This window comes from Lynx rufus, unplaced genomic scaffold (assembly GCF_022079265.1).
Source record: "Lynx rufus isolate CCGP_SWC_20201006 ecotype Redwood Valley unplaced genomic scaffold, mLynRuf1.p SCAF_15, whole genome shotgun sequence".
In the NCBI taxonomy this organism is placed as follows: Eukaryota; Metazoa; Chordata; class Mammalia; order Carnivora; family Felidae; genus Lynx; species Lynx rufus.
Genome location: NW_025814829.1, coordinates 20,251,284 through 20,312,231, shown reverse-complemented (window position 1 = coordinate 20,312,231; position 60,948 = coordinate 20,251,284). Strand labels below are relative to the sequence as shown.

Below are 60,948 nucleotides of genomic sequence, written 5' to 3'. Positions count from 1 at the left end.
TTACTAGAAGCAGCCTCAGACATAGTTTTGCCACAATTCATTTCTCATCAGTAAGATTAGAAGATTGCTGTTGCTTTTTCAAGTCTAAATGGCTTTTCACCCTTTTTGCACCCTGTTGCCTGACACTTCCAGTGGAATCTATTTTTGGTTAGTTTCCTTACTTGGCCAGAATAAAACCTCGCCACAAGTTTTTATTCTTGTGTCTCTCCGCTAATCTTGGATGAAGATGGATAGATGGAAATCCACATGAAATACCTTTTCTATGTCAACATTATCCTGATAGAGGTTTCCTAGAAGGTTTTCTGGGTTCTAGACATATTCCAACTGGCTTAGTAGGTGTTTATATGTGCCGAACACAATGCCTCATACAAAGAGGGTCCTCAGGGGGCGCCTGGGTGGCGCAGTCGGTTAAGCGTCCGACTTCAGCCAGGTCACGATCTCATGGTCCGTGAGTTCGAGCCCCGCATCAGGCTCTGGGCTGATGGCTCAGAGCCTGGAGCCTGTTTCCGATTCTGTGTCTCCCTCTCTCTCTGCCCCTCCCCCGTTCATGCTCTGTCTCTCTCTGTCCCAAAAATAAATAAACGTTGGAAAAAAAAAAAAACTTTAAAAAAAAAAACAAAGAGGGTCCTCAGTATATATTAGCCAAAAGAAAATATTTCTTTCATATCATCCTCCTGCTACCCCCTGGCTCATGAATCTAGCTCTGCAGGGAAAGTGGTTTAATGGAGGTGGGAAGTAGCATTCTGAAGCAAAGGTGGATGAAGGCATCCTGGTCACAAGAACCTTCTCCACCCCCAAATTGTGGAGACAGAGACCAGTATCTATCAAGTGTCACATAAACCTCTAAGCGCTTGGAAAACAGGTCCTGGAACCTAGTTGAGCCACCTTTCTGTATGTCAGTGTTTAAGGTTCCCATCATTTTCCTAGAGCTGATTCCAGAGGAATCAGGACCCTTATCCAAATAGGACTTAGGAATCCACTTAGGCAAGTTTCCTGATGAGACGTACACACACTTCCTACACAGGGCATATGCAGTTTTTTTTGTTTTTTTTTTAATTTTTTTTTCAACGTTTTTTATTTATTTTTGGGACAGAGAGAGACAGAGCATGAACGGGGGAGGGGCAGAGAGAGAGGGAGACACAGAATCGGAAACAGGCTCCAGGCTCCGAGCCATCAGCCCAGAGCCTGACACGGAGCTCGAACTCACGGACCGCGAGATCGTGACCTGGCTGAAGTCGGACGTTTAACCGACTGCACCACCCAGGCGCCCCAGATATGCAGTTTTTTAAGGGCATGGAGGAAGAGGGTCGCCTGGATGGCTCAGTCGGTTAAACGTCTGACTCTTGGTTTCAGTTCAGGTCATGATCTCACAGTTTGTGAGTTCAAGCCCCGAATCAGGCTCTGCACTGACAGCGTGGAGCCTGCTTGGGATTCTCTCTCTCCTTCTCTCTCTGCCCCTCTCCTGCTTGCTCGCTATCTCTCTCTCTCTCTCAAAATAAATCAATAAACTTTTAAAAAAAAAAAGGGTATGGAGAAAGAAAAGGGAAAAATTGTATTACATTTAAGACATCATAAAAATAAGTACATTTCAGGTGAAATTTTCAATAGTCCACGATCCTAGCATAAAACTTACAATTCTTTCTTAGCATCCCTTCCTATCTTTATCCGTGGTTTACCCAAATTTTATCCATATAGTTTATATCATCTTTAATTCTTATAATAACTCTGGAAGGATGGATTTTATTTATTTATTTGTTTACTTATTTATTTATTTATTTATTTATTTATTTATTTATTTTTAAAGTTTTTGTTTATTTATTTTGAGAGAGAGAGAGTGCGTGCGCACACAAGCATGGGAGGGGCAAAGAGAGAGGGAATCCCAGGCAGGCTCCATGCTATCAGCACAGAGCCCAACTCAGGGCTGGAAACCACAAACTGTGAGGTCATGACCTGAGCCAAAATCATGAGCCGGATGTTTAACCGGCTAAGCCACTCAGGTGCCCTGAAAGATGGATACTTTAATCTTTATCTTTATATCTTTATAATCTTTAAATGTGGAAACTGAGACTCAGGTTAAGCAGTGTGTCTAAGTCCATATAGCTAATAACACATGTTTGCCTGACTCCGGAGCTCTTATTCTAGCTCAAGACAATTTTTCATTCTAATGCTTTCATTTTAGGTTATTTCAAAAAGGCTTTTTGTGTTTCTATATACTTATCATACATATCTCTTTCAATAGCATCATAACATTCCATTACATTCTTACACCATTGTTATTCACCCACTTCCTAATCTTGGGCATGTAGGTCCTTTCAGGTTTTCCACTGCTATAAACAATGCTCCTTTATATATTTTCTGTTGTGTTGTTGCTTTGTTTTCTTCTTTTGAATTATTTTCCAGGAGGGTATTACTGGGTGAAAGGGTGCAGACATTTATATATTTTTAGCTATTTATATTACTGAATTGTACTAAGTCATTGCATCTTGAAAGAGAATATTATCTTCCTCCACCAGCACCCTGTGAGAGGCATAAGGCAAGCCCGGATGGATTCATCAATGAAAACAGCCCTTTGTCCCTCAGTCTGCTTGGGGATGCCCTGGGGCCATATGAAACTCCCTGAAAATGATCTATGACATAATCCAGAATAAGATCTCACATGGGGTAGTGTGATTCCCCCTCCCCAGGAAAGGCTTCCTTGATTAAGTTGTGTTTTTCTTTTTGCAGTCACAAGATCAGGTTTTTTCCAAGCAACTGACACTTCCCCCTTGATTCAGACTGTAGCTCTCCGTTCCTGTGCTGGGAAAAAGTGTGGGAGCTGTTAGAAAGAGAGCCTACACTTCAACTCTTGGTTTGCCATTCCAAACTAGCTGCAAAGGGTCAGGATATATTACACCAAGGAAAGGAAGTCCTGACAGAGCCAAAAACGATTTTACAAACAGTCAAGAGGAAGTGAACAGGGGAAAAAGTCATACCAGAATAAGAAAGCCCTGTTTCAACGGGTGGACAGTAATTTTGAGAGATATACTAATTTCTCTGCATCGTAGTCAACTTACTTGGCAAAGTACCATTTGAACTTACAGAAAGGTTTAAGCTGAAATTATATGGCACATGAAAGGCACTCAAATGATAGCTGTTGCTATTATTAATAAGTGTGGTGGCCATAGCATAGCCTAGACAACAGTGCAGTGGGCATTGTGGGAGAGGGATAGTCACTGAAGGCAAGCAGAACCGGTTGGGCTAGCTCTTCCTAGTCAGGTGACCTTGGCCAAGTTCTCATCCTCTTTGAGCCTCAGTTTCCCATCTGTGAAACGGAGGTTACGAACTCACCTACAAAGTTTGTTTTTAGCCTAAATGAGAGTTTTTGACAGGCAAATAGTAAGCGCTCAATAAACAGCAGATTTTATGAATTCACAAATCTATCAAAAAATGTGATCAACTGCGCTCGCTTTGGCAGCACAGAGACTACAATTGAAACGATACAGGGAAGATTCACACGGCCCCTGCACAAGGATGACGCACAGATTCGTGAAGCGTTCCAGATTTTCTGATTTAAAATAGATCTACATGTTTATTGAATTAAAAATTATAATACGTGTGATCCACCAAGTCTTGCCCTACATCAGTGGTTCTCAAACTTCAATGTGCGTAAGAATCACCCCAGAGCCTTGTTTCAAGTGCACGTTTCAAGCTCCACACCCCTGGAAATTTTGTCTCTGTCCATGTGGTGTAGGGCCTGGGGAGCTGCGTACATAACTACATTCCGAGGTGTTTTCTGTCGCTGGTAATCCATGGACCATACTTTTTTTTTTTTAAGATTTTTTTTTTAATGTTTATTTATTTTAGAGAGAGAGAGACAGAACACGAGCAGGGGAGGGGCAGAACAGAGAGGATCTGATTGGGCTCTGTGCTGACAGCTGAGACCAATGGGGGGCTGGAACCCATAAACCACGAGATCGCGAGATCGTGACCTGAGCCGAAGTCTAACGCTTACCCAACTGAGCCACCCAGGCGCCCCAATGCACCATGCTTCTTGAGAATCACTAGCCTATGGTCTCCGAGAATGAAAAGACAAAAATGTTTTTCCCATCACTACTATGCCATAAAAACTCTATAACATGCAGATGTAAAACTGAAGAGATCCAAATATTTAATGATTCTATTTACAAGATGAGTTATATAGTTTTTACCTACTTCAAGATTTCCGAATGAATCATCATAAAGTAACATTGTATGCTTTAAAAAATTTTTTTAATGTTTATTTTTGAGAGAGAGACAGAGTGCATGCAGGGGAGGGGCAGAGAGAGGAGACACAGAATCCAAAGCAGGCTCCAGGCTCTGAGCTGTCAGCACAGAGCCTGATGTGGGGCTTGAACCCACAAACTGTGAGATCATGACCTGAGCCGAAGTCGGACACTTAACCGACTGAGCCACTCAGGTGCCCCTGTATTCTTTTAACACCCATGATATGGATAAATGTGTGCAAATACCTCTTCCTCAGAGTTCTTTTCAATCCCTTGTAGAGACCTCTCTCTCCCCTTTGCTCAGGTTCTTAATTAATCATCTCCCCCCGGGAATGCTGACAGATAGTACCATTTCAATCTTTTGTTGTTTCACGTTTTGTTTGTGCCTTTTATTTTCCCAACTGGACTTTAAGTCCAAAGGCCGAGGCCAATGTCTTTTATCGTTCTCTATCTTCCATGAGCATCTTGTAAAGCCTTTGTACCTGAAATGTGTTTCATAAATTTCTTTGAGTGAATGCAGATATATTTAACAGTAGACTGGTACTCACTGGTAAATTCTTTACCACAGGAGTGGCTCAGAAAATTAGGGCTGTGAAGGGTGAGCTATGATGCTTTTTTACGGTTAGAGTCGGACAGAGCAGGGGGCAGATTTCAGGCCTATGAAAGTGAGAGAATCTCCCTGAGCCTGTTTCCTTATCTGTACAGTGGGAATAACATTTACCTTGCAGAGCGGTTGTGGGGATTAAGACAGCGTTCGCAAGGTTCCTAGCAAAACGCCCAAACACCTGAGTTCTCTTTCAATGGTAACTCCTCACTCTTACTATCATATCTTAAAGTACCACGTAGAATAATCGATGTAACTGCCATAGATATCTATCTGCAGGTGTAAAATAATAAACTGATTCTCTTTGACCAAAGCTGATATTTTCTCTTTTTCCCTTTTTTCTCTTCTGTCATTTTTATTTATTTATTTTTTTTAAGGGCTGGCCTCTTCAGCTTTAAGTAACAGCTCGTGCAGAGGTTTGTATGGATTCCCTACAGAGATGGAAAAGGACACAAGGCAGCCATTTTACCAGTCCCAGGCGTCCACACAGAGCAGTACAATCAGGGTTTAAGTTTACACTTCACAAACCTCCTCTGTTCATAGTCATGATTATTGCGACTTTCCTCTCATTACTAGGGAGCAACAAGCACCCAGAATGAAGAATATGCAATCCTACCTGAAAATGAGATGTAGGAACTTCCACCTTTTTGTAACACAGGTCAGGAGATTGACAAGTCCAGGGAATGAGCTGAACATTGGGATCTCCCACGCAGGTTGTGGTGATGCTGTGAGAGACAGGGTCGCAGAGTGGCAATGTGTTTGGTTCTACTCTTTTAAAACAGCCAGTTAGGTATCAGAGACTCTATGCTACGGAGGGAAGAACATACACAATTTTGAATGAAAATAGTAATTGCAGTTTTATCTCTAAAGGCAAAAAAAAAAAAAAAAATGGAAACAACAAAGTATCCCAGAATAAGATAGATAGCGGTTAAGTAAACTACGACATATTCACTTGATAGAATGGGAAGTAGTCACTTAAAATATTTGCTTAAGACATATTTCCATATGGAATAACACGGAGAATGTAACAATATGTAGATAATGATTCTGAGTACATTTTAAGAAAAAAAAACAATAAAATTTGGTATAGACTCAGAGCTTTCTCCAACTCACGAGAGATGCAGACAGAGCCTGCCCGGTCCCGTCTGCCTCTTAGAACAGCCAATAAAAAACCTGTATTTAGGTGGTGGGATTGTGACGTCTTTGGCGATCCAGCCAATCTCCCTGACGATTATTTGCATAGTTTACTTCTCCTAACCCAACGGAACCCAATTTTTTTTCAGGGGAGCATTGAGTGGCAGTGGAAATCTCTAAAAGGAAGAGAGGAAAATTACATTAACAAAGGAATATTTATAATGATGTTGGTATCAAAATACAGTGATCAAAATTATTATATCTGGTCTCAGTAGAGAGTACTTTTACTTCCTAAGCTAAGCGCTCTTCTTATGTGTTAAAGCTTAAAACAGCTGACAAGTATTACCCATTTGATGTTTAAAATGTTTTTTAAAGAATTCCTATGGAGTAGGAAACAGAATTTCCTTGGATAATCTGCATGCCCCTTGCTAATGGCAAAAAGAGTAGCCTTTTGGAAAAAGAAAAGAAAAACCTTATTCTATGCTTACCTGTTGATCTTGGCACCTTATCCTCTATAATTAAAGCTTCATCAGTTTATCAAGATAATTAGCTGGCTGTTGACATGGGAGCAGGGTTCCATAACCCTGATCTTTATCCTTCTTGTTTATATATTTACTGGTTTAGCCTATATGATACTACCAGGAGACCCCCCCCCCCCACTTTCATTAGCCTAACTGGGATTTCCTTTCACAAAAAGCATTAAGGTTAGTGAGATAATTCTTTTTTTTTCATGCGGCAGACTGGGGGCTTAGATAAATCTGTTAATTATTTTTGTTTTATTCGGGTTTACTGAGAACATCTATGTATTGAATGTTTTCATGTGCATTATCTATTTTTAATCCTTAGGATAACCAGGTGGGAATAGATCTTATTAGCGCCTGTTTATAGATGACAAAACCAAGGGTGAGAGAGGTTAAGTGATTTGGTTGCCCAAGAATACACAGGGAGTAACAGAACTGGAATTCTCACATGGACAGTCTAACTAACACCAAGACCCGCGTTCTTCCTGAGACACTATGTTATCTATTATTTGTAATTAAGCAGCGGTGTCAAAGAAAAATGGAAAATCTACTCTTGCATACCAAACATAATCTCCTACATTGCAAATCTGCACATTTTTGTCTTATCTTGAACATCAAGACATCCTATGTGCCTATATTTTTCCAAAGAAGCCTAGAACACAAGAATGATCCATCCTTTCAAAAGAATCTCAATCCAACTCCTTTCAAGTTCTGTTTATCTTAGGTACTCAAGAATTTACTCTGGCTACTGAAAATTTGCCATCGGCTTCAAACTGGCTGTTGTATGTAATACAGGTCTCTACACAGACCTCCCACCCATATTTCTTTGGCAGTAGTGTATTTGTTCTATGAGTATGAACACAGAGAAAGTTGGACTGGGTGAGAAGCATTTGAACTCCCAAGGTTAAACCATTGGAGTGGAATGTGTAACGCTTTGGAAACTGGATGACCTCTCTGATAATAGCCATGGCCCTCACTCTGCGCCAGGCAATGTCTAAATGCTTTACATTTACTACCCAACACCCTATAAGATAAGTACTGTCATTATCCTCACTTCCAAATCAGGAAACTGGGGCATAAAGGGGCTAGATAACTGGCCCCCAGTCACATGTGAGCGGAGAGCAGAGCCAGGATTTGCCTCCAACCAGTCTGGCCACAGAGTCTAAGCTCTTAGCCACCGTGCTACATTGCCTCTCCCAAATGGAACGTACAGCATTAGCTGATTTCATTAAACACAGGGCTGCTTTTTATTGACCTGCATTACACCTCGCTAAATATGGCCACAAATAGGAAATTTGACCATCATGCTATGTGTATCTGATAATTAAAAAAAAAAAAAAATCAAAGTTAAGGCCAACTTCGACCTAGGAGAGAAATGAGACACGATTCAATTGGTAGGGGTCTCCGCATTTCTCTAGGGCTAGCCAGGAGTCTGGTAGAGGGCAGTAGACTATTCTGCCTGACATTCAGCACCAGGGGAATCTGCTCCCACTGGTTCTGTCTGGTCCTGCCTCGTTCTTCACTGGCATTCTGTCTTTCCCTCACCATTGAAAATACTAACAGCAGAGTACCAGTAAAGCTTTGTTTTTCCGCGTTGTGCCTGATACCGTGTAGTGGATGTAGAGGGTGGTTCTGCATTCCCAGCCCATCCTAAATTCCTATCTTCTAAAAACAGAGCTGCCTAGTTTAGAAAGTAGCTGCCTGACTGAAGTAAATTCTTAACAACTTGGGCTCTTCCAGGATACACATGAAAATGAGTGGTTGGAATGGGAAAAAGGACAGAACAGAGTCAGGAAACTCATAGCTTGGTAGGACTGAAGTGAGGCTAGCATGGCGTGATAGGTGTAAAAGCGATTGGAAAACTGTAAAACACTTTAGGGATCATCACTGTGACTCACAGACTCAGTGGCCCCTTCGCAACAATCTAAACCAATGAATGGGTTTCAGATGTTCGCTTGCATTAGAATTACCTGGAGGGCTTATTAAAACCGACTTCTGGACTCACTATTTTTGATTCCGTAGGTCTTGCTGGTTTCCAAGAATTTGCATTTCTGTCAAGTTTCCAGGTGCTGCTGGTGCTGCTGGTCCCAGGACCATCCCTTAACAACCATTGGTCTAGGCTGCTGGATGGGCAAAAAGCATCATATCCATAGTAAGCACACAGCAGACACTCGGATGGAGTTGTTATCACTCGGCTCCGTATCTCGGTAGCCCCAATATTTACTCTCTTCTGCCTCCAGATTAGTAGCGCACTTTGGCTGAGATTTATGGGAAAAAGCGATTGCGTTCTTTTTCTTCTCTTCCATATGTATCAACCTCCTGCCATTAACACGCCTTCTTATTTAAAAGCCTTTCCACAGTTTGCAAGGGGCTCACACATATTATTGCGTTAAACAATGAAATACGTTCTAATTTCTGAGCATAAAGCTAAAACTCATATGAGGTAGTCACTTCAAGTGGGAGAAGGGATGATGGGGCAGAAGATCACCCCCCCCCTTCTGCATTTGCTGCTGGTAACATAGGCATAAGGTTTGTGTTTCTGACCATGTGAGCTAGAGGGGATCACTGTCTTCCTCACCTACGAGATGTGTACACGTAACGTGCAAAGCTACAGCAAAATGCACTGATGATAAACATCCCTATCTCGCCCGCTCCCTGGCAAATAAAACGAGTGGGTGGGGGGAATCCCGGCAGAGTCTTTTCGGGGAGGGTCCCTCGGGCTCCGCTACAACCGCGTCTGGGTGGCGCGCCGCCCCGCCTCTACCCCGCAGCCCGCTCTCTGCAATGCCAAAGCGCAGCAGCAGAGCCCTCCAGACCTCTCCTGGGGGACCGCGCGGTGCAACCAACCCTAAAAACGTGGCCGCGCGACGCCCCCTCGGCCCTCCGGGCTTCCCATTGGCCCGTTGCCGCTGTCACTCCCTCCTTGCCTCGCCTTCCCCCTCGCGGGCGGAGGCAGCGGGCGGGGTAGGTTGCGCGCTCGCCGCTGGCTCGGGCCGCGGCCGCGGCTTTGCAGCAAGCGGCGCGGCGGGCGGGGAGCGGGGCGCGCGGGCGGGGAGGGGGCCGGGCGCGCTGCGGGCTCCGCGGCGGGCCCGTGCCGGGCGGGGGCCGGCGGCAGGGCCGGGGGCCGCAGCCCGAGCCGAGGGCGGCAGCCAAAGACCTGCCCCGCCGGCTGCCCGGTGCCCTGCCTCGCCCAGCAGCCCGGCCCGCCGGGAGGGATGCGCCGTGCCGCCCGGCTCCCCTCCGCCCAGCCGGCGCCCGGGAGCAGAAAGTTTGGGGGGCCGGGGGCCGTCTTCCTCCTCCCGCCCCAATGACTGCCCAAGGACTCCTGCTGCCCAGCCTCGACTGTGACCTGCCTCCGCTCCCCAGGTCGTAATGAACTATTCCAGGCTGTAACCAAGGCTCCCTGTCCTCGCCCCTCCCTCATCCTGATTTAGCTTTCAATTCAAGAAATTGTGACCCGCCGACCCCTCCCTCGTTACTAATTCAGACCCCGGGCCTCGTTTTCTGAGTGCAAGAAGGGGTGCGGTCTCCCCCAAGACGGCGCGCTTGGAAGGACAGATTCCCCTTGCCGACCCACATACACCATGAAGAGGTGCAAATCGGACGAGCTGCAGCAACAGCAGGGCGAGGAGGATGGAGCTGGGCTGGAAGATGCCGCTTGCCACCTGCCGGGCGCGGACCTCCGGCCTGGGGAGGCCACGGGTGCTAACTCTGCAGGCGGGCCAACTTCGGATGCGGGCGCTGCCGCGGCGCCGAACCCGGGGCCCCGAAGCAAGCCTCCTGATTTAAAGGTGAGCGCAGACCTTCCCCTGGCAAGCCCAGCCGGCGACTTAGCTCTCCCCGCCCCACGCTGAAGTGCTTTCACAGGAGGAAAGTGATGGGGAAGCCAGGCAAAGGTCAGAGAGGATGTTCAGCCAGAACCCCGGGCTGGACGTCAGGTACCATTTGTGCCTCCGTCTTTCAGCCCCATTTCAGGCCTCTGTGTTTGTTCCTCATTATTCAGCAGACGTTCTAGTGACTCACCCACCCGAGATTGTTTGAATAATGTGTGTGAAGTGCTGTTCGCAGACAAAGGGCTGGAGAATTCCAAGATGCTAACTAAAAAGTTGACATCACTTTCCCTCCTGTAAGATGGCAGGGGAAGAAAATTGCAGCGTGGGAGGCCAAGTAGAGGACCATTCGTTTCCTTTGCTGAATTAGTTTCCTCCTTTTGGGACCTTCCTGGATGAAGCTCAGTTTGCCCATCTGTGAAAGGGGAGTGTGGATTTCTTGCCGTTAGGTGGAGCCAGAGGTTAAGCTAGTGCTTGGAGATCCCTGCCTGCCTGCTGAACCAACCCCCAGGGTGGAGAACTGACAGGTGGCCAAGCGGTGCTTGGGCTGGCTCGGGGCACACATGCTGAGCCGGCAGTTAGAACCAGAATCCGAAACAGCCGATCACATGCAGCTGGGAGCCCTTTATTTTCCGGCCTGCGGTTGCCGACACAATTATCGAGCTATGTTGAATATGTCTCTATATTAATTAAAACAAGCGGGGATAAATAATGCGCCTTTGCTGGAGCTGCCACAGGGACTGCAGGCTCAGGATTTGCAAGCCGGCTCACCACGGGGCTGAGCGAGATGTCAGCCCAAGGAAGGAACTTAGATGCCTTGGAGATTGATGCCTCCGGAGAGATAGTCTCCAGAGGGGGTGCAAGGTCTGGGCTAGGGGAGCAAAAGGACTCCATTATGTTAAATAAAGCCCGTATCCTATGGCAGCAGCCACTAAGGAGCTTACCAGAATAAGCCAATGACATTCCTCGTTTGGCCTGAGCAGCTCAGAGTCAGGAAGTCAGAGCGCAGGTGAGTGTGCTCTTACCTGGGTGTGTTACCTGTCTGTGTGCCTCGGGGAGGGGTAGAAAGGGAGACAGCTAACTCCTTGTGTGTAGTTAAAAAAAAAATTGTGGCAGTTATGGGAATGTGACCTCTTGTTCTGCAGGTGCCCTGTTCCGAGGTTTGGGGCAAGCCTTCTATCTAAAGATGAGCTCCATTGGGTAGGCTGTGCACAGGAGGTTTGTTCTCTCGTCAGGCCCGAGGAGGCATCCTTGGCGCCTGTCCCAGCTGTCACCTCTGAGCCCACCCTGTGTGGTCAGGAGGTGTGGTTCCTATTTTAAGTGAGATAATGAACAGAAATGGGTGCCCTTAATGTTGATGTGGGAAGGAGGTGAGCCTTCTGGATGGGCCCAGAATGAGGCTGAAGTGTGCAGCAGAAGGCTGGGACCCTTGCCCTGAGTTTATGAGAAGCAGCCTTGGAAACTCCCCCACTCTCCAGCGCAGGCCAGCAGTGGGAACTGCCAGCCCCATTCATATCCCCCGCTTGCCTACATGGGGGAAGGTGGGTGGGCTGGTTGTGGTGTGGGGGCTGCGGTGTCTTTGTCTCTGTCGAAAATGCTGCCTTAAGAAAGCTCGTTCATCTCCACCCTCCTCTATCATCTCTCTCTCTTCTTTGTCTTTTTTATTTTTATTAGTGTGTGTGTGTGTGTGTGTGTGTGTGTGTGTGTGTGTGTGTGTGACGCCCTCGTTCTGGTCAGGCAGATGCAGCAACAACTCTACACCTGATATTAACCCCTGAACTTCCCTGAAGCAGAATTGAGATCAGATGTGAGAAAAGGAGCCTCACCGCCCCCTCCCCAAAACATATCACTGAGGTAGATTACAGCCATGTGGACCCAGGCTGGCAGCAAGGAGGAGAAAACATAGCTGCTGCTTGCTCAGTAGGAGGATGGGGAGACGAGCAGAGCCCTTTCCTGTTTATCTCTGTCTGCTTTATCAAAACATGTTTACGAGGTAGGGACTTCAGAACCAGATAAGGACTGGGCCATCGAAATTTGATTTGCTGTGTGCTCTCAGGCAAATCACTCAACTTTTCTGAGCCTTTTTCTCGGAAAAGGGAATAGGAAGATTGAAGTGTCCAAACTTGGTCTCCGATGCTGGAAAAAGTTGTTTACCAATGGTGGCACAGTTTTCCCAATGATGGAAAAATTCCATGACTGGCTCTAACACTGGCTAGAAGCAGACTTGTTTGGATTTGATGGTGATACCAGACAGGGGCAAGTTTAACTTTTTTTGTAACACCTGTGTCTGGCCTAGAGCGACCAGCGGTTCTGGCTTGCTTTTGTTTTCATTTTAAACTTTGGAGATGGAGACTTTTGGTCCCTTAGTCCCACTTCTGTTTTCTTGTGACAGCTTCAGGCATTGTGATAGATTAAATGCATCGGAAGAAATCATCTTGAGAAAGGGGCAAAAAAAAAAAAAAAAAAAAAGGAGGCTCTTTGTCTGAAGCACCTCCATGGAGGTTGGGGGGATGGGGATTTTAGTCTTTGCCAAATAGATCTGAATGGTGCCCTAACTAGTGGCACCTACAGGTTTCAGGGGCTCCTTTGGCCTCCCTTCAGTGTTGTGCAGCATATGACTCTGTGCTGTAAGTTTCTGCTGCAGGGGCCTGGGACCTGTTATTACGGGGTTGGAGGGCCAATGAAAAGAAGGAAAAATAGTTAAACAGCAATCGTAAAGGAGCAATTATGTAATTGTTACTGAAAAACCACCTGCAAATGGACATTGCCCCCCAGGAGGTTCATGGGGGTACTTTGGGGGCCTTCTTAGCTCCTCAGCACACTTGACGTGGCTTCCCTACAACAGGAGCCCAACAATCCAGAGTCCCGTTGCCCCCTCCCTCCACTCGTGGCTTGGATTCCTATTTAACCACTTCAGTTCATGTCTCGAGTCGTTTGTCACCATCATCAAGTCCTTTGCCACTACCAGATTCCCTGCCAGTCGGGAGGACAGGCCAGGATGGCCGGCAACAGAGAGAGTTAGCTGACCAAAAAGTACACTGGAATTCTCCGGGGAGGAAACCCAGCTCCAGTGAGAAAAGGGAGTGGGGAGGAGCTCAGAGGAAACTGCAGAAAGGGACACGGGGCACACGTTCCTGTTAAAACTACAGTGGGTGGTAGCTGTTGCTGAGGCCTGGGATGAGTGGCGAAGCACAAGAGTCAGCTGGTTCTGTCCTGGGTTCCAGAAGCCTCATGGCAAGGAGGAAATCACCAGCCTCGCCACCTCTCCCTCCCCTTGTGCAGCCAGAGCAGTTGAGCCTGTCCTGAAAGGGAGACTCTGAAAGTGCGGGGCCAGAGGCCTTCCCTTGACGTTCTCTCCCCCTCACAAAAACCCCTGTGGATAATTTCCCCAGGGATTTCTGGGCACTGTTAATACTTTTCCCAGAAGAAAAAAGGGGGTACGCTGGAATCCCATTATTACAGTCCTGGCTCGAAGTGCTTTTGACTTTAGATTCATCTGGGTTCCAGCTGATGGTCTTGCATTCACCCCATGCACTAGCCTCCCTGCCTGTTCAGAGTAAGATGAGAAAAAGCGATTAGAAGCCACATAGCTGGCCGAAAGTCCCGGCCGAATCCTGTGTGGTTCCCCTTGCGGCCTCCCCACCTTTATTGGCGCTCACAGGTACTTGAGCCTCTCCCAAATGGCCCGGGTTCCTTCAACCCTCCCATAGAGAGTCCACTGGGGAAGGGATCATGGGTCAACAGATACCGAACCCCTTCAGTGGGAAAGGCGCTGTTCTAAAGTGTGAAATAAGACGTGTCTGGAAAAGTGTCTGAAAACGCATACGTATCGTTTACAACAGCAAAACAGACACCCCCTTTACCTACTATCTGAGTCGAGAAAGAGAACATTGACATTCCCAAGAAGCCCCTGCTTGTTTTTCTGTTCTTTTTTTTTGTTTGACTTTTTTTTTTTTTTTTGCTTTTTTAAGTAAGCATTACATCCAATGTGGGGCTTGAACTCACGACCCCAAGATCAAGAGTCGTGTACTCTACTGACTAAGCCAGCCAACAGGCACCCCTTGTTTGTTTCCCCCACCCCCTTTTTTTTAAGGCCATGGCTCTTTTTTTTTTTTAATTTTTTTTTTTTAACGTTTATTTATTTTTGAGACAGAGAGAGACAGAGCATAATGGGGGAGGGTCAGAGAGAGAGGGAGACACAGAATCTGAAACAGGCTCCAGGTTCTGAGCTGTCAGCACAGAGCCCGACGCGGGGCTCGAACCCACGGACCGCGAGATCATGACCTGAGCCGAAGTCGGCCGCTCAACCGACTGCGCCACCCAGGCGCCCCAAGGCCATGGCTCTTGATCAGATTTCTGGGTTTCAGTTTCTCTACTGCGTCAGTGGAGGAGAAGACAAGTTACTTCACAGGAAGGAGCGTGAGTGCTCTGGGTTTCTAGTGGAGGGTTCTGACGGTAGAGTATGGCTCTACATGCCTTCTCCTACTTCTGCTTTAGGAGTGATGTGTTCAGGCATGAAGATTCCTTCAGTCTCACGCAGGGGCTGAACCCCTGGGATGCTTTGAGCATCATGGAGTCAGAAACATATGGGGTTGATCGGAAGAGGTGGGCTTAGAGCAAGATATTAAAGGGTAGGGGGCACCTGGGTAGGCTCAGTGGGTTAAGCATCTGACTCTTGATTTCAGCTCAGGTTGTGATCCGAGGGTCGTGGGATCGAGCCACGTGTCGAGCTCCACACTGAGCGTGGAGCCCGCTTCCAATTCTTTCTCTCCCCCTGCCCCTCTCCCTCGCTTGTGTGTGCTTTCTCTCTCTCTAAAATAAAAATAAAAGATAAAAAAAAATAATAAAGAGAGGGTAGAATGTTAATTACCAAAGAAGAGGAAAGGGGTTGGGGCACCTGAGTGGCTCAGTCGGTTAAGCGTCCGACTTTGGCTCAGGTCATGATCTCACAGTCTGTGAGTTCGAGCCCCGCGTCAGGCTCTGTGCTGACCGCTCGGAGCCTGGAGCCTGCTTCGGATTCTGTGTCTCCCTCTCTCTCTGCCCCTCCCCTGCTCATGCTCTGTCTCTCTCTGTCTCAAAACTAAATAAAAACATTTAAAAAAAAAAAAAGGAGAGGGGCTTTCTAAATGGGGGAAGTGAAGTGGCAAGTGCCAAGGGCTTGGTGGGGCCAGTGTCCTTTTTGACTAGAATACACTTGTTCTCCCAGCCCTGTAAATAGTCAGGGATAGTGCAGGGGTGTGAAAAATGCTGAGGTTCCCTGGTTTTCACCCCACCTGCACCTAAGGTGCAGAGGGTGGAGGGTCCCGAGGCCTAGGACAGCCCCATCCCCACCCCTCTTTGCCAGTAATATTCAGAGCAGCCCTGTATGTGGGCTCCGGAGGAATTGGTGACTGACAGGAAAGCACATGGCAAAGGGAGCTCTCCGTTCTCCTGCCACATATCGGGTTCTAGATAAATTCCCAGCTGCCCTCGTGGCTCTAGTGGGAACTGTCCCGCAGGCTCAGTGTTTGTCGAATGTACTTCTTTTTTTTTGTGGATCCAATTGTCCTTCGTTGCCAGTCATGCTAACAAGACTGTCTCCCTCAACAAGGAATTGAAACATCTCCTAAGACCTGGATTTTAGGTGGAAGTTTTAAGAAAAAGTGTGAGTGTCGGGAGCTGGGGGAAAAGCTCAGCTGGCTTCTCAGTGGTAGTTTTGGAGGCCAACTCAAAATTCTTCCCTGTTTTCGTCTCTCTTCTAAGAGATGGCCCCTGCCTTAGAAATCCTCATAGACCAGGAGGGTGCATTCTTAGAACGCGGCCAGGACTGGACAAGGTCCACCGTTATCAGCCAAACACGTAAGCCTCTCTCCATGTTACGAAGTTAGAACAAAGCTGTTGAGGGATAGCAGGTATGTTTTGTGATTGTGTGAGAAAAATAATAGGTTACTTTTCAAATTGAATGGCTAAAGGCTTCCTTATTCCAGCCAAGTTAACTGAGTCATGTCCACCCTGGAAAACAACACTGGCTGTGAGCACCTGAGCCCTGACCCCAACTGTGTGTGAAGACGGTAAACACGTTCAGGCTCCCGGGTCCCTGTTCATCTCCTTCCAGGCCAGTTCAGCCTTGGCCGTTAATGGGATGAGGTACACTGAGATAAGACTTTGAACTGTAGCAGGAGGGATCTGGGTTGGACACAAGCTGCCTGGCTGAGCATTTTATGTCTTTGGAAAAGGTCATTGTCTAAGGATTAAGTCCTCTTTTAAGATGGTTCTGTAGGCTTGGATAGTTTCCACTCAGAAAATAAATAATTACGCAGCAATTGTCAGGTAAAATTAGGGACGCAAAGATATAGATGATAGAACTCTTGCCCTCTGTTGAGGAGTCTGTCCATAAGCAGGTAAAAAGTTGGATAACAGAAAGCACTAGAAGCTGTGTCACAAGGCACACGATTAATTGCAAGGTGAGCGGTGCAGATAATGAGCTCTCTGGAATTCAGAGCAGGGCAGTGAGACCTGGTGGGGGATGGCTTGATGGAGGGGGCAGCCAGTGAAGGGTGGGTAGGAGGAGAGGAGGCGGAGAGAGGGCGCACCACACGGGCAACTTTTAAATCTTCCGGGCTGGTATATGTCGAGTCGGTTCTGCCTAAAGACCCAGGGGAGGCGGTCGCCTTCCCAGACTTGCATTGGCACCAGGCAGAATTCTCTAAGCTATAAAGGAAGGAGGAATTAAAATAAAATTGAGAATGGGGAAGTCATTTGCCCCTGTGTTGAGATCTGCCTTTTTTTAAGTGTCAGCTGTGATGCTGGGGGAGAAAAAAATGATTCCAAAAATCTTTCATCACTGTGTTTCTCACAGAAACCCCAGACAGGCCTGAACGCTGGCAACTACTCACTTCTCTCCGTCATTATCCTCGTCGGTGCCAGACCTGGGGCAAGGCTCCCTCTCCCAGCCCCAGGCCCCCCACCCAAGGCTTCTTAAGGGCAATTGGAGACTTCCTCAATCCCCTTTGTATCCTGAGAGTACGACTCTGTGGGTTTTCACAGCGATTAGCTCTCTAATGCTGGCCCTGTTTCCATAGAGACCCTATAAATAGAGGAACGTTGGCGACCTAGGCTTGCTAAGGCTCATGGTGACCCAGTCACCCCCCTGCACCCGAGGCTGTGGTGGGGTGGAGGGAGTTCTGAACCCAGGTGGGAGGAAGGGATGTGCATTCAGCTGCCAGGTTGGGATAATTTGCTATCGGTTATCATGACTTGTTAAGATCCAGCTTTTCTGGGAGTTAAGAACACAGGGACCTGTAGGAATCAGAGGCTGCTTTCGGCTATTTTTAAAAAATGTTTATTTGTTTACTTTGAGAGGGAGAGAGGGAGCGCGCACGTGGGCAGGGGAAGGGCAGAGGGGGGTGGGCAGAGAGAATCCCAAGCAGGCCCCGCACTGTCAACGCCGAGCCCAACTCGGGGCTCGAATCCATGAACTGTGAGATCATGACCTGAGCCGAAAATCAAGAGTCCAGCGCTGAACTGACTGAGCCCCACAGGCGCCCCGCTTTGGGCTGTTTTTAACCAGATGGTGCCAAAGACGCTGTACCCTAAAGCATTTTACTTCTGATCTCATGCAGCTGTGTTTGCAGATTTTGGAGCAAACTTCCCCTTTGGGGGACCCACACCCAGGGAGGAAAACGGATGAAGCCTGTTGAGACACCACAAACTTCTCAGGAAGGATCTTACAAAAATCATCCAGCTCATGCTTTCTTCCTGAGAGGATGACAGCACCCTAAGGAGAGGGGGTCCTTTCTGCCCTTAAAAATAGTTCCAGGGGGAGGAGACAGCAAGTGCCCTCTCCTCCCCCTCCCCAGGTGTTAGCCCCCCGGCCTGGAAGCTCTCCTTTCTGGCTAACTGCTGGCCTCCGGGCTGTTCTGGGACAGTTCTCGCTCATTCTACTAGGGCTGGAGAGCTCTGTTTATGCCTCACCCCTGACTCTGAAACATCTCGGCTCTCTCCTCCTAATCCGTGGCTTCGTTTGGCCACCACAATGGTTCCTGGCAGCTGGGGAAAAGCAAAAGTCAATGTGGAAAAGCAAGTGACATTTAGGAGCTGGAACCTGTTAGTCAGAACAGGTGGCGCTTTCTGCTGCGTTGGTGGCCAAGTTCCCTCAAGCTAGTCACCATGGTTTTCCTCATTTCCAAAACTTGTGGCTGGTTATGTGTATGTGCTGAGCTGTGTTTTTTGTTTTTTGTTTTTTTTTTTAAATACTTACCACGTTATGTCAAAACTTCTCAACCGTCTCCTCTTGGACGCCTATATGCAGAAGCACCCCAGCTCACGGGTCACCCAGCTCTCTTGTCTTGCACTTTGTTAGTGAGCAACACCCCCGTCTCATTATTCTTTGGCTGCTTTTTTGTTCTTTCCCCTCACGCCTACCATAGACTTTAGCAGACTCCTCAGTACTACTAAAGCAAAGGTCCTGTGGTCAGCCAGTCACCATCCTGGGCTTTCCTTCACCTTCAGAACAGACGGGGAAGAGGGGAAATGAAGGCCCACTGTGGTTAAAGCCCTTACCCAAGTCCTACAATGTGGCATGGGCACATCGGCCATTACGGTTCAGGGGACCCGACTCCCCCTGGCCCAGGCCTTTTTAGGTTTGTTGTAATCCTGCCTCTGATACTGTTCTGGGATGCATGTAAATACCACATCTGCTTTAGTCTTAGAATCAGTGTGTGAGCCAGTGAGGGTAAATTAGACTAGAAGTTGGGGGACTTGCCCATGTAACTTGGATGAACCACTTAACTGTGCTGTGCCTCAGTTTTTTTAATCTGCAAAATGGAGACAATTGATCTATACCTGTCCCGTTCTCCCTCCTAAGGTTAGGATGACAGCGTAGATTGGAGAGCACTTTAAAAAATTCTGCATGATTTTCAAATAAATTGACCAAGGATCTTAGGATTCAAGGCAATCTAGCAGACAGTGTGGCCGCTGTCCATAGCACCTCTGCCTGTTTCCCAGGGCTCAGAGCTCTGGGACCCGATGAAGTCTTTTGAAGGGAACTCTTTTTACCTGAGCAGATACAGAAGATGGGCCTCTGAGTTGGAGAAGGTGGGTCAGGAGTGGTAGGGAGAGGACAGAGAGACCTGGAATGGGAAGCTGGGAGGACAGTTTGTAATGACTGTTTGACAGGAGCAGCTCGGCAAATGCCAGAGCCAGCTGGCCCCATCCATGATGCCTGGAGGGAGGTCTGGTATCAGCTTGGGCCTCAGGAGGAAGGAGCGTCCTGGCCGTCCCTGGTCTGGAGGCCACAGGATCTGGCCACTTCCAAGTTGATGGCAGAGTGCGCTCCCCTGTCCGTCTGCCCTGGACATGTTGGCTCTGCCCGGAGCAGATTCAGGGGGGCCTCCTGGCCCTGCCTCAGGCTGGCCCTGTGGGGACAGTAACTCCCGTGGGAGAGCCTCACACTGTGTAACCTAATGTCTCCGGGGCTGCCCCGGAATTAAATTCTTGAGAAGCAATGGTGGTAGCCTTCATTTCCTCTTCTACAAGTGGAGATGTTGCTACTGTTGCTTTTATTAGTGTCCGGGAAAATCAAGTGAGATCATGTAGAAGAAAAAAAAAACCCCTTGAAAACTGTAAACCGTGAGCCCATGGTGACTTGTGCCGATGTAACATATCTGGCCTGTAAAATGGGTGATGGAAAGGCCCTGACTACTTTGAGGATTGTGGGGAGACTCAAATGAGGCCACAACTGAAAATCTTGAACTTTTACACAAATTTACGATAGCTTAGTTACTGACACCCAGAGGTCAGTGCAGCTGTCTCCACATACAATCCTGAGGTATAAAAAAACAAGAGCCAGGTCAGCTAATTCACATCTAACATGGGTTTTTTTTTTTTTTTCTTGGTTTCTGCATGGTCTAAGGTTTTCTGTCTGTGAGTTTATTTCAAGAAGAAAAGAAAACTCAGGGGCACCTGGGTGGCTCAGTCGGTTGAGCGTCTGACTTCGGCTCACGTCACAATCTCACGGATCGTGGGTTCGAGCCCCGCCTTGGGCTCTGTGCTGACGCCGAGGAGCCTGCTTGGGATTCTCTTTCTGCCTCTTTTTCTGCCCCTCCCCTGCTCATGCTCACACTCTCCCAAAATAAATATTTAAAAATAGATAAAAATGAGGCTGGCTCATGAGATTATGGGTTGTTCCTCCCAAGTGGGGACCTGCTGGGGCTCACTGACCCCCAAATGGCCAGGTTCCGAATTTTCCTTCTTAGGAGTTCCAGAGTGTGGCTTCTCACCTGGTCCCGCACGGCCCAGCCCTCCCTTTGGCTCTGAAGCTCTCTGCCTAGGGCTCGGCCTGGCCAAAGAAGCCAGCCCCCTGACAGGCATGCTCTCCGTCTCTGGCCTGAACAGTCCTGCCTGGGGAGCAGCAGAGCTGAGAGGGAAGGCTGGGGCCAGGGCAGCACTGGGCTCCAGGGCCCCTTTGGTCCGTTCCAATCTGAGGGGAAAGACACTGACTTAGATACCTCATTCCGATAGGGATGCTGAAGAAGTGGTCACGTTACTGACTGCACTGTGAGGCATGCCCATAGAAGTAATGTTTATTATTTATTTTTTGTTTACCAGTTCGTTACGAAGGGTATTACAAAGGATACAGATGAATAGCCAGATGGAGAAATATACATGGGACGAGGTCCAGAAGGGTCCCGAGTGCAGGAGCTTCTGTCCCGGTAGAACTGGGGTACACCATCCTCCTGGCATGGATGTATCCACCAACCTGGAAACTCCAGTAAAACTTCTTTTATTGCCAACTACATCAGGAATGAGACTGGCTGCAAATAACAGAAGAGCGTGCTAAGATAGGTATGGTGTTGTAGACAAAGATAGGTTTATTTATTTCATGTGGCCAGAATCCCAAGATGGGCATTCAGAACTGCTTTGGCATCAAGTTCCCAAACCTGTCGCTCGCAGCTCTCCCGTGTGTGTGTGTGTGTGTGTGTGTGTGTGTGTGGCCCTTCGCCATCATGCCAGTCATCTTGTGGTTGCAAGACGGCAGCTATGTGTCCAGGAATTACCGCTACATTCCAGACCTGAGGAAGTAGGAAGGGCCAGGAGCTTTATCAGGAAAGCAAAAAGTGCTGCTAGAAACTCTCACCTTGCTTTTCATTGGCTAGAGCTGTCACGTGTCATTCCTAGCTGCAAGGGAGTCTGATGAAGTATAAGAATTTTTAGCAAGGGGCATGAAGGCCAGGCCGTTTGGTTGGTAAGGAAGGGGAACACATGTTGGGTAAGCATTCAGCAACGTCTTCTACAACGGTAAAACCTGATGGTCTGACCCTGATCTTCTCAGAGAGCACCACAAGGAGGCATCTTTGGAAACGGGTGCCTGGTGGTCTAAAAGAGCCAGCGCAGCTCGAAAGAGGACTGAACTTAGAAGGAGGGACAGACCGGAGGGCAGGGGTGGCGGGAATCGATCCAGAAGGATGCAACCCCGTGAGCCTCAGACTAGTCACAAGATCGCATGACCAGTAACCCTGAACCGTGTGTTGATCGCGAATGTCCTTGTGGAGGGCTGTGGGGGTACATTTCTTGGGGAATAGAGACTGGGTCAGGGTTGCTTGCTACCTTTCTGCAAGGTGCCCTTTTAGGCATGACAGGCCATTCGGTGGGATCTTCCAGGTTCAGACAGCTGTAGTAGCTCTAGTGATCTCCCAAGAGCACACCCCCCCCCACCTCTGTCCCCAACAACTGGGCATTCCAGAGCTTTCCATTCACGAGGGTTCTTCATCTCTCCCCGTTAAGAAAATCCAGCAGCTCTCAGAGGGCTCCATGTTTGGCCACGGCCTGAAGCACCTGTTCCACAGCCGGCGCCGGTCTCGGGAGAGGGAGCATCAGACGTCTCAGGATTCCCAGCAGCAGCAGCAGCAGCAGCAGGGCATGTCCGACCATGACTCCCCGGACGAGAAGGAACGCTCCCCGGAGATGCACCGCGTCTCCTACGCCATGTCCCTGCACGACCTGCCCGCGCGGCCCACCGCCTTCAACCGCGTGCTGCAGCAGATCCGCTCCCGACCCTCGATCAAGCGGGGCGCCAGCCTGCACGGCAGCGGCGGGGGCGGCGGCGGGGGCGGCAGCCGGCGCACCAAGAGCAGCTCCCTGGAGCCCCAGCGCGGCAGCCCCCACCTGCTGCGCAAGGCCCCCCAGGACAGCAGCCTGGCCGCCATCCTGCACCAGCACCAGTGCCGCCCCCGCTCCTCCTCCACCACCGACACCGCCCTGCTGCTGGCTGACGGGGGCAACGTGTACCTACTGGCCGAGGAGGCCGAGGGCGGCGATAAGGTGAGGTGGGGCACGAGGGGGGCGTGGCCTCAGTGTGGCGGGGAGGCACTCGGGCGCGGGAGCCATCCGCGGAGGGGCCTCTGGACCTGCGGGGGGCTGAGCTGGGGGCCCTGCCGGGTGGGTACCCACACCCTGCTGCCCACAGAACTGTCCGCGGGGTTGGACCAAACCCAAGGCAAGAGATGATCCCCAAAGGGTTCGTTTCTCTTTGTCTCAGGGGTTTTCAAAAATGAGGTTTTGCTCAGGCCGATGTTAATTCCGGCTTGTTTACCTTAAACAGGCCATCAAGGAGCAGTACCGGCAGTTGGTTCAGAGCCCAGGCTGGCGCCAGCCCTGGCTCTGCACTTAGTAAGCTGCGTCAGTCACTTAACGTCTGTGTACCTCAGTTTCCCCAGCTGAAAGCGAGGATAATAACAGTAGAGTTGCTCTAGGTTCGAATGGGTTCACGTATGTATGAATGTCTGGGATGGAGCCTGGCACAGTATCGTTTTTATTATTATTACCAACCAAAGAAGATAGGAGAGGAAGCTATGAGGGGTAAGGAGAGGGTAAGGGTAAGGAGAAAAGCTAGTTTGGCACTTTCTGAAGTTCTGTCCTCACTCCTTTTCATATGACAAGTGCTCACTGAACGCTTGCTAATGCCATAAGAATGAACAAGCTGAGGTACTGTGTTCACGAGCTTACTGAATAGAGGTGGGGGGCAGACGGGCAATGGACAGAATAAGGTGGTAAGGCTGTGATAGAGGCTGTGCGGCCTTTGGGAGCAGGGGGAGGGAATTGGAGTTGGTAAAGACCTTCTGGAGGAAGCCATTGACTTGAGCCTTGAAGGAGTACAGTTTAGCCCAGGAAAGAACTAGGGGGAAGGGGTAGGGGGAGAGGGAGTAGCATGTACAGAAGTCCGCGAGCTGGCGCAGGGGTCTTCCTGGCCTTCGCTGTGGTCACAGTATCCAGCTGTGTTGGGGACCGACGGGTAGGCAGAGGCCAGACTACACAGGTAGTGTGAAGGTGTCCATGGGTGTTAGGCAGGAAGCTGGAAGGAAGTGGTCCCTCTGGATCTCAGTGTAGACAATAGACCAGGAAGGGGGTTAGGAGTGGAGTCAAGGAAACCGGTTTTGGAGCTGCTTCAGGAGTCTGGGCCGCAGCAGTGAGGATGGAAAGGAGGAGACAAATCCGGAAGACATTTGGAAGTTGGAATCAGCACTGCCAGGTGAGAAAGTGGATAGGAAGACAAAAGGAAAGAGGAGAGGATGATTCCAGGGTTTCTGGCTTACCAGCCTCGCGGATGGGGCATCTTCTAGTTGAGGAAACACGGAAGTAGGAGCAGGTTGTGGAAGGAGAGTGATGAGTTCACTTTTGGACGCGTTGAGTTGCAGGTGCCTTTGGGAGCTGTCCGACTAAAGAGCTCCAGCGGGCAGTCGGGTTCATGGGCGAGAGGTCTGGACTCGGGCTGGCACTCTGGAAGTCAGCACTGAGCTTGAAATCATGGGTATAGAAGAGACCCCTGAAGGGCACGCATCGAGTGAGTGCAAAGCCGAGGACAGATGTGAAATAAAAGGGACAGAACATCCAGACACAGAGGAGTCACCATGGAGAGAGAGAATCCTGAAGCAGGAGGAGGGAGTAGTCAAAAGAGTGAAACGGGGCAGGAGTGACAGGTCCTATCTGGGTATGGAAGTGTGTGCAGGCAGCACACGCAGAGGGGGTCATTGGTAACCAGCAAGAAACCCATTTCAGTGGATTGCGGAGCTGGTGGAAGTGGGGGCAGCGTGTGTTGCCCGTGCGGGGAGACAGGACAGCAGATACGGGGTTGAGGCACTTTGGGTTTTATTGAAGTTTTAAAGATGGGTGGGGAGAGTTGTGGGTCACCTAGGGCCTCATGGCCAGGAAAGGGGCTTCTGACTTTTTTCCCAAGTGAGATGGGAGGTCATTAGAAGGTTTTTGTACAGATGAGTGATACCTTTTCAGAAGACCACGCTGGCTGCTGTGTGAACAGGCTACGAGCCGGGGTGTAAACATGGAGTCCAGCCGGGAAGCTGTCGAAATACTCCAGGCACGGGGCGGTGGTGGCTTGCAGCTGGGTGGGAGTGGTAAGGGTGGGGAGAAGTGGCTGCATTCTGGATTTGCTTCGGAGATCGGGCCACGTCCACCTCTGACGGACGTGGAGCGTGAAAGCAGGCAAAGACGGCACACGGCTTTTTGGCCTGGCAGCTGGAAAGACGAAATCGTCATGCACGGAGTTGGGAAAAAAGGCAAATGGAACAGATATCTGGCAGGGGCCGTGGCGGGGGGGGGGGGGGGGGCGGGCGGGCAGAAAGCGGAGCTGGGTTTTGGACCTGTTACGTTTGAGACGGCTATTAAACATGCACATGGAAATGCCAAGTAGGCAGTCAGATGTATGAGTCTGGAGTCCTGGGGAGAGATCCAGGCTGGAGGCATACAGTTGGGAGTTGTCGGCGTGAAGATAGGATTTAGAAGGCTGGCACCGGACCATTTGCAAGCCCTAGTTTCAACTGTGGAGAGTGCGTTCCCAGAGTGAGATCTGCATGTGTTGGCTGAAAGGGCTTGTGGAATGGAGACCCCAGAGGGGCCAGCAGAATGAAGCAGCTTACCGGGCCACAGTGAACAGGTGCTCTGCGTGCAGCTGCAGCCGGACCCACCTCCCAGTGCTGAGTCAGTGAAGACACTTGAAAAATAAAATTAGAACCGTCCTGCCAGGCCAGGGTCCCCAGTACCACAGCTACTTTATGAAGAGGAGCATGTGAACCTTGTGTTCTCTGGCTGCCTGAGCAGACGGAGCGGGCGGGTGGCTGGCCCAGTGAGAAGCCGGTGAAGGGTTGTTGATGTTTGCTGACCGAGAACGCAGGGGGCTGGGGGGCGCGGGGGTGGGCGTGTCAGCCGGGAAGCTTCTCCCCAGGCTTTTGCACGTGGCTCGTGCAGACACTGGCCCCGAGACAGCCGGGGTTCTTCTCTTGCTGCCGGTGAAAGACCGGGGCCGGACGCTCTTGGGCGAGCTGCCAGGCAGGACAGTGCCCTGGGGGACATGATTGTTCCTATGACTGTCTTATATCCTTATTTAGAACTTTCAGCTCTCCCCAACTCTGTCATATGTATTGCCCAGTGGATCTGAACAACCTCCCTGTGAAGTTGCCAGAGCAGGTGTTCTTATCCCCGTTTTCCGGATGAATAGACCGAGTCCTAGAGGAATCAAGAGACTGCTTGCCTGAGGACACCCAGCTACTTTCATGGCAGAAAGGAGACTAGAGCCCACATTCGAGCGTGTTCGCGAGACCAAACAGATGTGAGGTCACTGAAAGCACCAGGGGTCATGTGATGCAGTATCCATAGGGAGCAGACCTGCCTCGGCCCAAGAGGGTGACTTTATTGCTGGGGTGCCGTTCCCCCTTCAGTGACACAGCTTTCCAGCCCTGTAGCTGTTCCTCCAGAGATAGGCGAGGCCTGGGGAGCTCCTGAGGAGCAAGGGGGTCTTCCAGCCAACCCGGCTCTGTCAGCTGACTCCCCCAGACCCAGAGGCCATTGGTTGGTGTGAGAAGCTGTGGTGGTTCCACCCCGGTCTGGGCATGAATAGAAGGTATTCTTCTCTCTAGTAAACAATGCTCCGCATGCTCTCTGCAAGCTCCCTGGTGATTACTAGCATCTATTTTTAATTCATAAGCCTCCCCCACTACCCACACCCCTTGCCATTGTTTGGAACTCACCAGCTGGCTTTCGGACCAGAGCGGCCCCGGCGGGGGTTGAGTTACTGGAACAGCCTGGAGGCAGCTATAGTTCCTCAGCTGTCATGGAGAGGCTCGCCCAGCCCCCACCCGAAGAGAGCAGGGGACCTGGAGCCCCAAGGACAGCAGGGGAACAGATAGGGGCTCATGGTTCTGGGAGGCAGCTCAGCCTTGGTGACATTGTTGGCTATCATTTGTTCCCTCCAGTTAGCTGTTTTCGACATTGTGCCTTAAATGATTTCCCCTAAAAGCAAAATCGGGGGCACCTGGGTGGCTCAGTTGGTTAAGCGTCGGGGTCTCGATTTTAGCTCAGGTCCTGATCTCATGGTTCGTGAGATCAAGCCCCACGTCAGGCTCTGTGTGGAAAGCATGAAGCCTGCTTGGAACTCTCTCTCTCCTCCTCTCTCTGCCCCTCCCCTGCTTATGCGCACATGCGTTCTCTCTCTCTCTCTCAAGAATAAATAAATGAACTTTTTTCTTTTTAAAAAAAAAGCAAAAACAAATGCCCATCTCCGCCCCACCATCCTGCTTTCTACTATTTGTATAGCACTGAGCAAATTAGCTACTCTCTCTGCCTGACATCTATAAAGCGAAAAAAATTGTCATCATTTGTTGGGGCACTGGGGCCCTAGGTGCCCAGAGAATGCAGGTGACATCTGGGTTCTCCATCTGTATGTAACGTAGCCTTAACCTCTGGGAAACTCGGGCCCCAGGGGCTGCAGCAGGAACCACTGGTTACGTGTGCAGCAACAGTGGAGTTGAGTGTCCCCCAGCAAATGAGTGTTTGTTCTCTCTCTCTCTCTCTCTCCCTCTCTCTCTCTCCCTCTCCCTCCTTCTCCCTCTCTCTCTCCCTCCCTCTCCCCCTCTCCCTCTCCCTCTCCCTCTCTCTCTCCCTCTCCTGAGCAGCAGTTCTGAGAAAATGTGTACTCTCAGAGAAACCTAGTAACTCTTCCCATCCTGCCTTTGTGTCCTGCTCCCAGCATTTCAGGGACCAGATTAGCCCCTGCAGGGATCAGAGGCGTATATTCCCTTTTTCTCATTTGTTCCACATCTGATTGGCTCATTGCTTCCCTCTTGGTCTTATTCAAAAATTTCCCTAAGCTGCTGCCATGTTCTTCTCCCCACTTCCAGGCTTGTGCAAGGTGCACCCAGCTGGAGGGTCTCGGGAGGGGGATAATGCAGGAACACTGGGTTTATGGCCAGCCCTGCCAGGCTGGCTCCTGGCCTTGCTCTGGTTGCCCTTCCCCCTCTGTGTGGTGTGGTTGGTGGCCTCTGAGGACAAGGAACAGCGTGTGGGTGGGAGCCTAGAGCTCGCAGAAGGTGTCTAGACAGCCTTTGGAGACCAGCCCGTAGGTGCTCCGTAGCAGGACTTTTACTGACAGGCCAGCCTGCTGCCCCTGCTGAACCAGGGCAGGCAGGGTGGGAGAGAGGGCCGGGTGCACACGGTGAGATGCAGAGAGTGGAGAGATCGTGTCACGCTTGGATGCTTCCTGTGGCCTCAGGAGGTCTTATCTCCAGGCTCCAGGCAGGGAAACCAGTGGTGTTCAGCTCATCACCTAAACCAGAGCAGACTCTGGACATCCTGTTCTTCCGTATACTGCTCTACCAGACTTACTCGACAACAAGATTTTTTCTTCTCTGCCCCGGCATAAATAAGCACCCCTGTTTACTCCGAGGGATGGCAAGCGAGGGGCCACCCTTAGCCCTAGGCTCTTGCCAAGAAGACAGATCTTGGCAGGTGCCAAAGGAGCCTGGTTTATTTACGTCTGAGATCCTGCTGGGTCAGAGGTGGGTGGGGCTGCCCTGCTGACCCCTCAGCGGCTGGGGGAGGCCAGACCATGCATCTGGGGGGCTTCCCCGTGTGTCTGAGCTTGCAGGCCAGATTACACGAGAGGCCAAAGGGGCCCTGCTCTAGGGTCCCGCTGCATTCCTCGGCCTGTCCACACAAATACATCTACCTTCAGAGTCACATGACACTCTGCCTGTTCAGTCATTCATGTATACACTCGGGTCTGTGCCAGCCGGAACTCCTACCCAATTGCTGGGGAGGACAGCCGCCTTCTCTGTTCCGTCTCGTCCCCTCGTCTTTTCCCTTCCTCTCCGCATGCAAAGGCTCCTTAGGTGGACAGAGAACCAGAGGCAGCTAGCCGCTCGCCAGGCCAAGACGGGGCAGCTCTGTGATTTGTCGTGAACCGTTGTTTCCTGTCTCAATGATTAAAGACATGGGGTGCCTGGGTGGCCCAGTTGGTTAAGCGTCCAACTTTGGCTCAGGTCATGATCTCGAGGTTCGTGAGTTCGAGCCCCGCGTCGGGCTCTGTGCTATGTCAGCAGGCTCTGACCCAGAAGCAGCTTCGACCGCTTGGAGCCTGGAGCCTGCTTTGGATTCTGGGTCTCCCTCTCTCTGCCCCTCCCCTGCTCGGGTCTGTCTCTCTCTGCCTCTTAAAAATGAATAAATGTTAAAAAAAAAAAGAAGACTATTTTCCTGGGTCCTTTGGGCCCCACCACAGCAGTATATCTTGTAGCACCTGGCAAATCAAATTCTTCTTTTAGTCTGATTTGCGGTCCTCATATGCAGGAGAAGCACCTTGCCTTTTAGGGGTCCTGTCCAATCAGGAGAGGGGCTAAACTGCCCCTTACCTAAAGCTTGGGCCCCAGAGATCATGAGCTACAGCCTTCTCTTTTAGAGCAGGATCCTGGGCTCAGTTAGTTGTCCCAGGAAGGACCTGGCTTTTCTAGAATTAGCCTTTATTCATCTTCCCCACTGACATCCATGACTTTCTTTCTAGATAGAAAATGCCCCCTGTTCTCCAGATTAGCCCTGGCTTCTGGAAGTACAGAATTCCCCCCGGGGGGGGGGGGGGGCGGGGTGGTGAAGTTAGATCATGTCCAAGTTACCTAGCAAGACCCAGTTTCTTGCATTTTCAGCCCCCCTTGTGGCCTAGCTCAGGCCAAAACCTTATGGGAGACCCTGTGGCTCTCTGCAGCCCCTGGAGTCCGTGAGGACTCCAGCCCAGATGCAGGTGGGAGACTTTCAAGTCCCCAGCCTTTCCCCTTGGGACCCTGAGCCCATAAGATGCACCCCAGGGGAAGGTGTGCTCCAGGTTTGGTTATCAGCCCCGCGCCGGAGCCGGTAAGAGTCAGCAGCAGGAGGAGCTCTCTGTCATCCCGTTCCAGACGGCGAGGAGCCAGTGCTGGTGGTGTGGGCATGGGTCAAGGGAGCTGGCACAGGGCTCCCCAGCCACCGTGCACATTCCTCCCTGTGTCCACCACATCCCTGAGTTGCGACACATGATCTCGGTTCCCTCTGGTGCCAGATGAGGCAGTGGATATCTAGTATCGCTAACCTGATCCCCGCTCCTGCCTCTTTCTTCTCATGGGCAGTCTGAGCTTTCTCTGTTTATACGCCACAGGGCAGAGGGCTCTGACACAGAAGCAGTGATGAATACGTACACCCGGCCGCATTCCTGCTGGGCTCCAGGAGCCAAGGGCTGTCCTGCCCTGCAGTGTGGGGGCTGGAGGCAATGAGTGATGTTTCTGGAAACCGTAGCCCTCTCCGACCTCCCTTCTCTCCCCAGTGACAGGCGCTGGGGCGTCTGACTGTTCTTGGCCCCTGCCAGCGCCTGTTTCCCACATCCTGCAGAGGCCAACTCTCAGGCCTCTACTTCTTTTGTCCTCTTTGACCTTCACCCAAGTCTGGATGGGGGAGTTCTCACTGCATCCTTTTCCACCTCTGCAGAAACCCTGCTACCGGGACCCCAAAGCTGGGCCAGTATCCATAGCTAGTGAATAATTAAGCATGCCCAGCAGACGCTCAACAGATCCAAAGTGATACTGTGACCTCCTTCGGGTGGCCGGAAAGGTGAAGCCTGCCCTGGAAAAGCTCTGTAATATTAACTTCATTATATAAGGTTTCTTCACGGCCTGAGCAGGCGGCTTCAGAGCCAGCTATGATCTGGGCCCCATGCCTGTGTACTGACTTCTCAGGGGCCCGGTGGCATGGCGGGCATGTGCCTCGGACTTGTGGGTCGTGTCCTTTTGAGCCTTGCTGGCTTTGGCACTCAGTCGAACAGCATTTTGCAGCTTGTGTTCCTTGTTTAATCAGGGCAGCTCATGTAAGTGAGGAGCCCTGGAGTCAGCAGGAACCCCCAAGAGTTCTGCATGTCAACCCTCTGCTTTTAGAAAGGAATCATTCTAAATTCTTCTTGGCAGGGGCGCCTGGATGGCTCAGTCAAGCGTCCGACTTCGGCTCGGGTCCTGATCTCACGATTCGTGAGTTCGAGCCCCACATCGGGCTCTGTGCTAACAGCTCAGAGCCTGGAGCCTTCTTTGGGTACTGCGCCTCCCTCTCTCTCTGCCCCTCCCCTGCCCGCACTGTGTCTGTCCCTCTCTCTTAAAAATAAATAAATGTAAAAAAATTAAAAAAATAAATTCTTCTCGGCAAAGAGTATGGGGTGGGGGTGCTCTCTTCCTAAAAACCACCCAAAAAGAAGCTGCTTCCTCTCTGGGTCACTTTCTCCTACACCTGTCCCCAGCGCCCCCGCCACCAAGGAAACAGAGTGGCTATGAAAGGCTTGAAATCATCTTTTTCTATCCACCTGTCACCCATTTTGATTTTCCTAAAAGAGACCAAAGATGAGCGGTTCTCTCCACTGCCCAGCGTCTGGCTCATGACTTTGCCCACAGGGGGCTTCCTGTAGGAGTGTCCACGGCATCAGCCGGGTGGAAAAGCACCAGGTGGGAGACATGGCCTTCTCCCTCCCTGGAAGCAGCTGGAGGGTGGCCTGGTGTGTGCGTGCTGGTCACCCCCCAGCTTTCTCCATTCTGGCCTTTTCTGTCTGCCTTTTCTATCCGCTCGTGGGGCCAAGCCTCTCTACCTGCTCCTACGAAACATGCCCACTTGGTTGCTGTAGTTCACCCCGCAGACTATGAATCTTCCTCCCCTCCTGCCTTTCATGGCGGGGGTGGTGCAGGGAGGACGAAGACGCTCTCTGCTGAGAAACGTGAGTTTCTAAGAAGATGCATCTTCTGGTCGAGTCAACAAATGAGTGTTGGAGGAAGGACTCTGAGTGCCGACCGCTTCCCAAAGCCCTATTTGCAAGAGGTGAGCATTAGAGAGGCAGCAGCCTGCCACGGAGGGATGCTAACTGGGAGATTTTCACAGCGCACCTGGAGCGTGAGATTTTGAAGGCCTCACCTTCTATTCTGAGCTGCTAAATTTAGCTGTCTTTAGCTTCTAAAGCCGATGGCTTCTCAGGTTTCCCCTCCTTCAGAATATGTGGTTTGTGCCTTTTTTTTCCCCCCTAAGAGAAAGAAGAGTAAGTAGGAAGATTAAAAAAGGGAGGAGCTGAAGAACGATAACCAGAGGAGAAGAAGAAAAGAAAAAATGTGAAACTGACAGTATTAGGGGAAGAAGGGGCCTGGCCTGAAACTTCAAAGAAGAGGAAGAGGAGACTGAACTGAGCGGAGCCCAGCGACTATCCAGGCTTCCCTCCAGCGTCCTCTTCCATCTGTCACCCCGGGGCTCAGGCTAACCGGGAGGGTGGGGGCAGTGCGACCACAGACCCCTGGCCCAGCCCAGCTGCCCGCGCTCGTGGGCCCGAGCCACGGGGGCCGCCCCACCTTGGCTGACATGGGGCCTGCGTCTCCGCCAGGCCAGAGGGGGTGACGGCAGGGGAGCGGGACGGCCAGGACTTAACAGCAGGTACACGTGGTGGCATCCTCTCAGGGGCACCCTCTTCTTCACAGAAGGAGGTTGCCTTGGGGCTCGTGTGCTGCCTAAGCCCCCAGCCTTACTGCTCACTGTAGCCCTTCCGCGTCCACCTGCCACTCTCTCGGCAGCCACTTTTGTGGCTTTCTCTGTCCCAGGCAAAGTCTCCCAAGTCGCGTGTGGTGTGTGTGTGCGTGTACGTGCACATACACGTGTGGCGAGGGGGCCTCGGTGCGGGTCGTCTTGTTCAGTAAAACCGACAGTGTGTCAGGCATGTTCCCAGTTTATCTTCACCGCAGCCCTGGGAGTTCATGAGCATGTGTGCCATTTTGCAGCCAGGAAAACTGAGGCTCGGCTACGAAGAGTCTCTCACCTTCCCCTCCTACCTCCTGAGGCCACGGGTCTGATTCCTTAAGGCCTCTTCCTCCAGGCTGCTGCTTTGTAGGCCCTGGTGCCTCCTCCTGCAGCTGTGACGGAGCACACGCAGGGCCTGCCGAGGCCAGCGAGTGGCAGGGTGCGGGTCTGTGGCAGGCCGCTGACCGCAGGCCCTCTGCCGTGCCACTGAGAGGGGTAGCCCTCCCCCACAGAGCCTGGCCTAGGTGAGTCTTCCTGTGGTACATCCCCCTTCAGCCAGGGCTTTTCAGCCCCACCCCCCCCTCCCGCCGCCCTCCACTCCCCCCTCCCATTGCACTTGGGGACACTGAGCCTCAGGGCGTGTGGGAGCTTGAGGTCCCAGAGCAACTGTGGAACTGAGACCCAAATCCAGGGCTCACATAACCTTTCCCCACCCCAAGTCACGGCGCCTTGGGCTCCCTGCTTCCCACCCGCAGGACAGGAAGCTCCGTGGCCTTGGCAGGTCTGGGAACATTTCATGCACGTAAAGACAAGAGCAGACTCTGGAGGGAAAGGGATCTCTCTCCCCCCCTGGCCTGCCTGGCACACCTCCCCCTTGTTCCTGTTTGTTCCTTTTCTCTTAGCAGACTACTGGTTCACCCCTAGCTCCTCCCCTCTTTTTCCTGCTGTTTAGTTATTGTGCTGATGGGTGGTTGTCCCTGGAGGAGAGGAGCTGAACCCTCCCATCGGGGAGACCCCCGGCTGCCTGTGTCCTGGGGGCTCTCCTCAAGGTTATCTTGGTGGTTCAGTGTGCTCTTGCAGGAACCTCTTTCTGGTGCTTCTGAGCCTTCGTGATCAGGAAGTCCAGGGAGGGAGAGAGCTCAGGAGAGAGCCCCAGGGCTCTCCCCACCTCTGGTCTCCTGCTGGCACTGCCACCTTCTGTTCTGCTTGAAAGGAAAGGTTACCCATCTTAGTTTGGTGGAGCCTAGAAAGGAGGGAAGTGGGGGAGAGAGGTCTGTTTGTTTGTTTCATTTATTCCACCAACATTTCTTGAAGTACTTCTATATATTATGCTGAATTTGACTTGACACGTTTTAAAAAATAAGGGCTTTAAAATGACCGCCTTTTGGGGGGGGCACCTGCGTGGCTCCGTCGGTTGAGGCTCTAACTCCAGCTCAGGTCATAATCTCACGGTTCGTGAATTCGAGCCCCACAGCGGGCTGTCTACTGTCAGCCTGTCAGCGCAGGGTCCGCTTCGGATCCTCTGTCCCCCTCACTCTCTGCCCCTGCCCCGCTTACCCTCTCTCGAAAAAGAAAACATTAAGAATATGTGTATATACTTAGGGCTTGTTTGATTTGTTGTGGATGTGTTCCAAGTAAAATTTCTTAAGTAGTTCAAAACACTTGCAGGGACACCTGGCTGTCCCAGTCAGTAGAGCGTATGGCTCTTGATCTTGGGGTGGTGAGTTCAAGTCTCACGCTGGGTGTAGAGATTATTTAAAAATAAAATCTTGGGGCGCCTGGGTGGCGCAGTCGGTTAAGCGTCCGACTTCAGCCAGGTCACGATCTCGCGGTCCGGGAGTTCGAGCCCCGCGTCGGGCTCTGGGCTGATGGCTCAGAGCCTGGAGCCTGTTTCCGATTCTGTGTCTCCCTCTCTCTCTGCCCCTCGCCCGTTCATGCTCTGTCTCTCTCTGTCCCAAAAATAAATAAACGTTGAAAAAAAAAATTTAAAAAAAAAAAAAAATAAAAAAAAATAAAAATAAAATCTTTAGGGATGCCTGGATAGCTCACTCGGTTGAGCATCTGACTCTTGCTTTTGGCTCAAGCCATGATCTCACAGTTCATGAGTTGGAGCCCTGCGACAGGCTGCGTGCTGACAATCAGAGCCTGCTTGGGACTCTCGCTCCCTCTCCCTCTGCCCCTCCCCCACTCTTGCTCTCTCTCAAAAATAAATCAACATTAGAAAAATATTTCTAAAAACCCAGAAACTTTTACAATGAGAAATACGGGAGGAAAAAATCAGTAAGAGCTGCCGTGGATTTAGAAAAAGGTAAAGTCTGGGGTGCCTGGGTGGCTCAGTTAGTTAAGCATCTGACTTCGGCTCAGGTCATGATCTCATGGTCTGTGGGTTGGAGCCCCCACGTCAAACTCTGTGCTGACAACTCAGACCCTAGAGCCTGCTTCGGATTCTGTGTCTCCCTCTCTCTGCCCCTCCCCAACTCACACTCTGTCTCTCTCTCTCTCCCTCTCTCAAAAATAAACATTGAAAAACATTAAAAAGGAAAAAAAAAAAGTCTTTGGATGATCATTTTAAAGTAACCAAAATGGAGGCGCCTGGGTGGCTCAGTCGGTTAAGCATCCGACTTCAGCTCAGGTCACCATCTTGCGGTCCGTGAGTTTGAGCCCCGCATCGGGCTCTGGGCTGATGGCTCAGAGCCTGGAGCCTCTTCCGATTCTGTGTCTCCCTCTCTCTCTCTGCCCCTCCCCCGTTCATGCTCTGTCTCTCTCTGTCTCAAAAATAAATAAACGTTAAAAAAAAAATTAAAAAAAAAAATAAATAAAGTAACCAAAATGTTATCATCTAGGCTGCGTTAAGAATGAGTGCAAAAACACGCTTTTAAAAATTTTGGTCCCAATATACTTTGTCTTAGATATTATTTTACAGGCTTGTCATTAGTTCTGGAAGAGGAGGGGTGTCTTAGTATGAGAAGACCAGGCTGTGGTTTGGATGCCTAGGACAAAGCTGCAATAGACAGACTGTTACAGCCCCGTGAGATAGGTCATTCAATCATTCTGAAAGCCCAGGGAGGGTCATTCTCATGCTAGGCCCAGCGAAGGGCTCGGACGTGTTTAAGATGTGATTCCTGCCTTCCTCGGGGAAGTAAGACCGAAGACCTGTTTGCGCATAACCACTGTGCGAGAGGAACAAATGTTGGGAGGTGCTGGAAGTAGTCTCTGACCCTCATGTCCCGGGCTGCACATGGCTGAGCTGGCCCCCAGAAATCGGGACCTGTTGATGTGCTTTTGCTAGGTTCCTGTCCTCACAAACCCCAAGTCATCGGCCACCATTAATGTTTGTAAGGTTTCCCCAAGCCCAGGGTGTGGGGACTCCTACTCTTGGTTTTGGCTGCACGCCCTGGCATTGGGCCCCACAGATACGGCTGGGACCTTCTTATCTCTTCGCACCTTCTTGGGACCACCCTACCACGTGTGGACCCTGAGTATTTAAAACCCGAGTCCTTCGCCTGGCTCACGTAGGTGCAGGAGCCGTGTCTTTGGTGATTCTGCCTCGGAAGCCTCCCTGAGAGACTGAGCTGGGCCCTCAACTCTGCTGGCCCTCCTGTACCCCTGCTCAGAGCTTGCTCGCCTCAATTGTGGCCCTCTGGCCCCCTCTGCTGGCCACTCACAGGATTTCCTGCTAGAACTGTCCAGATGAAGTCCAAGGAGGAAAGGACTGCTGTGAGTTTGCCATCTGTGTTTGATCCCGGGTGTTTATGCCTGGGCCATGCTGGGGGGAGGCAGTGGGGGGGGGGATGGGGCATGGAGGAGAGCGGGGAATAGGCAGCAGAAGCCAGCGGAGAAGGAGCTGTATTGGTGTCTGAGCAGAGAGTGGATTTCTGGAAGAATATCTCAGAGCTGCGGGGGTCCCCCAGGTGATGCTGGCTGAATTCTGATCCCTCCAGGGAGTTCTTGGCTAGGGAGCATGGCTTGGGAGTGATGGAGGCTTTAGCGGGGCAGAAGGGAGAGAGGTAGGGTACTCCAGGCTGAGCTGGCTGTGTTAGGATCCAACAAGAAGTCCCCTCCAGGCTCCAGAGACCTCCTTTTCATCCTGGCCAGGAGCCCTACTTCCTTTAGGAGGTGAAGAAGGGAGCCAGTGGACTGTGCCTCTGTTTGTCAGGGGGGCTTCTGATGGTGGGAGGCATTTCCGGGCTTGCACTAGGTGGATGAGTGATGCAGGTACACATGTCTCCATGTGCTGCACCCCCCACGGGGGCTGGAGGTGCTGCCTGTCACACCTGGGTGTCCTCATGCACGCTGAACTCATGGTGGCGACAGCTGAGCTGGGGGCTGGGCAGAGTGGTGGTGGCGGGGGCACCTCTTTAGGGCTGGGTCTCCCCGCTCAGTGATCCTGCCTGTCTCCTCCCAGATGGGAAGGAGCAGCCTGTGAGCCCCAGGGCAGGGGAAATCTCCCAGAGCAATCCGTCCCTAATCCCCAGGCTGGGCCTCAGGCTGGAGATGGCAGCTGCAGAGCCTGGGAGCTTGGGCACACCTGCTCGCAGACCCCGGCTTCCCTTGGCAAGCCCCGTGCTGCCCAGGGACTGCGACCCCGGGGGCCTGGCCCAGCCCCTGGAGAGCTGGAGCCTCAAAGCCTCTGGCGCCCCGTCACCGGCACGGCTTCGGGAAACGGGACCCGCACAGGTGAGGCCCCTGGTGGGTGGACGGGGAGAAGGTTACTGGGCGGGGATGGGAGAAAGCCATTTGTGCTGCTTGCCAGGCGGCCTGGGCTCACCCTCTGGTCTCTCAAGGTGTAGCCCCCTCTCCATTACAGAGAACTCCGTGGGAGGGTGGAGGGGGCGAACACCAGGCCTTCAGGTCTAGGCTGAGGAGTGCCCGGAGGGCCCCTGGGGTGGGGGTGGGGGCGGGGGCAGGAGTCTTATGCAGAAGCACAGGTGAACCCTGGCTCAGAAGCCTCTAGAAACCAGTAGGCCGTACGTCACTCTTCTTGGGGCCAGAGGAGCTGGCGTGCAATTAAGTGGAAGGGGTGTGCCTGGATGTGGTCGCTTCTGTCTACAGAAAGACTTGGACAGGGAGAGCGGGGTGTGAGGGTCCCGTGAGCACTGACCCCAGGTGGACAGTGGGGAGTCCAGAAGGAACCAAGTGCTTGGGCGCCTGGAGCTTTTGGAGAATTTGCAGGGTGGAGAACGGAGGAGGCCCCGAGGCAGGAGCCTGTGGGGGTGAGGAGGCAGAGTGTGCAGGACATTCGTGTGGAAAAGGGCATCGTTCTGAGCAGGGCAGGGAATGTGGTAGCTGAGCGGAAGGTGTAGACTGGGCCAGAACCTATGGGTGGGCCTGTCAGCAGGGACAGGAAGCTGAGGGCTGGGGGAGAGAGAGGAGCGGGTAGCCCTGAGGCCCGAGTCTGGGAAGGGGTGGGTACCTGCTGGCTGCAGGCAGAGGCTGATGGAAGCCTCCACCCGGTGCCCATCTGCCTGGAGATCGCAGGTGCTGTCTGAAAGGGCGAGCGAGTGCATTCCTCAGGTGTCTGTGCCCTGCACTCTGAAATCCCAGGTGGCAGCATGGGACTCTCTGTAAGGCTGCTGAGGGCCTATGCCTTGCCACAAGGGATGGGGTGCTGCAGGGAGGAGCCAGGGCCCTGGGGCTCCTACCTCTCGAATCCCCCTTGTAGGGGCTGGGGCCTTGCTGCAGGAGTTTTTCACCCCACTGGACCCCCGTGAACAGACCCGGGTATACATACTGCCCCACGTGTACTCCATTAAGTGCCTAAGCATTTGCCTCCCTGCCCTCCGGAGAAAAGCCGCTTAGGCTCCCTGGCACCGGAGGAACCGCTGGGTGGGCTGGTACCTTCCCCTTCTCCCCTCCCCTGCGCCTTTCCCACGTGGGGGTGGGAGGGCATGGGTCAGCTGTGATGGGGTGTCCAGAGCTGGGACCAAACAAGAAACCGCAAATTGCCCCCACCTCCTCACCAGGAAGAGAAAGAGCCAGCAGCCCGGCAGGCTGTGCCTGCTGATCTAGAAGAATGGGGGCAGCCCCTGCCTCCAGGACCGGGGCTTCGGGTCATTTTTCCGGCTCTGGCTGGAATATCTAGTTGGTGTGGGAGACTTCAGGTCCCTTCCTCCCAGCTTCCCCGCAAGGTCAAATGGCCTCTTTAGGCAGAAGGATTTTAGCTGGCCATGAATGTTCCTTTCCATCCTGGCCCTGGCCTTTCCCTCTGGGGATGATTAGAAAAAGTGAATCTGAGTGTTCTCTATCCCAAGAGGGGTGCTCAAATCAGAGTCACGGGGCCAGAAGTCAGCAGATAGAAGCACCTCTGCTGAGTCACGCGGGCCCAACAGCCTCCATCACACTTGGCCTTCTGGGCTCTTAGTCGCTGGAAGCCCAGGCCCTGCTCAAGAGCAACATCCCATGTGGATCTCAACCTGCTTGGCCAGACCCCAGACCCTCCTGTTCCCCGCCCTGGGAGGGAGCCTGAAGGCCACCTGTCCCAGGATGACAGGGACTGCCCTGCTCTCCCAAAGGGAAGCAAAGAAGCTCCAAAACTCTTTGTTTCCTCCCCTCCCCTCTCCGTGTGTGTGTATCTGTCTGTCTAAGAGTGACCTTCGTGTTGGCTTTCCTGAGCAGAGACCTAGGACAGGAAGTCCTCATCTTCTGTGTCAGCCTGCCCTGGGGACCCTAACAGGAGTACTTTGTAAGTTCAGGAAGGGGCTGCTTGTCCCCTGGGGAGGGGCGTCAGGCTGGGAGCCCTCTGCAGTCTTGTGGGAACCTGGGAGCACAGGTGGAATTTATTCCATTGCCGAGAAATAGCACCACGCTCCACATTTCACAGCAGCCAGTACCTTCTCCTCCCTGCACAGAGCTTCACGAAAGCCTGGATGCTTTCTGTCCCTACAGAGTATACTGTGTGCTCCCGGCCTCAGGGATCTGGGCGGCTGGGCTGGTGTGCAAGACGGGGAGCCATTGCCCCCATGGCAGGGCCCCGGGTTAACAGAGGACATGAGCTCAGGCCTGGGAGGAGGTGGGAGCCCTGGGAGGCCCCCAGGAGCCAGGGCTCCTGTAATCTGGCAGCATGCCTAATCCGGCTTCATGCGGAATTGCCGGATGGGGACAGGGAAGGGAGTCCACGGCTCTGCGAGCCCATGTGGAGGGGGTGCTTCTGGGTGCAGGAAGCAGGGAGGGGAAGTGGGAAAGTTGGACCCTGGACACTTAAGACAACGTCCCATCTCTGGCTCTTCCAGAACATTCACCAGGACTTCTTGGACCTCAGTCACTGTTTAGAACAAGGTCTGTGACCTCAGCCCCGGCTGGTAGGTACCATGAGCGGAGAGCATGACATGGCCTCCCTGGTTGCCCGGCATGGAAGGGCATCATGAAGGAAGCATGGCCCTCCCTCCACCATTCTCCTTGTAAGAACTTGCCTGGCCCACGCACGGGGATCAATCTTGGGGTCAGGTACCTAGGAGAGTGGAGTGGGAAGGCCATGATGCTGGGGCCGCAGCTCCAGGTGTGGTGCTGGCTGCTGGGCACGGACAGAGGGCTGAGTGGCCTGGGCCAAGTGAAACTCTGTGACAATTTGGAGAGAGGAGCAATGGTGCCTCTGTTGCCCACTCGCTGCCGTGCTCCAGCTGGGAGACCCAGGGAGTTTTCACCCACCACTGACCGGGGGTTGAGTGATCTGTACCCGGCCTCAGGACACGGGATTGGGAGTGAGTTAGAAAGAGCTCTGGCTCTGTTGAAAATGAGACAGTGATTTGAAGGACCAGGAGACCCTCCCACAGACCAACCCTGTAATAGGACATTGGTTGGAGCGGTGGCCGGAACCAGCAGGTGGGAGGACCCCTGGCCTTCTACATCCAGCTTTTTGTAATCACCACTCTGTCTGGCTCCAGAAGATTGCCATCACCCCCAAAAGAAACCCAGACCCATTAAGCAGCCACTCCCCACTCCCCACTCCTCCCCTGCCCCCCAGCCCCTGGCCACCGCTAATCTGCCTTCTGTCTCTATGGCTTTAACCTTTCTGGACGTTTCATATAAAAGGAATCCTTCAGCACGTGACCTTTTGCATCTGGCTTCTTTTGCTTTGCGTGATGTTCTCAAAGTTCATCCACGTTGTCGTGTGTATCGGTGGGACTTCATTCCTTTTATGGCCCAATGATGTTCCACTGTATGGATGTACCAACTTAGTTTACCCATTCTTTGGTTGATGGACAAATGAGTTGTGTCCACCCTTTGGCTATTGTGAAAAGTGCTGTTATGAATACATGTGTACACGTACTTGTTTGAACACCCATTCAAAAATTTTTTTTCTCTAAATGTTTGTTTTTGAGAGGGAGACAGAGCGTGAGTGGGGGAGGGGCAGAGAGAGAGGGAGACACAGAATCCGAAGCAGGCTCCAGGCTCTGAGATGTCAGCACAGAGCCCGATGCAGGGCCCGAACCCATGAACTGTGAGATATGACTTGAGCCAAAGTCGGACACTTAACCGACTGAGCCACCCAGGTGCCTGAATACCCGTTTTTAATTCCTTTGGCTATATACCCAGGAGTGGAATTGTGAGATCATGTGGCAATTCTACGGCAAATCCCCCAAACTAAGGGACCCCCCCCCAAACTGTTTTCCACAGGGACTTCCCCTTTACATTCCCACCAGCAAGGTATGAATACCTGTGGTAGTTTTTCTACATCCTTGCCAACACTTGTTATTTTCCTTTTATAATTTTTTTTAAATGTTTTTATTTTATTTTTGAGACAGAGCATGAGTGGAGGAGGGGCAGAGAGGAAGACACAGAACTGGAAGCAGGCTGCAGGCTCCAGGTTCCAGGCTCCGAGCTGTCGGCACAGAGCCAGACGCGGGGCTCGAACTCACGAGCTGTGAGATCGTGACCTGAGCCGAAGTCGGACGCTCAACCGACTGAGCCACCCAGGCACCCCCTGTTATTTTCCTTTTAAAAATTATAGCCACACTAGTGAATATGAAGTGTCACTTAATTTTGTTTTTGAGCACCTGCTGTATGCCCTGAGATTGTACCGATTGTTGCCTTCACTTAGTGTTTTATTTCATTCTCCTGACAACCCTTTGGGGGTAGGTCAAATCCCCTCCCGTTTCCGGGTGAGAAAATAGAGTAAAGTTAATGACATACCCAAGGGCACGTGGCCAGTGAGGGACAGAGCTAGGGTTCTAAATTGGTGTCTGACTCCAAATTTGGTGCTCTTTCCATTGCATTGCATGGGCTCTCTGTCCTGTCTCCGTGCTGTTGTTTTTTTTTTTTAATAGAAGTATAATTAACACACAGTGTTATGTTAGTTTCAGGTGTACAGGGTAATGATTCAACAATTCTATGCATGATACAGTGCTCATCATAAGCATACTCTTTTTTTAAAGTTTATTTGTTTATTTTTAGAGAGGGAGAGAAAATGTATGCGAGGAGGGGAGGGGCAGAGGGAGAGAGAGAATCCCAAGCAGGCTCCGCGCTGTCAGCACATGGGGCTCGATCCCATGAACTGCGAGATCATGACCTGAGCTGAAATCCAGAGTCGGGCTCTTACCTGACCGAGCCACCCAGGCACCCCACGATAAGTGTCCCCTTAATCCCCTTCACCTGTTCCACCCATCCCCCACCTCCCCTCTGACAACTACCAGCTTGTTCTTTGTATTTAGGAGTCTGTGTTTTTTGTCTCTTTTTTGCTTTGTTTGTTTTGTTTCTTAAATTTCACGTATGAGTGAAATCATGCGGTGTTTATCTTTCTCTGACTTGTTTCACCTGGCTTTATACTCTCTAGTTCCATCCCCGTAGTTGCAAATGGCAAGATTTCACTCTTTTTTATGGCTGAGTACTATTCCCCTACGCACGTCCTCTGCCTCTTCTGTATCCATTCGTCTATGGACGGACATTGGGCCAGCTTCCACATCTTGGCTATCGTAAATAATGCCACAGGCTCATTGCTTTTCCTTGTGTTTTTTTTTTGTTTGTTATTGTGTGTGTGTGCTTTTTTTTTTTTTCCAGATCTCTTTCCCCTCTTCTGCTTTTTCCATCCTTCATAGTTTTGTCATCTTATGCTTGAACTCTCCTTCCTTTGTTAAAGTATTCTCCTTCTTGGTGCCTCTGCCTGCCACCTCCTTGGCATTCTTTCCTTTAGCCACTCTGTCGTGGTTCAGTCCTGAAGGGCCACTGGTGCTATGGGGAGAGGGGGGGTGTCCTGGGGTGGGAGGCATGAAGAACCCCCCACCTTCCTCCGTGGGGGAGGAGGACAGGGTGGGGGTGTTCTGTGACTGGAGGCGCCCAGCGGGGTCCAGGTGTGACAGATGCCAGTGGAGGGGCAGCAAGGAGCTGGTGTCCTGCTGAGGGACCCCCGGGCTCGAGTCTGGGCCCCAGGGCAGGAAAGAGGGGCAGGTGAGGGGGCCAGGAGCCCAGCCCCAGGCCACTCCAGCCCACCGTGAGGCCCCAGCTTGTTTTCCCAGGAATGTCTGTTCTCTCGTTCCCGGGGATTTCGCAGCCAGCTTCCACTCGGCTTTTCCATCTGTAAGCTAGACAGACTCTAAATCAAGGGAGGAGAGACACTAAGCTGCCGGAGTAAAGCCAAGGTAGGGGGAGAGTTGCTATTTTATAGTCCCTCGGAGTCCCAAAGCACTTCTACTTTTCACGGCTTCCCTGTCTCATTAGCTGCTCGCATACCCCTCCTAGTCCTTGCGGCAGGTTCTCTGCTCATCATAGAGACAGCCGAGCACCGCCGAGGGCCGAGCATCAAGCCATGTTTCAGACCCAAAACTCACCTTCCGGATGTTTTTTTCTCCCCCAAAGAGGGAGAAAGAGAATTGAGCCTCTTTGGAAGCACAGCAGCCTTAGAAGAGGACCAGATTGCTTAATCTTAAAAATCGTGTTCCTAGAGAATTTAATTTTTTGTAGTTCAATATTTATGCTATAGTATCAATATTGAGTGCACTGGTAGGGATAATCTCTTTTTTTTTATGAATGAATTTTCAATCTTGGACCCTCGGTCTACACTGTTTTTGTTTTGTTTTGTTTTAATGTTTATTTACTTTTGAGAGAGAGAGACCGAGAGACAGAGCGTGAGCTGGGGATGGTCAGAGAAAGAGGGAGACACAAAATCCGAAGCAGACTCCGGGCTCCGAGCTGTCAGCACAGACCCGACGTGGGGCTCGAACTCCCAAACTGTGAGATCATGACCCAAGCAAAGTCGGAGGCTTAACTGCGCCACCCAGGTGCCCCTGGTTGGTGTAATTTCTTAATGAAACTGCATTCCCCTGCCCCCCTGAATTGTGCTGCCTGGATCCAGACAGCATTTATGAGTGCCTTCTGTATGCCCCACACTGGGCTAAGTGCTTGCTAGGCATCATCTTGTGCAACCCTCACAGAGACCTGAGAGTAGATAGCATTATCCCCCTTCTCAGGTGGGGATACTGAGGGTCAGGGAGAGACAGGTTTCATCACTGCAGGACATAGCACAGGAAGAAGGGGTTTAACTGCAGGACGGGGTTTTAAGTCGCACTGGCGTGACAGACCTTGGGACAGATCACTTAAGGGAGGCTGTGGAATTGGCTCTTCTGGTACGCGAGTTCAGAAATTCAGAGGCAGGGTTCTGAAGACATGTGCCCCTGGAGGGAGGGCCAGGGGACACAAAGGGAGACCCAAAGCCAATGTAAGGGGCAAGTCCCGACTTTAGGAGAGATTGGAGAAGGGATCGGCATTGTCCCCAGCATCCCCAGCAGAACTGTGACCTGGAAAGGCCCCAGAGGAAGCCCACAGAGGAGCCACCCGCCCCCGTCCCCTCCCCAGCTCCTGATTTTGGCAGGACTGTTGTTTTCACTAGTGTTTTCCAATAACTTTGCACCTCGGCAGAAACCGGGTCCAGTGACTTCTGCCTGTAATTGGCACAGGCTGCTTCCAGTTCTGGTGTGGGTAAGCGGGCCACTTGCTTTGCGCTTATAACCCCTTCCCCCACCTGTACCTCATCCCGCCCCACACACATGAAGAGCGAAGGATCTGACCCGGCCGTCCTGGGGTGTGCTGTGTGTAAAAATACATGGGGTTGAGCCATTTCCTGCTGCTTCCGTTCTTGCATGGCGATAAGACACAGGGGACTCAGCTGTGGACAGAGAGGTCCTCCAGCAGCTGGGGTGGGGGGGGGAGTGGCCCTGGGAGAGCAGGACTCCAGACCCGCCTGCTTTCTTCTGACCCCGCGGTTTCTCATCTTTCCTATCTCCTGGGACCTTCCCTTCCTTTCACCCCGACCCCCCAACCTTTCTCGGCTTCTCTTCTCCTTTGTGCCACCCTCATACGCTTGGGAAGCCTGCCTGCTGCTTGGAAAGGGACCGTCTGCTCCGTCCTGCACATTTGCCCCCTCCTGAGCTAGGCCCTGGTACCTTCAGGCCCCCAGACTGGTCTCTGCTGCCCTTGGCCCCCAGGGTTTGCTCCTGGGACTTGAGTCCTCAGGACCTGGCCAGCACGGTGGGTGGGGCTGTGCTCCTCTCCCGCGTCTGGGAGAGCGTCTGGGAGAGCGGGCAGGGCCGGGTGCTCCCGCCGTCATGAAGCGGAAGAGGTTGCTGACGACTCAGGAGAGCTGGAAGGTGATGGAGGGGCTGGAAGGGGTATCCACAGAGGCAGGGGACCTGCTGAACTGCATTAGGAAAGCCGGGGTGGGACGGGTGGGGAGGCTTCCTGTGCCTACGTAGGGCCAAAGTGTAGGCTTTGGCCAGCTCTGGGGGAGAGGGCTGTTTGAGGCAGGAGCCTTTGGGGGAGGTGGAGTCCAGAGGGACAGCTTGTCTTGTCTCTGAGAAGTCAGTCTTGTGACTCTCCTCAGGCATACTTGGTCCATGTGACGGAGCAAGAAGAGCTCTGGCTGGAAGTTCTGTGTTTTCGTGGCTGTGTGTCCCTGAGCAACTTGCTTGAACTCTCTGGGCCAAAGGAGGGGCAGATCTGCCTAGACTGCATTTTAGGGATGTTATGAGGATTAAGTGGATCGCAGCTGGGACAGCCCCTCAAAACTGGCCATGGGTAGGGGCACTTGGCTGGCTCGGTCAGTGGAGGGTGTAACTCTTGATCTCGGAGCTGGGAGTTCGAGGCCCACGTTGGGTATAGACATTACTTAGAAAAAAAACTTTTTTTTTTAATTTTTTTTCAACGTTTATTTATTTTTGAGAGACAGAGAGAGACAGAGCATGAGCAGGGGAGGGGCAGAGAGAGAGGGAGACACAGAACCCGAAGCAGGCTCCAGGCTCCGAGCTGTCAGCACAGAGCCCGACGTGGGGCTTGAACTCACGAACCGTGAGATCATGACCCGAGCTGAAGTCGGACGCTTAACAGACTGAGCCACCCAGGCGCCCCAGAAGTAAAATCTTTTACACAAAATGGCCACCGTAAAGGAATACTGCTACGGTTGTGGTTATTGGGGGCTCTTGCCCTGAAGCTTCCTATTCCTCCTGCATCCATCTCCCAGGCAGAGAAACCAAGGCCAGAGGTGTCCACGGACATAGGAGGGTATCCTCCCACAGTGTCACGATTTACCGACGCTTGCTTTTCTTGCCTCCTTCCCCAGGTTGACAAGGGAGACCTTGTGGCCCTGAGCCTCCCCGGCGGCCCCGGCCACAGTGATGCCGACGGTCCCGTCAGCCTGGACGTGCCGGACGGGGCCCCCGACCCTCAGCGGACCAAGGCTGCCATCGACCACCTGCACCAGAAGATCCTGAAGATCACCGAGCAGATCAAGATCGAGCAGGAGGCGCGGGACGACAACGTGGCCGAGTACCTGAAGCTGGCCAACAATGCGGACAAGCAGCAGGTGTCGCGCATCAAGCAGGTGTTCGAGAAGAAGAACCAGAAGTCGGCCCAGACCATCGCCCAGCTGCACAAGAAGCTGGAGCACTACCGCCGGCGCCTGAAGGAGATAGAGCAGAACGGGCCCTCGCGGCAGCCCAAGGACGTGCTGCGGGACATGCAGCAGGGCCTGAAGGACGTGGGCGCCAACGTGCGTGCGGGCATCAGTGGCTTCGGGGGCGGCGTGGTCGAGGGCGTCAAGGGCAGCCTCTCGGGCCTCTCGCAGGCCACCCACACCGCGGTGGTGTCCAAGCCCCGGGAGTTCGCCAGCCTCATCCGCAACAAGTTTGGCAGCGCCGACAACATCGCCCATCTGAAGGACCCTCTGGAGGACGGGCCCCCCGAGGAGGCGGCCCGGGCGTTGAGCGGCAGCGCCACCCTCGTGTCCAGCCCCAAGTACGGCAGCGATGACGAGTGCTCCAGTGCCAGCGCCAGCTCGGCCGGGGCGGGCAGCAACTCCGGGGCTGGGCCGGCGGGGGCGCTAGGGAGCCCCAAGTCGAACACGCTGTACGGGGCCCCCGGAAGCCTGGACGCTCTGCTGGAGGAGCTGCGGGAGATTAAGGAGGGACAGTCCCACCTGGAGGACTCGATGGAGGACCTGAAGGCTCAGTTGCAGAGGGACTACACCTACATGACCCAGTGTCTGCAGGAGGAGCGCTACAGGTAGGCGCCACCCCTCCCGCACCGCCGCCGCCCGGCCGGGCCTCAGCCGGAGAGGCGGGGCGCCGGCTTTCAGACTCCGGCTCGCAGAGGCAGGTGGAGGTGCACATAGAAGGGTCCGAGGCTGCCGGAAGGAGCCAGAAGAGGCCCCGGGAGGCCTTCCTCCAGACTGGTCAGAGCGGCTGGGAGATAGGGTTAGGGGGCCTGACCTGCCGATGGAGAGAAGGCTCTGCCTGTCTCAGGAGCTCTGAACATCCCTGCTTGATGGTTATGTGGTCCGTGTACAGAAGGGGGAAACTGAGGCAGGGACACGGCCAGCTACATGGCCTCTCCTCCGGAAGGACTAACGGCACTGACTCTCGAGCCAGGCTCCCTGGGTTCAAAGCCCAGCTCTGCTCTTTCCTGTTTACCTTGAACAAAGCACTTAGTGCCCCCACAGCTGCTCTCCGGGTCTGTGCCGCGGCAATAACACAGATCCCTACTCCTAGGGTTCATGAAGGTTTGACGAGTCCAAACCTCTAAAGTCAAACTATGTAAACCTCTGGCACCATCAGGTTAAACATTTGGCAGAAGCTGGAGTCTCCGGCCCCTCCCCGCCCCACCTGCTCCGCGCCCTCTTGCTCAGTGCCCCTCCTGTGTCATTTGGTTGTCACTTGCTCCCTGGGATTCTCGGCGAGCTTTTCCTTAATTAGCTCTTTTCCTTTTTCTTCATATATATGAAGAAGGGTTAGAAAATTGAGGGGGGGTCCCTGCCTGAAAACTAACTACCCCCACATGAGAGTCACCTTTTGATACTTTGTGCCTGCAGAGCAGGGATCGTGTCGCTGTGTCGCTGTGTCCCTGGTGACCAGGAGAGCATCTCAGTCCAGGGCTTACAGGCTCATGCCGAAGGCGTTTAATCCCTGAGTCCTCTGTTCATGAGCTGTGGGACGTTAGGCAGGTTCCTTAACCTCTCTCTGTCCCAGGCTTCTCATCTGTGAAATAGGATGATGCTAGTGCTTGTCTCGTGGGGTTGAGGGGGGGGGTGAGGATCCTGGGAGATAACGTGGGTAAAGCCTGGGCACAATGCCTACTTGGAAGCAGCACCGTATAAAGAGTAGCTTTCGTTGTCGTTGCTGTTAAAATTGGAAGGGGACTGAACGCGTTGCGTGTTTTGAGGAACGAAATTGATCCTGGGGAGAGAAGGGAGGTCAGGGGGCCAGGACTGAAGTCACCCCTTCTCCCTCTGCCAGGTACGAGCGGCTGGAAGAACAGCTCAATGACCTGACCGAGCTTCACCAGAATGAAATGACCAACCTGAAGCAGGAGCTGGCCAGCATGGAGGAGAAGGTGGCCTACCAGTCCTACGAAAGGGCTCGGGACATCCAGGTACGACCAGAGACTGGCCCCGGGGAGGCCCCAGACGTGCCGAGAGAGCTGTCGGCGGCCGGAGGGTGAGGGCTTTACCAAGTGGGGGGTGATGGGCACAGGCGGGTCCACTGGCGGCGCATATGGGCGCGTGGCTGAAGAGGGCAGTGCGGGGTGGAGATAGGAGCCGGGCAGGCCCGAGGCTGGATTTGTGCGAGCCGACGGGCGAGGGCCGCCCATGCCCCCAGCTCTGTGATGGCAGCCTTGCCAGTGAATAATCGGGATCTGCGGGCTCCAGGCTGCCTGGAGAGGAAGCTCCAGGGGATTGGGCCAGCTGTGTGTCCCCTCTCCCCTCCCCGCACACACACGAATCAACCACATCCGTCTCCTACCACCCTAAATGTCGTAAAGCACTAAATGTCGTAAAGCACTGCCCCCAGCTGCAGCCGATCAGCCTGTACCGCCCCCCCCGCCTCCGCCTGGCCTTTGCAGGGGGCGCCCTGTGCACGGGCACCTTCTCTGAGGGGCGGGTAGGGTTCAGCCCACCCTGAGCTCCCACGCGCCCCTCCCGCCCGCAGGAGGCCGTGGAGTCCTGCCTGACCCGCGTCACCAAGCTGGAGTTGCAGCAGCAGCAGCAGCAGGTCGTGCAGCTGGAGGGTGTGGAGAACGCCAACGCGCGGGCTCTGCTGGGCAAGTTCATCAACGTGATCCTGGCGCTCATGGCCGTGCTGCTGGTGTTCGTGTCCACCATCGCCAGCTTCATCACGCCCCTCATGAAGACACGCCTGCGCATCACCAGCACCGCCCTCCTGGTCCTCGTCCTCTTCCTCCTCTGGAAGCACTGGGACTCCCTCACCTACCTCCTGGAGCACGTGCTGCTGCCCAGCTGAGCGGCCAGCCCACCCCTGCCCCGTGCTCCCCCCGGCCCCAAGATGGCCACGCTTCTCCAGGAGGGACCCGGGGACTCCCGAGTCCCTTGAACTTGTTCGTGTGTCTGGTTTGGCCTCTTGCCCAAACTGTCCATTCCAGCAGCTCCTGCCCCCTTCTCCGTTCTTGCTTCTGTCTGACGCCTTCTCCCTGTTGGCCTGAAGGGAGCCTCGAGCGCAGCCCTGGCCGGGCACAGTGAGGACATCCGTGGCCAAATGGAGCAGAGGAGGACACCGGGATGGACCATTCTGATTATTTACAGTCACACAAGGACTTCTCCCAGCGGACTCAGGATGCAGCAAGTCAGGAGGGTCAAGAAGAGGAGCAGGAGAGGGCCACGCCCCATCCTTCCAGGGAAGAGCCCAACCTGGAGACATCCACAGTTCCCTCCTGCGGAGATGGTCGGGGTGAAGGCCAGACGGCAAGCGGGGGGTGGGGCTCTGCTGGCCTCAGAGAATGCCAGGGAGAGAGGGCAGGTCCCCCCAGCCTCTGGGCACCTGCCAGGCCAGAGGGCAGGCTCGGTCCACCCCTGGTTCCTCCAGAGCTGGTTTGAGGCTCACTTCCGGGCTGGGCCCTTCCCGGGATATGAAGGACGCAGGCTCTGGAGGCCAGGTGGAGTACAGCTTTAGGACTTGTGTTTTCCCTGTTGTTCTTTCTGCCTGTCACTGGATCTGCTCTTTTCAGGGAAACAGGCCCCAGGGGCCCCCCGAGCCTCAGCCTAAGCCCTTAGGCCTCTGGGAGCATGTTGGGTTCTATTTATTTATTTATTTATTTGTTCCTTTGTACCTTGTCCCCCCTGAGCTCCAGGGAGAGGGAGAGGCCCTGCCCCTGACCTCTCTCGGAAGCCAGGGCCTTCTTCTTGGCTGTTGGGCACTTCCATACCATTTCGCCTCTGGATAATCCTGGCTAGGGGAAGGGGGGCGAAGCCACCCAGCCCCACTCTCCCAAAGCACCCCTCAGCCAGGACGGGAGGAGCATAGCCTCTCTTTTATACATCTGTTTATTTTGTATGTGTGTATTTGTGTGGAGGAGGTTGTTTGTTGCTTTATTTTTTTAAGGCTCTGGAGTGTCGTGTATGGTTTCTCTTCACATCCCAGCCTTCCCACAGGCACTTCCAAGAAGAGAGGGCATTTCTCGAAAAACAAAAGAGAAATCCCTTAGAGCGGAGGAGGGTAGTGCCTGTCAGCTGTGGTGGACCTTCCTGAAAAATAAATATCCTCTAAATTTTCAAAGCATCCTGTCTAGTGTTAGTTGATGAGGCCATCCCCGTGGAAACCACCGGGTCTCTCCCCACACCCAGGCATTCTGGGTAACACTCTGGGCCTCCCCTGTTGGCCTGAGCCCTTCTTCCTTCAGGATCCATCCCTGAACAAGCCATCGTGCACCCTTCCCGTCCTACTTTGCGCAGCCAAAGCTCTGGCCTCCGTGATAGGGAAGTGAGGTGACACCACCCCCTCTGGCTGCCCAGAGCACTTTCTAGGGGGAGGGGATTGGGAGATTGCTTTCTAGGGCTCGAAGAAGACAAACAGCCCCAAACCCAGACAGCAGCAGCCAGACCTGGTGTGGCCACGAGAGGGCAGCAGAGTCCTTACCCTTTTCTCGGGGTTCAGTCCCAAAGAGAGGCATCTGCTGGACTTACCGGGGCCTGATCATGCTGTGCAGCCAGAGCACAGATCACCTGCTCACCAGAAGCCTTGAGCGTGGAGGCCAGGCCCTCAGCCTCTGCCCCTGTGGCTGCAGCTCCCAACCCTGGCAGTTAAGGGCACTCACAGAAGGCACTGGATTCCCAGCAGGAACCCTGTAAGACCTTGGGTGGGGGGGGGGGGTGAGTACCACCTGAATCTTCCTAGTGAGAAGAGGAGGCTGGGTGCAGGGGGTGTGTGGGAAAGGCACCCACCCCAGGGTCCTGGCCCGTAGTTAGTGCACCTGTGGCCAATTCCCTTAGCCTCTCTGGCCTCGGTTTCCACATCTGTAATGGGGGATGGACGCAGTAGCTGCTGATTTCAAAGGGCTCTGACATTCTGTGGTTCTGCGGGTCTGAGAAGTCACAAGTTGCAGTCGTGCCTGTGGCCTTGGGCTCGAGGGGGCTCTAGGAGTCAGGGAGCACTCCCTAAGGGGATCAGAGAGAGCGCCATGGTGGCGCCTCAAGGAGAGCAGCCTTTAGTTTCATCTTCACCCTCTGACCATGTAGGAGTTTCAGCAGGTGACCTTATGGGGCCCTCCAACACTTTAGCACTCTGGGCCCTGCACCCCACCCGCACACACACACACACACACACACACGCGCCTCCCGTGGGGGCCACATTCCTGGGCCCCAGGTGTGGGGGGGGGTGGCTGCTCCAGGCTGCAGACATTTCCCACATTCCTCCCCAAGGTCAGGTGCCTTCCCTGCATTGGCTCTCAAATGTCGATGCCAGCCCCAGTCCCCACTGAAAGGGAGGAGGGAAGAGGGAGGGAGGGCAGGGGATCATTCTCTGCTGATACTGAAGCAGCAAGTCCAAGAAGAGGGGGCAGATCGCCCCAGCCAGAGGCATCTGCAGAAAGGATGGAACTACACAGGCCTCCTATCGACAGGGAGGTGGCTAGGAAAGCCCTGCCTTGTCCCGGCTGGGAGTTGGGTTTTGTTCCTCCGATGGTCACCGACACTTCCTTGTTTGTGTCTAGCCTCTCTTCCCTCTGTAAAAAGGGAGGGAATCGCTCCCACCGTGGACCTGCCTCCTTCTCCCACCGGGGTTCACAGGGCCGCCCACCCTGCAGGGGACCGGCCTCCTTCAGACAGCAGGGCCTGTCGGGCGGGGGGGACAGTGCTGGGGAGCAGGCTCCTTCCTGGAGGATCTGGCCTGCAGGCCCCAGGCCCGCATCTTGGCCTGGAGTCGGTGCTTTCGCCCTCCAGCTGCACCTGCCAGGCTGGCCCGGAGCTAGCGTGTTCGCAGTGCCCGCGCGCAGCTGGCTTTCCGGGCCAGCCAGTGGAAAGGACGCCGCTGGAGCAGGTGCAGGCCTGGCGAGCACAGAGCCCTCCGACAGCAAGACAGCACCACCGGCAGAGGGAGGTGACTTAACCCTCGCTGCTCCAGTTTTCTTGGGCTGATTCTGAGGTGGGAAGGGAGTGGGGAGAAGGAGACAACTGGGGTCACAGAGCGGGAGAATATGAAACTGTAGCTGGGGCACCTGGAAGGTCCTCGCGGCAGGCTTCATTTCCCCATCAGTGGCCGGGCCATTAAGTGCGGTCCAGATCCCGATATTAAGAGCCTGACAACCTGGGTTCAAATCCCAGCACCGCCACTCACCTCAGACAAGCCTCCAGCTGCCCTCGGAGCGCCTCGTGCAAGTAGGAGTGCAAGTGACCTCTGGCTCACGGGCCTGGGGTGTGAGAGAGAGGGCATTCTGCACATCCAAGACTTCGGTACAGTACCTGGAAGGTGATCAGAGACTAACTCAGGGCAGTTGTGATTACTCTTCATCCCGGACCCCAGGGGATGTTCGGGTGTGGAAGAAGCCGCCCGGGAAGTGTAAGGCAGAGCCTGTGGAAACTTTCCAGGCCGAGGGTGACTTGGGGAGTCAGCCTCTGATCCCTGACAGCCCAAGAGAGGCCCTCACGGCTCCCCTTTCCCGGGAGCGCAGAACCTTCTTCATTCCAGAGGCCTTTCACCTAAGTCTTACAGACAAAGCCGGCTCAGGCCCAAGGGGTCAGGCCCCAGCTTGAGGGAGAACAGGATGAGGCCTGCCTGCCCGGCCCAGGCCTGCTGCCACCATCCCGGGCCTATAAGTGTATGAGCACGCGGGGCCCTCCTTCCTCCGGCCCGTGGGCCAGGTATGGGCTCGGGCGTCAGCATCAGGAGGCCCAGGTTTGAGGCCTGTGAGGTCGTGGGCCTCAGTTTCCTTATCTGAAATGCAGTGGTGTTCGTGCTGCCCAAGTGGCAGGACTTTCACGAGGCTCAGAGGAGATGTTGGATGTGGGTGCCTGTCACAGGCCACCGCCAGGTCTCCCCAAGGGGAGATAACCTGCAAGGCTGCCGCTGGACCATCTGGGGGCCGCAGGGAGGGTTCTGACCTCCTTGTGGGCAGGGCTGGGCAGGGCTGGGCAGGGCTTGTAAAGGTGGCTGGCAGTGACCCCTCAGCCTGAAGGGCTGTAGCCAACCTCCAAATAAAAATGGAGAAAGCTCTCGGCCCCCACCCAGTGTGCTGGGATGGCATTTGGGGAGGGAGTGGAGGCTGGGACTTGCCCCAGCACATCCAGACCTGCAGGCAGGACCTGAGTCAGCCAGAAGGGCAGCCCAGGTAGGTGACGCAGCGCGGCCTCCCACACGCGGCTCCTCCGGGGAACGCTGTCCCTCCCCCGGCAGCCCATCCCTGCCTTTGACTCCCCCCTCTCCAGGCCAACTGTCCAGATGAGGTCTCCTGGGGCCCGGGGGTAATGGAGGGGCCACCTCCACCATGCCCCTGCCTCCGGGCAGCCATCTGCCAAGTTAGCTGTTTCCAAAGGTCCCTGGAAGGGATTCCACAAACTGGTGCCTAGGCTTTGCTGTTCATCCACCTCCCAGCTAAAGGCTCCGGTTGCCTTAGTTTGGTTGTTCCTACGGCCATTCCAGATCACTGGAGACGAGCCCGAAGTTAATGCTTTGGACGGATCTGGGTCTCTCTGGCTGGTCTGGGGGCTCTGTTCTTTGGTCTCCCGCAGGAAGGCTGAGTTTGCTCGGTACCACCCTCTTGGGTCCCTAGCTCCATGTGAGAAAGCACCCACTTTACCTGGAATTGGGTCTTCTTGCCCATTTTCTGGCTGAGGTAAACCCCAAGCACCCAGAGTCGGGGTGGAGGTGAGGAGGAGAGGGTTTCCCACGAAACTGGGCATTGCGTGAACTCACGCAAGAGATAAGTCACCAACACAGACCTGTTATGTGTCTCCTACTGGACCATTGTCCTCATCTTCTCAGCTGGGGGGCGGGGGGGCAGGTCAGGCCGAGGATGGGTAGAGCTGACAGGTGCAACATGGCTGCTTAGGAGAAAGGGCCTGAGGACAGGTCCCATCCCTCTCCTTCTTTGGGTCTCAGAGCTCTCGTCATGGTTTAGCTTTTTGTGTGCGCTGATTCATTTTCTCTTCACCTCAACCCTAGAGTGTGGCAAACCCTAGAGATGAGCACACTGAGCCTCAGGATGAGGGGAACTTACTCATGGACACAGCTGATGAATGGCAGACCCAGGACAGACCTGGGCTTGCCGAAGCCTGACACCCACCGTTGGGTGAAGCATTGCTTCTTCGTGTGCAAAAGTAGGCAGGTAACCTGAGGAAGAACAAAGCCTTGAGCCATTCACATCTTAGTATGAATTAGGTTATCCCCTTGGACGCTTTCTTTACTCTGCCAGAAAAAGATAAATTTAGGGGTGGGGGCGGGGTGGGGGGAGTTGAGGGGGGAAAAAAACACTTTCAAAGAGCTAGAAATGGAAGACAAAACTTAAGCAAATTTCATTGCCTTTCTACGTTTTTCTATGCTTTCCCAAAGCCGGGTTATTTAAGCCCCAGAATGTGATGGAATGTTCAGTCTCAGAGGGGACAGGCTGGGGGGGTCCAAAGGAACCATTCCCATTCATTCCCCTGTTCATCAAACCCGTATGAATATCTGCTTCGTGCGACAGATGGAGAATGCCGGGGAGAGCCGCGCAGACTTTTTCTCTTGGAGCATCTCGAAATCTATCCCGAAAGAACGACAAAAACAGACAAGTGACAATACAGCTTGGTGACTGCTGAAATGGAATTAGGGGCTAAGGAAGAGCAGGTAACCCGGAGAGGAGGTGGATTGGCAAAGCTCTCTTCACTTGATGACACATCCTTTGTCACATATTTTTCACCCAACCCAGAACCTCATAAGCCTTCCGGCCAGCAAGTCCTTCTGGCTGACTTACTTGAGTCCCTCTTGCCAGTGCACCCGGCCCTGCCCGTGATCCTAGCCCGTGACCTCAGCAGCTAGGTGAAGGGCCGTGGGCCTTTGTGGAATGTCCGGCCAATACTTCCATTATACAGATAAGGGGACTGAGGCCCAGAAACAGCAGGTGACGGCTCAAGGTCGCCACAGGGAGGCGGTGCTGAGCCTAGGCTCTCACCTGCAGGTGCCCACCCACCATGACACACACATCCGACCGCTCTGTACGCAAAGACGGAAAGTCGCAGAGGGGACCCCTACTACCGCCTGAGTAGAGGAAGCTCTGAAGCCAGGCAGGAGAGAGAGGGTTGGGGAGAAATCTCCCCGCCCGCCCCAGGCGTACTTGGGTGATGACAGAGCTTACTCCTCAGACCCAGCATCGCCATTCGGTCTCATTGGACCCTCACAAGCCAGGGCTGCTTAGAACTCAATTTAAATTCGTCAACATTCAACAAAATCAGAAATTCATTTCCTCGGCGGCCCATTTCAAATGCTGAGCGGTCACGTGTGGCCGGTGTCTGCCGTGTTGCACGGCCCAGATAGGGAACATTTCCATCGTGGCAGGAGTTTGTATTTGGACCGTGCAACTTGCGACTTGAGACATGTTACAGATGTCATTTCACGTCAAACTTTTTTTCTTAGAGGCGCCCGGGTGGCTCAGTCGGCTAAGTGTCCGACTTTGGCTCAGGGCACGATCTCACGGTTCATGGCTTTGAGCCCCGCGTCGAGCTCTGCCCTGACAGTGCTTGGGATTCTCTCTCTCTCCCTCTCTCTCTGCCCCTCGCCCTCTCCCACTCTCCCTCTCAAAATAAATAAATAAACCTAAAAAAAAAATTTTTTTTCTGAGTATCATTAATACATGTTTGTTGTAGGAGCACCTGGGTGGCTCAGTCGGATGAGCGTCCGACCTCGGCTCAGGTCATGATCTCGCGGTCTGTGGGTTCGAGCCCCAGCTCGGAGCCTGGAGCCTGCTTCGGATTCTGTGTCTCCCTCTCTGCCCCTCCCCTGCTCGCCGTCTCATTCTCTCTCTCTCTCTCTCTCTTTTTCTCTCTAAAAAATAAATAAAAACATTAATACATGTTTGTTGTAGAAAATTTAACAAGGAAACTCCAACCACAGGTGGTCCCTTCCACTATTAGCATTTGGCATATGGTCTCCCAGTCTTTTTTTTTTTTTTTAATTTTTTTTTTTTAAGGCTTATTTATTGAGACAGAGCATGAACGGGGGAGGGTCAGAGAGAGAGGGAGACACAGAATCTGAAACAGGCTCCAGGCTCTGAGCTGTCAGCACAGAGCCCGACGCGGGGCTCGAACTCACAGACTGCGAGATCATGACCTGAGCTGAAGTCGGACGCTCAACCGACTGAGCCACCCAGGCGCCCCTGGTCTCCCAGTCTTATGCTTCCTTTATAAGACACTTCAAATCATGCACGGTCATTGTAAACACTGCAAACAATAGAGGGGCGTAGAGAGTAAAAACATCCCTCAAGACCCTCTGTCTGGCAAAAGCATGGTCAGCAGCGTGGCATGCATTTGTCCTCAGCCCCACCATCTCGTGGACACCAAGAGGCCACCACCGTCAGCACACAATCCCCAGCTCACTGTCTCTTGCCCTCATGTGCTTCGACACTTCTAGTCCTTCCCCTTCCACTCACCCAAGGCCACAGGCAGAGGTGAGGGTCCTCAGGGTGGGTCCCTGGCCTCAGAGCAGCCCCCCTCAGCTGCCTCTGTTTTGGACCCTCCTGGCGCCTCAGCCAGAGAAGCCCCTCGTCCTCTATCTTCCCCCTCCCAGGAATGGGACTCTGCTCCCTGCTCCCGGCAGGGTCCACTCCCCCACGACATTTCTCCCAGCCATCCCTGGAGACAGCAGAGTGCGGCAGAGTGGTCGAGAACGTGGCCCTGGGAGCAGTTGCGGGTCTACTGCCTGCCAGGATCCCCGGGCCCCTGCCGGGTGTGGCGAGGCACCCCCTTGGTTCTCATGTTGCTCATCTGCGGGAGAGAACAGCGCCTCCCTCACAGTGCTGCTCTGAGAGTTAATGAAAGATGTGGAACGTTTTGTGTCGCGAGACAGATATTTCCTGTCGTCTCACCGCCCAGAAAACTGAGGCTCAGTGAGATCCAGGCATCTCTCAGGGTCCTGCTGGTGGGAGGGGGCAGGAACCGGGGTTCTGACCCATGTCTGTCTGGCTCCAAAGTCCTTGCTGCTGCCCCCGCGGGGAACTCCTTTCTTAGCCCTGCCCCTATGCTCCAGAGCACCTTGACTTGGGTCCGGGGCCCACGGGGAAGCCAGGAGGCACGCCACCTCCCCACTGCCACATGTGTCTGCCTCCGTGGACCTCAGTTTCCCCATATGTATAACAACCCTGTCTGTCATCTGTGCTTCTGTGACCTCCAAAGCCAGGAGACATCGGGGGCCCAGACTTGGGCTGGGAGGCCAGCCCTGCTCCTCGGACCAGACCGGGCACTGGAGAGGGGCAGGGGTGGCCGCTGCGGACACCGACCCCGAGTCAGCCTCGCTCTCCCAGGCTCCCCTGGGGCCCTGAGGTAGGGTGGGGTGCTCGACAGGCCTGCTAGGTGAGAGCAGGTTTGGAAGGAGTTTAGGAAGGGTGCGGCAGGGAGGGAGCGCCTCTCCGGCTCAGGTGCGATCACCAGACAGGGACAAACCTGCCAGCTTCCTCTGCTGTGCCAGGCAGGGCAGGGTGGCCTCTTCCACAGGCCGTGCCTCTGGCTCCGCTGCTGACCACCCCGAGCCCTTAGCAAGGAGCTGGACATCCTCCTCCCAACATGCATCCGATGCCAGCTCAGCAGCCCTGCCTTCCTGGGGGAGGAGGGCCAGGGAGCCAAGCTCTGATTGCCCCCAGAGCTGTGAAGACAGGAGTAGGGAGCCTGTCCTCACAGGCCTAGCCTGGCCAGAGGCTTTGTCTCCCCCAGCCACCCTCCCCCAGAGGGAACAGGAGCAGACAATGGCCATGGGTGACTCACCCATGAGCCATCTTCCCAGCCCCACCCCTTGGCCCAGCCCTTGACAGCCCAGGTTGTCCTCCAAGGGGGCTGGAGACCAGCCTTCCTCAGTTGCCAGCTTCCTCTCTCCTTACCCAGCCTGCTCCGCGCAGCGCCCTACATCAGGGTCCTCGGATGGAAGGGTTTGACCACAGCAGAGTCCTTTGTGAAAGCCAGCAGAGGCCACGGGACCTGCTCTCTTCTGCTCTCCCGCCCCCTGCCTCCCCAGGGCATCACCCACTGTCCCTGAGTGTCTGAGTGGTCATTGTTATTTTTCCATCTCCTTCTGGGGTAGAGCTTACGCTCTACCTGCAATTTATTCCCTTCCAGCAGGCCAAATATGTGGGGCGGTGAGGAATCCCAGTCCATCCGCTTCGTGAAAGACAGCTCACTATTAGAAAGCATTTCCTTTTGCTGAGTTGCAATCTGCCCCCCTGTAGCATCCACTAGGCAGCACTTCAGGAATTTAATGTTCACTTCCAATCCCCATCTATTCTCTAATTCTTTGTTCGGAGCCAAATACCCTCAGTTTTCAGTTATTCCTCCTAAGATTCGTTTTAAAACCTTTTGACGGTTTGGCCTGTATCCTCTGGAAACATTTCCATTTATTTGAGTTCTTCTTGGAACACGGTGTCTAGAATGGGGCATGGGGCTCCGGCCAAGGCCAGGTCGGCATAGAGAGGTACTGAAACGTCACCGCACAGACTGGCACGATGGAAATCTCAGGAGCTCTGTTGTCTGGCTGGCCTGCATTGAACTTGGAGTCCTCGTTGGCACTTTTTGGAAACATACGGCTGTTTAGCCACGTTCGTGTTGGATGAGTACGCATAGGTCACCCCGACCTGCATGACTGCTGCCTCCAAGGGTGTGACAGCCTCTCCGTCTGCCTGGTTGTGAGGGGGTTCCCTGGCAGATAACCCCCAAGCCTCAGGAAGTGGCTCTTAACAGGTTTTTACTCATGGACCCCCTTGAGGGCCTGATGGAAAACTGCTTTCTCTACCCGGAAAAATGTACCTACTCCTAAATTCTGCAAATCGGCACCAGGTCTTTCTACAGACCATCGCCGGACTCCGGGTCAGGGATCTCCGTCTGGAAGCTGATGTCTGAAAAACAAACTCTGAGTTTCCCTGTACAGACTGTGGGGCCTAGGGCACATTCCAAGAGCTGTGCCTGACAGCTCACAGAGCAGGTTCCCATCCTTTGCCTGAGACAAACCCAGGGTAAGGATTATGACCGAACAAATAGGAGGTCGAGGCCCACAGAGATCCAGTGACTTGCTCAAGGTCACACAGCCAGTCTGGGCAGAGCCGTACTGGACTTTCCTACCAACATGTCGTCTCAGAGAAACCCAGCGCAGGCTGCCCACCAGTGGGGAAGACACAACAGAGAAACAGCCACACTTGGCTACTGGGGAGACGGGTCCTGAACGTGACCAGCGGGCCCCTGCTACTGCTCTGCAGAGGCACACCTCGTCCCAGCCTCTGTGATGAGCTGTGGTTCCAGAAGGCCTCCCACCTGGCAAAGGCAGAGAAGGCTCAGGCCGCCAGGCTGTGACTTGTAGGAGGGGAGGGACAAGGGCAGAAACCAGGCCTGGAACCTAAACCTTAGGAACCCAGGGGGCAGAGAAAGAGGCCCTGGCCCCCTCCTCTCCCTCCAGGTGAGTGCAGACACCCCACTTGGCAGGGAGCACACACCCCAGAGAATAAAATGTGCCGGGGGGGGGGCGCTAAGTGGGGCTCAAGCTAGAGTGCATCTGAGTGCATGAGGTTTACATACAGACACCAGACTTGACTATTTGACGTCAGTGTTAAATTGCCAAGAAATTCTTGCCTCCTAAAACCCCCTTACATGACCCAGACAACTCCTCAGCCTCCAAGGCCCAGCTCACACCCTTCAAGAAGCTTCCCCCAGTGGCCCTTGGCAGAGGGCCTTGCTCCCTCCACCCGGCCCTGTGTTTAGAACCACTCAGGCACTGCCTGGTCACTATCTGATGCCCGTAAGGACCGTGCTCCTAGCAGGTGGGAGCCCTGGACTCAGTATCTCACCTTGGCCCCCGGCAGTAGGGGCTCAGTCCATGGTGGTTCAATAAGCTCTAGACACCAGAAACGAAGAAGTATCTTCTGCCTCCATTCTGAGACTTCAAGCTGGGTCCCAAACCCCCAAGGTCAAAGAAAGCCAGCCCCACTCCCCCACGCACTTCCCTCTTAATGAGAAGCCAATGATAGTCTTTTCAAACCCTCTGAAAAAGCATCTAACTGCTTTTCCTAGGCTGTGATGGGTGAGAGAGAAGGCTCCAGGGAGAATGTCATTTTTATGTTCTTTCCCAAACCGAGTTATTTCTCTTTGCTCCAAACCAACAATTGGCAAAGCTGCCGGGGCCGAGAAGGGGTCTGGAGCCTGCAGTATTGTCCTGAAGGCAGCCAGCTCTGTCCTCCCTAGGTCTACGGACTGAGCCAGGGCTGGGGAGCTGCTGAGGGAGGGGCTCAGGTTTGCTTGGACCTTCAGTTATGAACTCATCACAGTGAACTCATGAATTCGTATTGGTTTTCTGCTTTTGTCCCCTCCACTGGACTTCCAGGCTCGCTCCGGAGGGCAGGAACCACGTCTTCTTCAATCCAGGATCCTCAGGGCTGGGCAGAATGTCAAGGACACACAGTAGATGCCTACTACGTGTTAAAGAAAACTTAAAAGACCCGGAACCTCCCCGCCAGTCTTCTATCTGGGGCACACCTGCCTCCCTTAAGGGAAAGGGCTTCTTAGAGCTCCCCCAGGCTGACGGGCGGAGGGACTCGTCACTGGCCCATCCTCCCTCCGTTCTCTTAGAGTTCGAGGGAAGGGGCCTTCTCTGGGCTGCTCCTGGGGCCAGCTCTTTGTCTCTGTTTATTTCCAGCCCCAAATATACTTCTTAGGTCTTCCAGCCACCTGGCCTGAAGCCCCAGCCTCTCCAGCCTCACCTCCGCACAGCCCCACCCAGTTCACCTCCCCCCAGCCACCTGACCGCCCTTGACTCTACCTCATGCTCAACTATTTTTAGCAGAGCTCCCGGGGAGAGGAGAGGTGAATGACCTCACTGCCTCTTGTTTTTGACATCCTCTCCTGCCCCCACCCACCCGTCACCCTCCCCCCCCCACTC

The 60,948-nt window shown here is 53.3% G+C and overlaps 1 protein-coding gene and 1 non-coding gene across 6 annotated transcripts; both read left to right on the top strand.

Moving 5' to 3' along the window:
• The first annotated feature begins 3,438 nt into the window (after positions 1-3,438).
• On the top strand, positions 3,439-3,545 carry LOC124510545 (U6 spliceosomal RNA). The gene has a single exon (XR_006961743.1). It is a non-coding gene; the product is annotated as a U6 spliceosomal RNA (small nuclear RNA).
• Positions 3,546-9,655: 6,110 nt separating this feature from the next.
• Positions 9,656-50,136, top strand: TMCC2 (transmembrane and coiled-coil domain family 2). Of its 5 annotated transcripts, XM_047076624.1 has the most exons (6): positions 10,202-10,291; positions 20,918-21,154; positions 22,094-22,630; positions 45,690-46,630; positions 47,860-47,995; positions 48,553-50,136. In XM_047076624.1, the coding sequence occupies exons 3-6, from the start codon at positions 22,121-22,123 to the stop codon at positions 48,862-48,864; spliced, it is 1,899 nt and encodes a 632-aa protein (XP_046932580.1). In that variant the 5' UTR covers positions 10,202-10,291; positions 20,918-21,154; positions 22,094-22,120; the 3' UTR covers positions 48,865-50,136. The 5 variants fall into 5 exon arrangements, with proteins under 5 accessions (XP_046932579.1, XP_046932580.1, XP_046932581.1 ...); XM_047076623.1 differs by lacking the exon at positions 20,918-21,154 and having other exon boundaries at positions 9,656-10,291; XM_047076625.1 differs by lacking the exons at positions 10,202-10,291; positions 20,918-21,154; positions 22,094-22,630 and adding an exon at positions 23,625-23,837.
• The last annotated feature ends 10,812 nt before the right edge of the window (positions 50,137-60,948 follow it).

Bases quoted from the DNA above. Each gene is read 5' to 3' on its own strand.
- TMCC2 (XM_047076623.1), top strand. From the start codon at position 10,085: ATGAAGAGGTGCAAATCGGACGAGCTGCAGCAACAGCAGGGCGAGGAG. The intron at 22,631-45,689 runs GTGAGGTGGGGC...CTCCTTCCCCAG, and splicing joins AGGCCGAGGGCGGCGATAAG to GTTGACAAGGGAGACCTTGT. The intron at 46,631-47,859 runs GTAGGCGCCACC...TCCCTCTGCCAG, and splicing joins CTGCAGGAGGAGCGCTACAG to GTACGAGCGGCTGGAAGAAC.